This window comes from Lepisma saccharinum, chromosome 2 (assembly GCF_977018435.1).
Source record: "Lepisma saccharinum chromosome 2, izLepSacc3.1, whole genome shotgun sequence".
Taxonomy (NCBI): domain Eukaryota; kingdom Metazoa; phylum Arthropoda; class Insecta; order Zygentoma; family Lepismatidae; genus Lepisma; species Lepisma saccharinum.
This window is the reverse complement of record NC_139230.1, coordinates 82,352,076-82,424,164: the sequence shown is the minus strand read 5'-3', so window position 1 is coordinate 82,424,164 and position 72,089 is coordinate 82,352,076. Positions and strand designations below refer to the sequence as shown.

Below are 72,089 nucleotides of genomic sequence, written 5' to 3'. Positions count from 1 at the left end.
CTGAAAATTATCTCTGGTTTGGTTTGTGTAGAAAATGAGTTTCAAACGAATATTAGCATTGAACACGAATTTCCAGAAAAATCAAGTTTTGATCATATTGCCGAAATATCAGAATTATTAAGCTTTTCAGGCTCAGAAAAGCTTAATAATACATTTTTCTGAAAATATTCTCTGGTTTGGTTTGTGTAGAAAATTAGTTTCAAACGAAAAATAACATTGAACACGAATTTCTCGAAAAATCAAGTTTTGATCCTACTGTTGAAATGTCAGAATTTTTAATCTTTTCAGGCTCAGAAAAGCAGTGTTTGGAAGTAACTAGTTACGAGTAACTAAGTTACAAGTAACAGTTACATTTTTGGGGAAAATGTAACTGTAACTAGTTATTTTTAAAAGGAGTAACTAACTGTAACTGAAACTGAGTTACTACTTTACGATATATGTAACGTTTTAACAGGCACTTTTACAGTTACTTTGCGGCACTTAAATTGCTATGAAAATGTCATAAATTATTAGCGATTTTGGATTCAAAGTAAGCTGGAATTTAGTTTCTGCTGTGATATAAAAGGCCATCTTTGATACATTAATTCTTGCAAACAATAGATGAAGACGAAAAGAGAAAGTAGTTGTAGTTAATTTGTCTCCAGGCAGTAATCAGTCGGTAGGCTCCAGCCAGGTGGCAGGAATTCCAAGGTTTATCCTACGTTTCATCTTTCGTTTGGTAGACCTGAATTCCAAAGCGAAGTACACGCCTCGGAAGAGGGGTGGATTTCCCAGAAGCGGGAAGATAAGCTTCTAGGAGGAAAATTCCTTCCTATTGCTGACATGAATAGGAGGTGATCCAAGTGCGACAACATAAAGTTTGTAGAGGCGTGGGACAAGTAAAATTGAAAATAAAGAATTTACGTTCTACGTACAACCAAGAACAATTGAAAAATAGAAAGTGAAGTAAGTTACTTTTCTTTCTAGACGTGTTCTCGTGCATTATTGTATTCATTTCTCGTAAGAAAATGTGTGTGAATTGTTTTAGAGCTTTTTTTTAAAATCGCCAACTACGTCGACGTGTTCATATTGTCGAAAGAGCACCAAACAGCTGCAGCCACTATCCCACTTCGATAGATAGTGTGTAAACAGCTTATAACGATAAAATCTTGCTAATTATCAGGTAAATCAATTAATCGCCGTAATAAGCAATAACATGTATTGGATGGTGGCTGTACACCGAGAGTTGGACGGCGGAGCGCGGAGGACTAGCCTGTCTCCCGAGAGAAGAGGCCGATCCTCGGGCTAAAAAAACATAAAATACAACTTTAGTAACAATGATCACATTCACCTGAAATTTAAGACGGCGCAGCAGCAGATTATAATCGACAAAATCCCAAAAGCAGAATTTGATAGGAGATGAATTAAGCCAGATATTAAAGATTAAACAACGAGACTGGACAACAATAGCTACAGACTCCCTGGCGCTCTCTTCGGCAGCGAACGTGCAGGTTACAATGGGCCCGGTTTTTGGGTAACCTCTCTTCGAGGTGCTTTTGGAGAAGGGTCAAAGAACTCCAAATACACGGGCGAAGATAGCAGGACAAGAGGCTACGACTTGAGGACGATTTACCAACGCTTGGACAGAGAGGGTACCGTAACGAACCTTTTGAATAGCAAATAAACAGACGCGCGGAGAAGCGGAAGACACAGTTTTACTCAGATTTTCTTCGACGTGTTATCGGGCACAATCTCTCGCGAACCACCCGCGTAAAGTATCCGCTTTGTGTGTCGCACCGTTCCGTGTTGTGTTTATTTCGCACGTGGTTGTTTACTATCAAGATGGAGTAGAGACAGTGAAAGGCCCCGCTAGGGGGGGGGGGGGGGGGCGTCTGACCTAGTTGCCAATCCTTGAAGATGCGGAGATCCAATCTTATCGCCAGGAAACCATCTATTGACCAAGCCGCCAAACATTCACGACTCCACCACGAGGACTTCAGTCAGAACCGACAAAGGTACGCCGGAATGGACGTGAAAATGGATAAGCTTCGTTCGCCCCGTCGTGAAATCCAATGAACTCGCTTAACTACGTAAACATTACCAAGACATTGCTTATTACGGTGATTAAACTGTATCAACTATAATTTTAACATGTAAATCCGTACAGCTTTCTTTTAATCATTTATCCAAAGTATTTAACATTCAGAATGTACGACGCTATAAATTGTCAATATAATTATATAACAGTGATCCTGGTTAACCGCAAAAAGTAACCATATAAAGATTAACATTCAATTACAACAACATAAAAGGAGTAGTGTTTTGTCGTACAAGTTAAGCTCCTACCGGAACATGGTTTTTCCGGAAATGCAAAAGTAAATGTCAAATTAAGAACAGTTTTAATTAATGTAGCTAACTTCAAACATACCGCCGAACTACTTTTGTACTAATTACTCATGTCTATTGGATTGCCGAGATATGAATGCGTGAGTGAATGTATGAATGAAAGGGGCAATGATGTAATGTTTATGCATGTGCTCTTTTATAGAAATTACAGTATATATAGAACTAACCCTGTGGTGTGAATTGTTCTACCCTATGTAATCTCTTGGGCTCCAACTGATGGCACTTACCCTGGGACAAAAGGTAAATAGGTTATTAATGATTGCCTCTTGTTTATTTGTTTAATTGTTTTTGTGGGTTTGACATTACCATTGTAATGTAGAACCAGATCGACGTCAGGCACGTTAAATAAGTAGACGTCGAGGCGTAAAAAAAAAGATGGCGCCCGAACATGCGACATGTAGGTACGAGTATGCCCGAACGAGCGACATGTAGGTTCGACGATTAAGCCCGAACAATCGACGTGTAGGTCCGAGTAGGCCCGAAGATTAAATAAGTGTCGATAGAAGGAAGGAAGTTATTAATAGTCGCAAAAATGAGTTTATTGTGCCATAATTATTCAGTTATAGAGCTATATGCCTACATGCCTTCGACAGGAACCAAGAGATTGATAGAGGTAGAAAATCAAATATTAATCACTTATTGCAGTTAAAAAATACCACGCAGGACGCCTAGAATAGGAAGCGTTTAGTTCTTTGTGTTGCTATAATCAGTAATTTTCTAGTTTAGAGTATTTAAGTGTATTTACGCATAGTTAGCATGTGAATAGAGTATTTAATTGTTTGTGCAATATATATTTTGGGCGTGAAGTAATAATAGTTAAAGTAATTTACGTAGCGAGAGATTTTGGATTTTTTTTATGCGGCGAAAAAGATTAAGCATCGATCAAGGATGGTAAGGGGGGAGACGCAAAACCCCAGGGGCTCTACATTGTAAACAAGGAAAGGAATTTTACATTTTGTTTCCTTCGGCGACAGCAAGCCACAAGAAAAGAAGAAGAAGAGGAGAGAAGATTTCAACGCGTTGAATGCATCGTGTGACTAGATTTCGCAAAAGATTGGAGGAATACAGTGCCAGGATGGAGGAAGAAACGACTCGTCTGTCACCACACGGTGAAAGAAAAGGAGAAAGCGAAGACCGATTGACGGATGATACGGTTAGGCCAGAGTCCACCCCGCCAGCAACAGGGTTGCCAGTACTAAAAGTGATGGATATCCAAGCGAACTTCGCGCAACTGAAAGCATTAATAGAAGAAAAGGACCAAAAGCGGAAGCAGGAAGAAGAAGAAAAGGAACGAAAGAGGAAACAGGAGGACGAAGAATTACGGAGGAGAACAAAGAAGGCGACAGAAGGAACAAAGAAAGAAACAGGAAAAAGAAGAAAAGGAACGGCAAAGACAGCGAGAAGAACAACAAAGACAGGAAGAAGCAAAGAAGAGGGAAGAAAAATTAGACCTTCTCCTGCAAGGACTTCTGGGAGAGCAGACTGCGATGCGTGAAAGAGTAGAACAATCCAGGGAGGAATGCCAAACTAGACACCAAACAATGACTAGTGACCTGGCAACGTTGGAAAAGGATATGAATGCAGAATTACGCCAAATCCAGGAAACAATTACGAATATGGGGGAAAGAGTAGATGAGAATAACTCTACAGCAGAGGGCCGAATGGAACGAATAGAAAGAAGAGTGGACGACAATCAAACTGCGACAGCGAATCATTTCCAGCAATTAGAAGATACGTTTAATGGCAGACAATCCACGCTAACAAATCAAGTACAAAGGATGGAGAGAGTGACTTTAGATCTGCGACAGGATGTAGCCCGGCTACAGGAAGACGCGCGGAGAGAATACCTACTCACACCACCTGACAGATTACGTCACGAAGAGGAGACACGAAGGGGGGCGTGCTCAGAGAACAGCCCTTTCGGGTCCGTCCAGCAAGTATCAGCCAGCCGTGACGTTCGCCAGCGGGAAAACAGCTGTATAGGAATACCGGCCGAACAACTCAGTGTTTCCAACTCGGGAAATTCGCAAAGCGGGATTTTTTCGAAAGTCGGTCTGGAGAATTTCGAGACTTTTGACCCAGACAAGAAAGAAACACTACCTTCTACGTTCCTTGAGGATTTTAGGAGGGATTGTTTGTTGTATGGAATCGACCAATCTGACTACCTGAAGCTGATCCAGAAACTTCTAAAGGGGAGTTCCAAGATATGGTTAGGACAACAGTGGCCGAAGTTTAACAACTACGAGGAATTCGAGAGAGCATTCTTGCAGCAGTTCCAATGCAGACAACTTGTGGAGAGAAGAATAACTCAAGTAAGAAACAAATGTTTCGAAGCTAATTCCCGAGATACGTATAAGCGGTTCTTCTGGGAAAGAGTGAGTGAGTTTCGCACTCTGAAACCCGGCATCGACACAGTGGAGATCCTGACTGCAATACGAGCGATGTATCCAAGCTTCGTTCAGCAACAGCTTACAGGGGATACGCTGGAAGATTTAAATAAGATGTCACTAATATTAGAAGATCTGGACATGTTAAAAGAATCCGAGCGACCGTCGTGGGAAAACAGACAACCCCGAGGGAAAAATGGGAATTTCGAACAGAAAAGGCAAGAAAATTTCCCTCGAGTGAATATGGCAGCGGCCCAGAATAACAATTATAGGCGAGGACGATACCACACCGAGAACCACCGAGGAGTTTTGGACGCCGGGGGGCGGAACAACCGCAACGACCAGAGCTTCCGTTCTGACCGTGACCAAAGAGGGGGAAGCCCGAGGTGGCAACAGCGCAACAGAGGTGACACCGACCGGGAGGATGGTAGAAACCAGGCTGTAAACCTTGTTAGAACAACCTGTGGCCCGCAGAACAACAGTAGTTCCGAGGACTGGCAGGAAGCGACAAGACGGGACTTAAACCCCCGAGCTCTGGGTTACGAACCCGAATCGAGAATGCAGAAGAATTCCACAAATATGTCGGAAAACTAACGTTTTCCAAAGACAGACAGGCTCGTGTCTTGGAAGGAATTAAAGGAAATCAGGTCCTAGAGCCAACTTTCTCAGCTGAGGAGATGAACAAAATTACAAATATAGAAATTGGAGATTGCTGGTTCGTCAACGAAGCGTCGGATAACGAGGAGGACACTGAGATGGCAACGCTGGCGAGTAAGAAGCTATGGCCCGCAGTAACGCCCCAGCTGGAGCTGAAAATTGGTGAACACCGTATTAATGCCATATTAGACACAGGATGCGAACTGAATCTGTGTGCTGCAGAGGTTTGAAAATTAATTTCAAAGGATATCACTAGCTCACAATTGCGACACTGTAAAGATATTCGTTTAGTTGACTTTTCTGGAAAAGTCAGGGAAAAACCAGTAGGACATGTTATTATTGGGGCAAAATTAGGGAAAATGGAAACCCTCATCGACGTACACGTAATAAAGAATCTGAACGTCGATCTTATCCTAGGTATGAATTTTCTGGCACAGTATGGAGCTTCCTTAGATATACGTAAGGGAAAAGTGTGCTTAATGAACGACGGAGCCCAAGAAGTGGCGGAATTTACGAATTATAAACACAAATTTTCAGAGGAGGAAAATTGGTTTATTATTTTTGCCGAGAGCAAAGAATGCCCTAAATTACGTGTAGAAGAAAAAAAATGATAAACTGGTATGTAATTTGAACGAAAGTTGCAGTGACGTCGGAATATGTTTTAAGAATATCCTATTAGACCATGCAGAAGTAAATGAGGAGAGAAGATTATCCACCAGCACATAATTAACATCAAAGAATGTAACTGTTCTCAAGAAAAGAAACGGATGTGGCTTCGACGACTTAAAAAAACCTGGAGTACTGACCGCGACGACACTGAACATCGAAAGAGCCTTTAAACTTGTAAATTATTCTGCATACCAGTGTAAATAATTTAACACAATTATGAAATTATTATTATTATTAATATTAAAAAAACTGAGAACTTATACATATATATATATATATATATATATATATATATATACATATCAATATCTGAGCATATATCATGTTATATTAATGCCAAGATAATATTAATAACGTATTATTTATATTCTTATTACCCAGAATAGATATTATTTAGTAAAGAAACATGTATTTAAAAAGGTTTGAATTGATGATAAGAAATATTTTATGTAATAACTCAGTCATTCTGAACTATATCTCAAAGAGTGATTTTTCATTATAACTTAGAGTGTGAATGCAGTAGGTTTACATATGTATATGCATACATAATAGGATAAATCTCCTAAGTGTTAGCAAGGTGTTTGTTAAAAATAATCAATGTTACAAAGTCAAGAACTGCAAATGAATGTTGAGTAATCCTGCAATTTTATGTTTGGTTAATGTTAAATGTAATAATGTAAATTAATTGAAAAGTGCAATTTAGTCTATAGAGAAAGACAACTACATATTCCAGGGTTCGAGTCCCTATTCGAGCGCCTGTGTGTAACAATTAGGCAAGATTTAACGTTAATTATTAATTGTGTTTTGATGAATTTCTCCTTCACGTATAATCTTAAGCTCAGAAAAAATTATGTGTAAGGAGAGGGGAATGTTATAACGATAAAATCTTGCTAATTATCAGGTAAATCAATTAATCGCCGTAATAAGCAATAACATGTATTGGATGGTGGCTGTACACCGAGAGTTGGACGGCGGAGCGCGGAGCCTGTCTCCCGAGAGAAGAGGCCGATCCTCGGGCTAAAAAACATAAAATACAACTTTAGTAACAATGATCAGATTCACCTGAAATTTAAGACGGCGCAGCAGCAGATTATAATCGACACAATCCCAAAAGCAGAATTTGATAGGAGATGAATTAAGCCAGATATTAAAGATTAAACAACGAGACTGGACAACAATAGCTACAGACTCCCTGGCGCTCTCTTCGGCAGCGAACGTGCAGGCTACAATGGGCCCGGTTTTTGGGTAACCTCTCTTCGAGGTGCTTTTGGAGAAGGGTCAAAGAACTCCAAATACACGGGCGAAGATAGCAGGACAAGAGGCTACGACTTGAGGACGATTTACCAACGCTTGGACAGAGAGGGTACCGTAACGAACCTTTTGAATAGCAAATAAATAGACGCGCGGAGAAGCGGAAGACACAGTTTTACTCAGATTTTCTTCGACGTGTTATCGTGCACAATCTCTCGCGAACCACCCGCGTAAAGTATCCGCTTTGTGTGTCGCACCGTTCCGTGTTGTGTTTATTTCGCACGTGGTTGTTTACTATCAAGATGGAGTAGAGACAGCGAAAGGCCCCGCTAGGGGGGGGGGGGGGGCGTCTGACCTAGTTGCCAATCCTTGAAGATGCGGAGATCCAATCTTATCGCCAGGAAACCATCTATTGACCAAGCCGCCAAACATCCACGACTCCACCACAAGGACTTCAGTCAGAGCCGACAAAGGTAAGCCGGAATGGACGTGAAAATGGATAAGCTTCGTTCGCCCCGTCGTGAAATCCAATGAACTCGCTTAACTACGTAAACATTACCAAGACATTGCTTATTACGGTGATTAAACTGTATCAACTATAATTTTAACATGTAAATCCGTACAGCTTTCTTTTAATCATTTATCCAAAGTATTTAACATTCAGATTGTACGACGCTATACATTGTCAATATAATTATATAACAGTGATCCTGGTTAACCGCAAAAAATAACCATATAAAGATTAACATTCAATTACAACAACATAAAAGGAGTAGTGTTTTGTCGTACAAGTTAAGCTCCTACCGGAACATGGTTTTTTCCGGAAATGCAAAAGTAAATGTCAAATTAAGAACAGTTTTAATTAATGCAGCTAACTTCAAACATACCGCCGAACTACTTTTGTACTAATTACTCATGTCTATTGGATTGCCGAGATATGAATGCGTGAGTGAATGTATGAATGAAAGTGGCAATGATGTAATGTTTATGCATGTGCTCTTTTATAGAAATTACAGTGTATATATAGAACTAACCCTGTGGTGTGAATTGTCCTACCCTATGTAATCTCTTGGGCTCCAACTGATGGCACTTACCCTGGGACAAAAGGTAAATAGGTTATTAATGATTGCCTCTTGTTTATTTGTTTATTTGTTTTTGTGGGTTTGACATTACCATTGTAATGTAGAACCAGATCGACGTCAGGCACGTTAAATAAGTAGACGTCGCGTTACAAGCTTCTCGTCACATAATGGTCGAGTCGAGTAGACAAGACAGTAACTCGTCCCAGTAACTCTCCCGCGACCAATGTAAACCAGCCTTTATGAAAAGTCATGATATAATTATTTTCAAAGGAACAAAGCTTTCTGTTACGTAATGTAGAATCCAAGCTTCCAAACTCAACAGCTTCCTTGAGTTTCCTTCCTTACTTTTACAGAGAAAAAATAAAACAAAGTTACACAAATGGGTTATACGGGACTGGACACAGAAGAGTGCCGCCACTAGAAATTTCATCCCGAACATCCTGGCAGTCATGTGAATACTACATCATTGGCCTTACGTAATGACATAGTGGTAGACATTGTACCAAAATTTACATTGAAGGAGGAATATATCCTGAGAATATAACGCTCACGCTTCTGTTCTAATCCTTATTCATACCAGCACAGTAACCGTAATGTTCGTTTCATGATGACACATGCACAGTGGTCCAATTCCATTTTTAACTGCAGATCCAGTCTCGATAGATTATATGAGCACAAAGTGGAATAAAACAAACTTTGTCAAACTTTTTCTACAAAAAAAACTAACTAGTGTAGTCATATATGTAATATAGAAAAATCTGCACATCCCATATTACACTTCCAACATATTCTGTGATTCTGGATCCTCCTATAAATATGTATGTCCAAGCAGTGGCATAGCGCAGTTCTCTGCAAGTAAAATATTGGGGCCCTTTTATTAAAAATCAAATTATCGAGATGATGCCAGAGTGGGACGGACGTACAATAGTTAGCTGGTCCTCTGCTACTGGTCCTAAGGGTAAAGGGCTTTTGCTTCTGCGCTCCACCTCCTGCTGAGTTTTTGGGTTTCTTTGAAGTAAAACGTAACAGGTGTGGACAACGTGGGAAATTTACCTCGGGTCTTATTTCAATTTCATATTGAGGCTTGAAAATAATTGGTGGAAAGTTACATTTTAAATATCACGTGCAAAACTAAGATTACTGGTAAAAGGTTTGCATTATCAAGTTTGGTTGTTTATTGTGTAGCAATAAGGCATCGACAGGTTGAGAAACTGTATATTTCTACTGGATTCATAACTGTACTACACTCCACTCCACTACACTATACTACGTTTACGACAAAATGAGTAGCTATACAGGTATGAGATGAGGAAAACTTTCCTATCAATGGCCATCTGCAAGCAAGTAGGTTAATTCCTGCATTTCGGAGGAGACCCATCAAGTTGCCCGGACCCCTCTGGCTGATACATTACGCTACGTCGTCCTATGATATGTCATTGCGGGAGTTGCGGAGCCGGCTGCTACGCCACTGTGTCCACGACCTTCACAAGAGAAAACGAGCTGAAATATCTTTTCTCTGAAATATCTACGTAGTACGTCTCCTGTGTGTGCCTAATTTAAGGAATTGACATCTCTACGCTGGGAGGAACTCATGGGAGGAACTCATGGGAGGAACCAGGCAGAGGCGAAGCTATAGAACAAGCACCTAATGTTTTAGCCTTATTTAGTTTCCATCGCACTCGATTTCGCGAAAAATTACGGCCGCAAACTCCCTCAGTAGCTCTGTAGCAAGCACCAGGCTCAATGCTTGCGGCCGCTCTTCGGAAGAATAATGCACCCGAAAGAGTCACATGGCGAAGCGCGAAATTCTGGTGGAAACCCATCCACAATGCTTCTACAAAAAGCTCTGCTTCCTGAGCTTGCGTGATTCCCGAAAATAGCCGAGCTCAGCCGAAAGCAGAAGGATACATCTGTGGATACATTGCCAGCAAAAACTAGTAACGAATATTTGTCTTCAGGAACACGTAAACAAAATCGCAAATATAACAATAATTTTTAGTCATAAAATAACTAAAAAAAGTTATTATCACTGTTCTAAATTCCATATACAGAGCATTCCCTGACATTCGCTACGAGACTCGGCGGCAAGCGGCTCGGCATCAGCGCTTGTCTTTCCCTGTGAACGGGTCCGCGACACTCGCTTATATTAAACCTCGTAAAAAAGTTTAGAGTAACAGGATCAGTTCTGAATAAAAGTGGAAAGAAAAATGTGGAAATAAAGTATACAAAGACAATCCGCACACCATCCGTGAGTTAAAAGAGAGTATTGTACGAAAAATCGGGAGAATTACAGTAGACGAACTTCCACGTGTAAATGCCAATTTCCTTCGGAGATGCCAGGAATGTGTTGCAGCAGAGGGACATAATTTATAACACCTTCTGTAGTCAAGGTTAGTACACAATATGAAACTGTAATTTTAATAGCCGACTCTAGCGACTGTCTCTGACCCGTTCACCGGGAAAGAGAAGCGCTGATGCCGGGCAGCTTGCGCCGAGTCTCGTAGCGAATGTCAGGGAATGCTCTGTATATCATATTATATTACAAATTATTTTAGATTCCGCGAAATGTAAAACGCGTAAAAAATGACATTGGGAGTTTGGCGCGAGATGGCAAAGGGCGAGCGTTTGTATTTCCAGGAAGTGGAATGTGCACCCCCCGTGAAAAGTTTCCCCAGGGAAGGAGGGAAGATTCGACGGACCTTGGTCTGCACCATAAGTCCGGCTCGGTCCAGCTCAAATTACTTCAGAAGGTTGTTGACCGCTACCAGTGCTTGCAAACTGTCAAATTATTTACACAGTAATTCAAAATTGACGGCTTTTGAATAGAACTTGGGGTGAAAATAAAGCTATCTGAAAAAGAAATATCTATTGATATTTGTACACAGTACAGAAGAACATGTTTTAAGTTTTATTGTTGTTGTTGAGTTCGTGTTTTAAGTCCACTTTATGCACAACAAGGCTAATCGGGACTGGACCTACAGTTTAAAGTGGGTACTAATAAATAAATGAGAAATCCCGTACACCTTTAGTCGTATGCGGAAAGTTCGCATATGTAAGACGTTTACTACCATATGAATAACGTTACCTGGAATTTTGAAACTAAATGTGACGTTTGCGGATCATATGGTTTATTTTTAGTACCGCCACTTCATTATAATATTTTGTCAAATCCAGCGAACGTGCCAATGAGGCTATAAATCTCGACCCCCCTTTCCTTTCGGCATGCCATTGTACTGTACTACTTGTTTTGTTGCACCGAAACATCGCTTGCCTCCTTCCTAAGACTACGCTTCGCTACTGGAACCAGGCAACGTATACGTCTAGTGTTTCGAAGGCAACAGATCCCGTTGCGGTAGCACTAGAAGAGACGACTGCACACAGGTAAAACAGCGACAGCGAAAACTAAGACAAACCAGGCCGGTTCGCTAGCTCAGCGGTGTCGACCTCGGTGGCGGAGTGGTTAGCTCAGGGTTCTAAAATGCTGGGCGCGCCACTGGTTCACTCTCGTTGCTAGTGAGAGCTCATTCCTTATTTTGACTATGATGTACAGAATGCGAAATAATTTCTGCATCAGATAGAACAACAGGGTTGTAAGCAGTGGCGTGCACAAGAGGGGTTGGTGGGGGTCATAACCATACTATGGCCAAGCATTCCTAAAATAAATAACGTCGAAGGAAGGAGGAGATGACAAAATAAGGACTGGTTACCAAAAAATGTAGACACAACCCTCCCCTCTCCCCCAAACATCCTGGGCACACCACCAAGTATAAGGGATGTCTGAAGACACCCAAATGCCAAATTATCTTCAACGAGGAACACCCACGACTGCATTCTTGCAGACTAACAAGGACCTGGCGTCTGGACTCAGAGCCAGTATATAATCCTCTGTGGGGTATGTGATGTGGCCTGCCCACGTGTGTTGCTGATTTTCCTTTCATCCTCATCTTCGCGATTAGCCAAAAGTACCAGAAATGCGAAATAAAATAAATCAACATAGAAAAGTTATGATGTACATTATTTTTTTAATCTCCACATAATGCACAGATAGGCTAATCGAAACTGGAACTGGGGATCCAATCCACTATGGGCCTCCACCGAGTATCAAATCCAGGGCCCCTTGATTACAGGCCTACGATGTTACCACTATGCCACCGGCGAGGGCAGCATAATACTACTATTATATTATTTACACATAAATGCAATTTATTTCTCTGCCTACTTTTAAGTCCATCCTTCAACTTCGTCTCGCTGTAACCCTAGAGAGATGGGATAAAAATAGCGTTATCCAGTATGGGCGCCCGGGGGGGGGGGCAGGGGGGCACTTTCCCCACTGAGGTTTCTGGAGAGAGTTAATGTAATTCGAATGGTGAAATTGTAGAGATATTTTATAAAAACAAGTATTGTTTTCTGTGACTGTTATCCAAATTATATATAGATATACAGAATATGGAAATTACAAATGTATGTAATTTTAAAAAACATAAGTAGTAGTAGTAATAATAAATAACCTGTGGTTTTATAGCCCGTAAGGGACTTGGCCTATCTTCCGACTGCCAGTCTTCTTCCCACAATCCTAAGTAGTAGTAATAGTAATGTAATAATTATAACAAAAATAAAAACAATAATAGCAATAATAATAATAATAATAATAGTACTAGTAGTAGAAGTTTCTGTGATTCTGCCCCCGTGTGTACTAGTAATATCGACCTCCGCGGAGGAGTGGTTAGCACAGCGCGCTACGATACCAGGGGTCTGGGGTTCGAATCCAGATTCGGACATGGATATTTGTTTTTGTCCCATTGAAAATACAGAGAGAAATAGAGAAAAGTGATATATGTGGAAAACGTGAAATACGGGGATACTACCGCTTAGAGGTATTCGTTAAAAGAAGGTCGGTGGGACATCTGAATGTTACGCGGGAGACATTAATTTCTCTGAAATGTTTTCAGAACTACAAGATATATACCAAAAACGAAAACCTGAATTTTCAATGAGTGGAAAAATTGTCGTCCAGTATCGGCCAGTCAATATTTTAATTTTAGGTGGTGGTAACTATTGATAAATACTTCAGTTTTATGAAGAAACTGTGAACGATGTGTACAAAGGTATGGTAGTTAACAAATGTGGAAATAAAGTCTGTTAAAGCAGAGTTGAAATCACATTTTTTACAATAGTCACAAAAATACAAGGGGCCTCCCCGATGGCGCAGTGGTAGCGTCCTCGCCTTGTAATCAAGGGGTCCCGGGTTCGATACCCGGTGGAGGCACAAGTGGTTCGGATTCTACTTTGAACTGTAGGTCCAGTCCCGATTAGCCTTACTGTGCATAAAGTGGACTTAAAACACCAACTCAAACCGAACAAAAATACAAAATATTTTCTTGGTCTACGCATTCAACATGTGCCAAACTCCACATTCGTTACACTGAACCCAATCTTACTCAAAGGACTCTAAACAAGTTATACATTGTGCAGTTTCTACAGTTGTCTTCTTTGTCTTCTTATTTACTGAGGGCCATAAACTTATTGTCCAAATCTTTCATATACGAAAGTAATTGTTTTTCCATTTCGTCATCAAACGTCTTCTTAAATTTGCCCATCTGAGGTGTCAGGTCCACATCCCATACCACGTTGAATTGCTCTCAATCTATCTCCTAGCGTGCTTCTTGGTAAACAATACATACTAGCTGCTTGTCTTGCTGTCATTATCTCATTTACCGCCTCTTCCATGGCCTCTTCAGTCCATCTACCTCTTTTGTTGCCCTCCTCGTCTGCCATCTTACTCTCAAAACAAAAGCTAGCAGGACTGCAGTAGGTGCGTACGAAATTCTGTGTGGCCGATACTGGACGACACTTCGCTGGCCGATACTTTATGATCACTAGGTGGTAACAAAAGTTCCGATTACACTTTGTTTACAATCAATTTGCTAAACTATTTACAGGTTTTCGTATACTTATAGAATACCGATAAACTGAATCTGACAATAAAATCAAACACTTACCTCAAACATGAATACCAGGGCCCCAGAAATAACTTATCTCACCCAGCCACTTGACTCTTCGCAGTAACACCAGGTCCGTAGCCAGGAATTCTTAGTAGGAAAGGGGGGCGAAGTCAGTCATGGAGGAGGCAAAATTTTAATGTGTTGCATTGGCAGATATAGCAGGGTACAGAGGGGTACTTGCCAGCTCCTCCAAAAGTGATAAGTAACAGGAAAGGGATGATATCTTGAAACTCCAACGAACAAAAAAAGTTCGAGCAATACCAAATAACAATATTTCGATAATGACCTTTCGGATTACCAAAGAATACAAAGATAAAGTTTAACATAAATGGGCTAATCGGGACTGTATCTACTTTATATTTACAGGTCAATAATGTTAATAGACGATTAATATGTACCAACAGTTTTGGGCTTCTCTGCAGAACTGATTAAAGAAGTCCTTCATAAATCGTGCTTCATAATGTTTCCCTCTAGTTTCCAGTATGCAAGATTTTTACGCACAAAGGAATTAAACGAGAATCCAACGACACCATTGTGTTGTGTTATGCAAGATATATCGAATTAATTAAATAATAATGGTTACATATTATCTACACTTTGATGAATTGTGTAAAAATTTGAAATACATTTTTTGTACGCCTACTTGCTAAAACATTAAAACATGGGTCCCTTACTCCACCACGGATTCTATTCGCTTCGAATGAAGACTCTTGCATCACTACAGACAATGTTTTCCTACTGGTTACGTTAACCATTTTGCAATATATTGTGTTGTAGAAATACATGGGTTTGACACCCGACAAATTAATAGGAATCCCTTGATTGATCAATGACTTCTTGGATTATAGTGTCATCATTAATATTTCATATCAAGTTTTATACAGGGGAGGAACGATATAAGGGGCCTCCTTCGCCTTACCCCATTTCCGCGGCACGAGGTCTCTGGGCTCGCCACTATTTCTTGAGCAGAAGCGTATAAACCCCAAATATCAGGTTCTTTTATGCTCATACTGATTTCTGCCAGTCACACAATGGCTTAAGATATATGAATAAAATTAGAAGAATCCACTCCACAGCAGAAGAGTTGAAAGAATTATTTGTCAAAAAATTAGGTTGTGCCTGGGGTGTTTCAACAGACAACGTCTGCTACAGACACAGTGTAATATTATAAATTTAGGAATATAAATAGAATATAATTGGAGAGATTTTCAATCGTATTTATTTCACTGCAGATTTTTTTCTACTTGTCATTTTCTTGAACCTATATTCATAGGGTGCCACCTGATATCACAGATAACTTTCACAACATCAAGGCAAACAACTTTTCTCAGTAACTATTTGCTCGTCCAATTCTTTCAATGTTACAAGCAATCGAAATATGTCATCTTCTGTCCTTAATGTATGCAATACCATTGATAGCTTCGCAGTTGCAAATGTCATTTATTTTTACTGCCGTTTAAAATGCTGAGAGCAATATATAACATGCTATGGAAACGATATCATGCAAACATTCAGGGTTAAAACTTAATTTGTCCTTTATAAAATGGATATCATAACGCACACCTATTTTGCTTATCATATTTGATGCATTTGCATAGAGAAATGATTCATAAGATTTGAAATTGATATTTACACTCCATAAGTTGCTTAGTGTACCTAACCCGTATCAAACTACAAATTTTATCGCTTTCTAACCTAAATAATAAATGTGAAACACTATCACATCGTGTTTGATAATAATTTGAACCAGTAAGCTGTCCTACATCTTTCACTAACCGACCTCCATGATGGAATGGTTACATAACACACTACGAAGCCAGGGGTTCCAGGTTCGAGCCTGGGTATTGGTGTTCTTTGTGAGCAGAGGCGAAACCACATTTTTTTTATCTGGAGAGGGGGCGGGGTCAAGTACCAGGACAAACGTGCCAATAATAATAATAATAGTAATATAGTGGTGGTAGTAATAATAGTAGCATTAAAAAATGTTATTAGCGTCGTATATCATGCAAAAGGGGGTAGAAGTCTGTGCTAAAGCATTTGTGTTCGAACAAATGATTTGAAATATTTTTCCAACACATTTAATTTCATATTAGCTAATAATGGAAAACAAGCACACAAACTACGTATATTTTTGAAAGACAGAATATGCATGACGAACACTATTATTTTTGTACATATGACACGTATAACTTTTATGTACAACATATATTTTACACATATGCAACATGGAGCGACATAAAATAAGAAAATACCTATGCAACATGTTAACGCTAAATTGTGTACTTATTCAAAGTTTCTTTAATATATAACTAACTAACTAACTAACTCTCTAGCCTTCTTAAACCCGAAGGTTCATGGCTGCAGCAACACAGGCCTTCCATGTTTCCCTATTTTGAGCAAGTTCTATATACTCTTTTCCATCCCTACCGATTTCCCTTAGGTCCATCTCAACGTTGTCCCTCCATCTTCGTCTTGGCCTTCCTACAGGTCTCTTACCATCAGGTTTCCCAACAAGAATCCTGTAAACTCCTCGTTCCTCTCCCATTCGTGCCACATGGCCTGCCCACCTAAGTCTTCTTGATTTAATTATTCTAATAATATCTGGACATGAATACAAATTATGTAGTTCTAAATTATGTAACCTTCTCCACTCACCTGTCTCCTCATCCCTTTTAGTTCCAAAGATTTTCCTAAGGATCTTATTTTCAAATACTCTCAATTTATGTTCCTCTTTCAATGTAAGGGACCAAGTTTCACATCCATATAATACTACAGGCAAAATTACTGTTTTGTATATTTTAACTTTTAGTTTCTTAGATATTAAACGAGAAGACAAAAGTTTATGAAGAGAGAAGTAACATGCATTTCCTGAATTAAGCCTACTTTTTATTTCCTCTTTAATATAATTTTCATTTGTTAATATTACTCCTAAGTATTTGAATTTGGAAACTGGTTCAAACGAGTTGTTATCGATAATTAGATTTTGATTATTACCTAACACTTGGTTTCGGCCTGTAAGCATATATTTAGTTTTCTCTTTGTTAACTTCCAAACCTATCTCTTTAGCAGTTTTGAAAAATATTTTAGCATTATTCTTAATTGTATTCACATCATCCCCCAGTAAGTCTACATCATCTGCATATGCTAACAACTGAGTCACACCATTTAATTTTAGTCCTTCTTTAGTTTCTTTTACCTTCCTAACAGCATATTCTAAGGCAAAATTAAAGAGCAGTGGAGATAATGCATCTCCTTGTTTTAACCCATCATGAATTGTAAATTTGTCAGACATATTAATACCCACACGAATTTTACTTTCTGTTTCACTGGTGCATACTTTTATCATACTAACAAGCTTCTTAGGTATTCCAAACTCAACTAATATATTATATAGTTTATCTCTTTTGACTGAATCATATGCTTTTTTGAAATCAATGAATAGCTGATGGACATTTTGATTATATTCCCACTTTTTTTCAAGTGTCTGTCTGACGTGAAAAATTTGATCTGTAGTTGATCTGTTACGTTTAAATCCACATTGATAATCACCTATAATTTCATTAGCATATGGGGTTAGTCTTGTTAAAAGAATGTTAGATAATATTTTATATGTTGTTGAGAGTAGAGAAATTCCACGGTAATTATTGCAGTTCATTTTATCACCTTTTTTAAACACAGGAACAATTATGGATTCTTTCCACTGTTGAGGGATTTCTTCTTTATTCCATATTAAACAGATTAATTTATGAATTTGATACATTAATGAATTTCCACCATATTTAATTAACTCAGCTGGTATTAAATCAATGCCAGGTGCTTTGTTATTCTTTAGCCTTTTAATAGCATCTTTAACTTCAGTCAAGTTGGGTTCTGGAACTAAAGGTTCTGCTGTGTGTACTTCATTCACTTCTGATTTATCTCCTACATGGACATTTAAAAGGTCATTAAAGTAGTTCTTCCATCTATTTAGAATATCACTTGGGTCAGCTAGAAAATCACCGTCTTTATCTTTTATCAAGTTTACTTTAGGTTGCCACCCCTTTCTAAATTCATTTACACCTTTATATAAATCTCTGATATTTTTATTTTTGCTGTTTGTTTCAATTTCGTTAATTTTGGTTTTCAAGTAATCCCTTTTTTTACTTCTAAACGTGCGGTTAACTTCTCGCTTTATTCTATTATAATTGTTTAGATTTGTATCATCAGAGTTATTTAACCACCTAAGTCTAGCCTGATTTCTTATTTCTATTAGATTATGACATTCATTATCAAACCATGGCTTACTTTTTCTTGGTTTATGGTATCCTATACTTTCTTTAGCTGCTGATTCTATTGCATTACGTATGTGCTCCCAATTCTTATTTACGTCTGTTTCATTTATATTTTCATCATCATTTAAATCCTGCAAAACATCAAATCTATTTGACAGTTTAATTTGATAATCTTTCTTAATTCTTTCATCAGTAAACTTTCCTGTATCAAATTTTAGAACTTTTAGATTTTGTTGCTTATGATTTATCACTGAGAGTCTTTCTCTTAATTTAGCAATTACTAAATAATGGTCACTGGCACAGTCAGCACCTCTATGTGTACGAACGTCAATTATACTAGTATGCCTTCTCTTATCAATGAGAATATGATCTATCTGATTGTGAGTTTTACCATCTGGAGAAGACCAGGTATATTTATGGATATCTTTATGTTTAAAAGTGGTACTTTTCACAATTAAATTCTTTGAGGTTGCAAAAGTAATCAATCTTATACCATTATCATTACTTAATTCATGAAGACTTTCTTTACCAATCGTGGGTTTAAACGTCTCTTCTTTGCCAATTTGTGCATTACAGTCACCTAACAGAATTTTCATATCATACTGAGAAAATTTATCAAAAACCTGTTCTAACTCTGCATAAAAATCATCTTTAGTATTATCATCTTTATCTTCCGTTGGTGCATGTATGTTTATTAAAATAATTTTACACCACCTACCCTGTAAAACTGCATATGATATCCTATCATTAATAAATTCTACTGTTTTAAGAGCCGATATAATTCTATTATTTATGAAAAAGCCTGTTCCAAAATTATGATTTTCAGTACCACCATAGAAAAAAGTAAAATTTTTAGTTTTACAATTCCCTTCTCCTGGCCACCTAACTTCCTGGACAGCTACTACATCTAATTTATACTTAACTATCTCATTAACTGTACACTGAAATGCCCCAGGCCGGTAAAGGCTCAGAACATTCCAGGTGCCTAATTTAATATCCTTATTCCTAACGTAGATCTTATCCTTAGTCCAGAGACCTCCCAAAGTAGTCCCCACCCGGAGATCCGAACGGGGGACTATTTTACCTCCGGAATATTTTACCTTGGGAACATCCATGGCCTTATATTGTTGTTTCTTGACATGTGTTTTTACAGTGCAGAGTTGTCAGCTCTACGCCTAACCCCCAATATGAATGGAGGAACTACTACACAAGACGAACACAAACACATTAGACAGCACAACTACTACACAAGACACACACAAGCACATCACAACTATAACAAAATATAAACACAAACACACCACAACTACTACACAAGACAAACACAAACAAATTAGACAGCACAACTACTACGTAAGACAAAACCAACATACTAGACAGCACAACTACTACACATACATACTAGACAGCACAACTACAACACAAGACACATACATACACACCACCGATACTACACAAGACAAACAGAAACACATTATACAGCATAACTACTACACAAAATAAACATAAACACACTAGGCACTACAACTACTACACAAGACAAACCCAAAAACACTACACAGCACAACTACTGCACAAGACACAGTTTCTTTAATATATATATATATCATTTAAATACAGTATATGATCAATTCATCCGCCAAATTGTCTCTCAAATGTGCGCGGTCCTTTTCCTCAAAATAATTGTTCATGCATTTAAGCAGAAACAATCTGAAGTATATACAGAGCATTCCCTGACATTCGCTACGAGACTCGGCGGCAAGCGGCCCGGCGTCAGCGATTGTCTTTCTCTCTCTTGCTCTCGTTTTAGTAGTGTTTTATTTAAATATACTAATCTCGGTCTCCAATAAAAAAAATGGTTGATTGATTGATTTATTTTATTTCGCTTTTGTGCCTCTTGGCTAATTTGCGAAGATGGGGATGTGGGATGAAATGATGAAATTGATGAATGGACATTTACAAACAACCAATCTCGAGCGGGATTCGAACCCGGGACCTCTAGCGTCGCAGCGCGATGTGCTAATCACTCCGCCACGGAGGCCGCCCCCACTCGGCCATGGGGTCCGGCTAAAAAAAATGGATAAGCTAAACAATCATAAATACGGATGTACTTATTTGGGCAAGAGAACGCGCGTTCTAATTCTTATTGTTGGTTTGGTTTATTTTACTTCGCCTTTCTGCCACATTTGGTTATCGCGAAAATGAGGATGAGCGATGATATGATGAAACTGATGAAGGGACCTCACAAAGAACAATTCAGGCCGGAATTCGTGACGAGCGTGCATTCTTGTTCCTATGTATTGTACTCTGCCTGCAGTGAATAATGAAAAAATTGGAAGTGAAAAATGTATCCCAGAACTCAAAAAGCCAAATGAACATCATTGAAGAAAGTACAAAAAGGTGTGTCTAAAGGTCTGTTTTGTTACCTGTTTATCCCCCATCGCTTTTTATAGCTGTATAGATTTAATCGCAATAAGTAGCTAAGAGCTTATGAAAGTCGTGAGGGACAATCATAAACAGAGAACTCTAGGCTCCTGATTTCACAGTGCACTGGGAGGAAATTATTTGTATTTTCTTCTCTCTTCCATCGCTTTACCTAATTTCTGCCATGACGATGAACGTCGATTAAATTAAACGGGTGAAGAGTGGTTGCAAAGAAACACTCATGCGAAGGCCAGGGCTCGAGCCCGGATCCTTCAGTAACGAGATCGTGAGATGGGGAAATTAGGGGAATCAAGCAATGCAATTTTTTTTAAAAAAAACTCATACATAAAGATGTTATTTCAAAAAATCAATTGAAAATTACTACTCAGGAAAAATGAAGTTTGCTTTACCGATACCCACGTATCCGAATGGTTAGCGCCTTCCTCTCATCTTTGTTGTCGGCCGACCTCCGTGGGGGAGTGCAAGTGGTCCCGCATCGGAACCCGGTGGAGGCACATACTGGTTCGGATCCTACATTAAACTATAGGTCTATACCGCGTTTGTTACAACCTGTCCCGGTTCCCGCGCTAGCTGGTCGCTGGCTTTTCTCCGTGCTGGGGAAAGTCAAAGCCAGGCAGCCAATTAAAATACGCAACGTCGCAACAGCTTCTACGTAAGCGCCTCTCTTCTGGCTTCCATTCGCTCCTCGCTGTCCAGCAGACGATTTTTTCCTCGTTTCTCATTGGCACCGAAACTGTCGAGCGATCGCTAACGCGGGAAAAGGGACAGGTTCTAACAAACGCGGTATAGTCCCGATTAGCCTTTCTGTGTATAAAGTGGACTTAAAACATCAAATCAACCAACCGTGGGGGAGTGGTTACCACAGCGCGCTACGACACCAGGAGTTCCGGGTTCGAACCTCTACCTGGACATGGGTGTTCTTTATGTTTGTCCCTTCATTAATTTTGTCGTATCATCTCCGCGATTAACCAAATGTATCATAAAAGCGAATCAAATCAAATCATTCATTGACTGATTGGGTTTATTTTACTACGCTTTCCGTCATTTTTGGCTAATCGCGAATACGATACGATAAAATTGATGAAGGGACACACAAAGAGCACCCATTGTCAAGCCGAGATTCGAACCCGGCATCTCTGGCTCAGTAGTCAAATCAAAGAGTTGTTGATTTTCGAAAGTGGGTGGGAGTTACGTGTACAATATTTTGTAGTCATTCATAACTTTGCAATTTTTCCTGTCTTTGACGTTCTTCTTTTAGGAAAACTGGGCCCTAAAAGGGGGGGGGGGATTATGACCCACACCAACTCCCGTTGGGCACGCCACTAATTGCTACCCCAAGTGTGGACGTCACCGCACGTCCCTGTGTTCCTTTACTTCAATGTTTGCCACTCCTACATTGGACTTCCGTCCAAGATTGGGGGGAGGGACAATGCCCCTGCCCCCGCCTGTGGTTGAAGCACTGTTTGTGAGTGTCTCTTCATCAATTTCACGTCATCACTCATTGTCACGATTACCTAGAAGTGGCAGAAAAGCAACACTAAGTAACAAAAATCAAATATCCACTCCCTCTCTCTATTACATGAATCGCTATTACCAAAAGGTAGACTTGGGAAATAAAAAAATATGCAGTTCAAACTTCATAGCAACACATCCAAGAAAAACATTCAAATACATTAGACACCTTTCATACAAGGCTACTCAAAATGTCACAACTGTTCTAGATACTGAAAATTGCGAAATCATTTCCCGAAGTCTGAATCTGGAAGGGAATGTTTTCCCCTCAGTCTAGATACGACATTATACGGAATCCCACACACCTTCATAAATCACAAAATCAATAAATGTATTTGTTATGTTGCTTAGTAATACAGGATATAATTGTAAAAATTAGTGAGAATTCCAAATAGGAATGTGTTCTGTACTTTTCACAAAAGGGCAAAGCAGACTCTCAGGGGGGCCAGTTACCCCCTGCCCCCTCTAGCTACGGGCCTGAGTAACACAGGCACAGCTCTCACAATACTACGTGAAAGCGGGTGACCCCGAACTATAGCGCACACGAATACATAGAGTAAGGTGGGGCAAGACTGCGCAGTTTGAGTTCATAATTGTATATTCAAGCTATGAAACTACAGACACACATGAAAAAAGCAATACACATTGCACTATCCTTTGCTGACTCACAGTAAATTTCCGAAAGCTGAATGAACAACATTTCTGCATGAAACAATTACAAAACCGTGACCATGCAAATGCGTAGTCTTACCCACACCGCGGGGTAAGACTGCGATCAAGTTGGGGTAAGAATGCGCACTTTCTACACAGAGTCACATTTGTATAAAAAGATACACAAATCACCAGTGAATACCGTCCTGCACTTGGGTTAGGAATCGCTAACACAAATCACAAATAAAGGTTCCTGTGTCATACGAGGTGCAATTTTCATGCCACCACTCGTCACATGTGGAACTCTGGATCCAATCCTCTACTGGAGGATCGCTGTACTTCTCATTACAACCTGGGCAATTGTACTTTTTCTTCTGGCGTTTTCTGCTTGCTACATCTTCTTCAACAACGATGTTCCGTTTCTGTTTCCCCTGAACTTTCTTCTTACTCTTCTCAGCCAACGAGGCTTCCAAGTTGACTTTGAATGGAGATCCAGTTAACACCTGAGACTACCTTCCCTTTCGTCGGCGGTGCTGAATATGCTTTGCATGTGGAAGTGGTGATATCTGGTTAACGGAAATGTGCCCGTATGATCCAGTATTGTTAACCCCACTTGTTCAGGGCTGCTCACCTGGAGTTTCAGCTGATGCATGAGCCACATTTGCCTGCTGTGGCACGTCATTGGTGGATGGTCCAGTATTGTTAACCCCACTTGTTGAAGACTGCTCACCTGGAGTTGGAGCTGATACATTTGTCACAGTAGAGGGAAGAAACTCGTCCTCAGTGAAGATGTCTTGATTGAAAGGGCATAATCCAGTCACTTCAAAGCCCTTCATGGCATTCCCAACCGTAGCTGCCTTCCCATATGCCTTTGTAAAAATGGATGCCACTTGGAAAACTGTGATTGGGCCATCCGGATGGTTACTCATCCACTTATCACATTCATCATAGTTCGCCACTTGGCCACTATGTCCATTTTTTTCCACTACGAAGTGGATGTAAACAAAAGCACGTGTTCTAGAGAAAGCCAGTGCAGCCCTATTGGTGGATTCTGGCAGTAGTCCCTCCGCAGACCTTTTGCACCCTGATAGATAGTCCATTCAATGCCGTCTTGAAACTAGAGTAATACAGCATTGTATGCTATTCAAAGCATTTACTAGCCTTATCCTTGCTTATGAATTCATAATCATTCTTTAGTAAAGCACCTACGGTGACATTCACTCATTCAAATTAACGAAATTCCCGCTACTTGTCCGTCACTCTGTGTTGTGCAGTGTTGCAAATTCGCAATATTAAGTAAAGTCTATAATCTTGAAGCACCGGACTAGACAGAATCAGAAAACATGATTTAGACCGACAGTGGCTGACATGGGAATCTCTAGATTACACACGTGTTGATGTATATACCACAAACACGCACACACTACTTTCAACTTCATGCGTTTTATCTAGAATGGTAAAACCAACACACTGCAAAAGATTGTAGGGAAACCTTTGAGAAAGCCAAAGTGGTTGGTGCAAATAAAACCAGTGATGCTTAAAATCGTACGGAATGTTACTTTAGCATTTATTAAATGATCCACCTACGCTTCGTTTCCTTTACTTCCCACATAAAACATGCTCAGATTTCAGGAACCTGAATTCCCCCAGCTTGTCAAAGAAAAATGCCAGATGCATACACTGGCAACTGCTTCCACGAAGGAATTTGTAGAGGGCGGGGACACAAGCTTTTGGCGTTACAGATGGGCAAACTGTGCCATTCAGTGTTGCTACCCGACCTTTATAGAAATATCGTTACAATTCGGTAATATTCCAAAGATGTTATCGTATCTAATTGCTATATAGCCAATTTCGCAACTACAAAGTTTTATTAATGTTCCAACAGGGGTGTACGTAATAAGACCTTCACATTTCTTGTATCTAATTGGTAAGGGAAAAAATAACATAGTTGGAAACACTACTTCTCGTGGTCAAGAATCTTCCGAAACACTGTTACCCTCAAGCACACGGCTATTTATAGCTTTCGTCCCCTCGACCCTGCAAAACCTGCCCTCCTCTCCCTTGCCGTGTGGTGGTTCTCGAGATTTTGCGTAGTGTTTATAGGTTCTAAATATCATTGAATGTTGATGTGGCTTCAACAGCAAGTGTTACAAAACATCTACATATGAAACTTTGAACAAGTGGCGATACCAAAATTGCGGTGGATCCTGAGTATTGTGTTGAATCGTTAACTTCTGAACAGGTGTCTTAAAAACAAGCATTTATGCGGCCCGCAAGCAAATTCAGCCGAACAAAAACGCGGATGGCACATTTTAGCCGATTTTGGACTTGCTGCCGTTAGCAGGAAAGTGGATGTTCTTTTTCTTCATGGATATGAGTTTGTCTACGCTGGTTAAATTATTGCATGATTCATTTGGTTTATTTTACTTCGCATTTCTGTCACACTTGGTTAATCGCGAGGATGAGTGATGATATGGTGACATTGATGAAATGACATTCACAAAGAACATCAATGCCCAGGCCAAGATTCAAACTCGGGACTCTTGGCGTTGTAGCGCACAGTGATAACCACTCCGCTACAACGGACAGCTGTGTGAATTCTTCTTACATGGTATATTACCACTGACGAGAACTGACATCTTTGGTAAGTGTTTACCTCTATTTTATTATATTTTCTTCATCTCTCGTATTTACAACAGTGTTCATTTTAAAAACTAATATTTGCACATTTTTAAAAAGTCACTCTAGTTTCGAAAGGTGGAAAATACTGACACTGAAGCTAACACGTGCGCTGGGAGGGAGGGGCAAGTGCTGGCGAATAGAAAGTGGGCACCGCGCGCATTAATACAAATTTCGGTAACTTATTGGCCACACCTACTTCGTTTTAAAGCTGGAAACAGAGATGTCTCTGTTCGAAAATTGCCCCAGGGAGACGGGGAGAGCTAGTTCGAGCGGGTGTTTGAATCCTCTGCACAGCTGGGTTCCGTCCCCTCATCAGAAGGTCCCGTAGCTGTCACAGCTTGATTTATTGCCTCTTTCCCAGGCAAGAAAGCAGGAAGGCCATGAGTTTGTGTATGTTTGAGTGTAGAGAAGCAGAGCATATTTACCGTGAATTGGAACCAGTGACACAGTAACTTTATCTCGATCCCTACAGCGAAGGACGTATTCAGGGGGTCCAGGAGTCCCAACCTCCTCCCGAAAGACTTACCAAGTACAAAAATTAAATAATGAGATCATAAAATAAATTCAATTAAGTAATGAAAATAAGGTTGTTGTCTAATCGCAATTTGTTTATTTCCGCAAAAATTTTGGAAAGCAATACGACTTTGAATGACAGTACCAAGGAAGATTTATGCAAGAATTATTACTACTTATAATAACATGCAAAATATTACCAGGTATTTTACTTTCGTCAACTGGATCTAACATCATTTTTTCATACTCAATAAATATTATATTCTTTATCTATTTGGCATTAATTTCCTTGCCAGGGCAGTTTCTATTTATTTACAAATTTTGATATGGTATTGATATTGATATGGTGTTTTAAGTCCACTTCATGCACAGTAAGGCTAATCGGGACTAGACCTACAGTTTAAAGTGGAATCCGAACCACTTGTGCCTCCACCGGGTATCGAACCCGGGACCCCTTGATTACAAGGCGAGGACGCTACCACTGCGCCATCGGGGAGGCCCCTTGTATTTTTGTGACTATTGTAAAAAATGTGATTTCAACTCTGCTTTAACAGACTTTATTTCCACATTTGTTAACTACCATACCTTTGTACACAGTTTCTATTTATTTACAAATTTTGCCAACCTTAACTACACGTAAGCTAGATAATGAATACGTGATGTTATACTGTATCACTGTTGTTATATCGCCTTCTTATCTATTAATGTAATAAAAATATATTAATTAATTTAATATAATTATACTTATTTTAATTTAACATTATTAATATTATTATTTTGAGACATTACGTTAGGACGCCCCTCCGAAATATATATCTCGATACGTGCCTGGTGTTCGATTTAAATAAAATGTAGAAAAGGCGGGGAGGGTGGTAGCGCTTCCTCTTTTTACATTTCGATAGTTTTACCTCACATGTAGTACTTTGTGAGTCAACGGTGCAGATAGGAAATACGTGTACACACACACACATAATTGATGATTCGCAAAGGAACTTCGTTAAATTCTCATGCTTGTTCCGCTCACAAATCATATCCTCTCCAAATTACAATAGCCTACTATCGTTGTGTGTGTGGTTCCTAGAACTTCGCTATTTCCAAACATAAACTTGATGTGACTCTTACAAAACATTTGTTTTTGGAGTGGAAGGATCATGAAAAGGTCTACTGTTTCTTTGCAAATCTTCAATTAATCTAAAATTTAGTATAAAAACATAATTTTGGCTGACTTGTTAACTTGAGATTTAAAGACAAATTTTTAATTTGAATTCTCCATAACAATAATAAAAGTGACATAAAATGTAGAAGGACAAGACTAGTGTTGCCCACGGGACGAGACGGGACAGGCTTTTAAAAATTCGAGACGAGACGAGATTGATCACGTGTCCCGAGACAAACGAATATTTTCGAGACGAGACAGCATTTCACAGCATTTCCACGAGACGAGACAGGCCAAAGTCTCGTCTCGTGGGCAACACTAGACAAGGCTCTTGGCTTGGTTGAGAATTACATTAGAGATGTACAGGTTAGGAAAGGGGAGGGATAATTCCGTCTTCTTCCTCTTCAGCGCGAACCCTGCCTCCTACATTCTACATGTCCATTCAAAATGTCTTCTTAGTTTCAGATATTTTTGCCTCCCCTATAGCGTAATGGTAAAGATGGCCCTCGTAATGTCAAAAGGTCCCGAGTTTGGTACCTGGTGGACGCCCAATAGTTCAATCCCACTATAAATGTAGGTCCAGTCCCGATTAGCCTATCTATACATAAAGAAGACTTACAGAAACTCAAACTCAAGATACTCAAACGACCGGCATAGGGTTGACGGCGCTTGGTGCAGTGAGAGAGCTCCCCTTTGGCAAATCAAAATTAGGAAACAAAAACTCATCTTCAGGGGTTCCCTCACTTTTTCGTCCTTAGATGGCAGCTGCTGATAAGGGATGAGCATCCCACCCCTAAAAAATAAAATTCTGCCTACGGGCCTGCTGTCCTTCATCGTGACCGTCCGGTCTAAGGCGTTATGCTTTGGGCTCTCCTGGAAGAAGCGTAACAACTTTTCTCCTGATATTTCGGCCAGTCAAACTCGCGGCCCGCGGCCCGCCTTGGCCCCACTTAACACTTCATGCTTGAAATTATCTATACATTTGTAGTTATCCCGTTTTCTCTTTTCTCGTGATACAAGACCAGACTCATCCAAACTTCAACACATTGACCAATTTTCCCTACACAGGTATACATTCCATTATAGAGTAGGTGTTGTGTCAACTAAGCAAGCTGATGGACATGTTACTTCTGAAGTACGAAAATATCTTGCCAGCTGGGGGAGGGCAGCGTGCATACTTTCTGTCGCCTATGAGTTTGTTTCTTGATTTTCAAGGATTTACCTGGAAGAAAAATCAGTTTCTGTAAAAGTTTCAGAGAACCATATGGCTGCCCAAACTTCGTGGGAGTAAGAAAATGACTATAGAAGAGGAATGTAGATTTTTCAAATGAAATGCTTACTTTTGTTGTGAAGTGAATAGTGAAAAGCGTAGAAAATTTGTACCCTGATAAAGTTAATTCATTCAGAAGTATTTCTATATCACGAAATAAATTTGCCAACCTCTGTGGCAGAGTGGTTAGCACAGCCCGTTGCGACACCAGAGGTTGCGAGTTCGAATCCTGGCCTGAGCATGGGTGTTCTTTGTATGTGTCTCTTCATCAATTTCATCATACCATTACTCATCCTCATCGTCGCCATTAGCCAAACGTGGCAGAAAAGCAACGCTAATAAAAAAAAATATTAAAAAATCAGAAATACAGTTGAGGAGAGGATTGAAAGCAAAAATTGTTCGTGTTGTTGCCTTTTCGCTCACAATATGTGAAATTACGAACGTCTGCGAGCTAGCTCGGATAGCTCCCTTCATTCGTGGATGCGATTCTCATCTCGATATGACAGTAAAACTACTTGAATGATTCCTCCCCGTGACACAAGGGCTGATATTTTGAAGGAAGTGGAGGCCATTTTGCAAAGTTACAGTCTTCCGTTATATTAAAACTTTTTTAATAAAGTTATAATTTGTCCTTCTCAACTTCTCAGGAATACCAGGAAGGCAGGAATATTTGTCCACAGTAAAAATACTACGTGATGAATTTGGAAACAGGTTTCAAGACTTCAGAGGGTGCGAAGGGCAATATTCTTGTTCTGCTCTGCTCCCTTTTCTTTTGATGATGCGCGTGCAAGTCCTGCGTTCGAATGAAACTTATTGAATTGCAGTGCAACTCGTATTGAAAAATAAATGTCTCGAGGTGGGTTATCCTTGATTTTTCTCATATCTCCCATAGCACTACCCTCGAATAAGCTATTTTGCTGTAGAAATTTTATTAATTTTGGTTGCACTTGCCTTGGTGAAAAGTTGTTTTCCATAATGAAGATTAATGAAACAGCCGAGCAATGATCAAGAATGACTGACAAAATATTTGTTGTCTGCATTAAGAGTTTCATGCTCACAAAAAAACTTATTGCAGACTTTTGAGAAGCTTGTTAAAAAAAACTGTCAAATCTGTGCGAAACGAAACTATAATTGCACACAGTTTCTTGCAAAAAGTTTTGCACAATTGTAACCAATTTATACTCGAAATAACATGTAAAATACTATAACCATGAAAAAATATGGGGGGAGGTCTATATATAATTTACATATCGATGCTGCAATAATAATCACTGGAATCCCGGCACCGTTGGGTCGAACAACTTAGTTCTGGACTTCAAGGTGTTGGGGTTCTAGATGTGTGACCCGGATAGTTTTGACATTATCGTTATGCGGCCCTACTCACGAATTGAGTTTGACATGGCTGGTCTATAGGACCTGTTGAGGAGATTGTGGAAACCTTCAACAACGACTGGGGGTTCGTCGTGCTGACCACACGTCACCCTGTAACTGATTGGTGTGTGAGTGAGGCCGGTCCTTGTGAATGAGTGAGTAGGCCCTTGCCTTCACGGGCTGTTGCGCCACGGGTTTACTTACGTATATTGGCGTAAGGTGTGGTCTTACAGCGGCTCGACCTCTCCTCGAAATTCTGTCAATTTATTTTGACCAATTCACTGGGGATTTTTTAAGAGTACTTTGTAACACGTATAGTGCTCATTTCGAAGATCATACTATCGTTAGTTGGACTGAAATTTCAGTTTGAAACCAATCAATCGAATCCAGGCCTGGGCATGGGGGGGGGGTGTTCTTTGATCAATTTCATATCATCACTCATTCCCTCCCATATTCGCGAATAGTAAGAAGTGGCAGAAAGGCGAAGTAAAATAGACCAAACAGATCAACCTTGGCCCATTATATCTGCTGTGAACTCAACGATGAGAACTGCACAAAGGGACTTGAAGATTATAAGAATTGCCCGATGGTCTGACCATGGAAGGTTCCACGTTCCAGCCGTCGCATATCAGCCTGGACATAGAGAGAGAGACAGAGAGAGAGAGAGAGAGAGAGAGAGAGTGAGTGAGTGAGTGAGTGAGTGAGTGAGTGAGTGAGTGCGTGAGTGCGTGCGTGCGTGCGTGTCTTCATTCATCCTCCTCGTCGCTAATTGTCAAATGTGGCAGAAGCAGAAAATAAAATACAAATACAGACGTGTCAAACGTGTAATTTTCAACTACGAAAATGTATAATTAGAAACATATGCAGAGGATAAACACTGTATGAAATTAACAATATATTATTCACGCAAGATGGTATATTTCCTCTGCTTTATATACAAGGAGGGCAAGAGGGGTCATATCCCCCCTACCGGAGAATGAATGTCCACATAATAATTACATATATATCTTTCACAGATAATTTAATTTCCATCACAGTAATTTATGTTACTCATTATAATTGTGTTTAAGGAGCGTGATAATTTCAGACTGAAATAATGTTTTTTGAGCGGGCATCACTATCATGGGGAAAATCTGCCTTCTTTGACCCCCCCCCACCCTTAAAAAGATCCTGCGGACGTCCATGTTCATAAGATAGTTTACTGTGGTGTAAAAAGGATTTTAAACTCGTCTCGATTAGCCAAAAGTGACGGGAAAGCGACGCTAAATAACAAAAATCAACTCAAATCAGTAAAGACGATTTATGTCGAGTTAACAGCTATTGAAAAATACTGTAAAATATATTCACTCATGATAGTAATGGAGAGGTGCGTATTATCAATTGAAAGAAATGGGGAGGTGGGGATTATAAGTTGCCAGGGCACGGATGTTCTTTGCGAGTACCCCTTCATCAATTCCATGTAATCACCATTTTATGTCGTGATTAGCCAAAAGTGACAGAAAGCGACGAAAAATAATCAACCAATCAATCAACGTATCTACACTCTCGGTGGTGTTACATTTCAATTGTTCGGATTCAAGTCAACATTCCATCTTGACGTCATCCGTAAGACTGCCATTGTGACCGTAATACTTGTAGTTATTTCGGAGCAAGAAGACCAGATATGATACGTGACTTATCCTGAGGGGTGCGAAAGCCAATGCTAAAAACTAAACACAGTCCATAATTACCATAGCATCAGGTCTTACAAGATATATACATACAGGTGAGTCACTATTCTGTGACATCATCAGTAATAGGTCTTAATATTAAATAACACAAAAATCACGCAGCAAATTAAAGGTATTACGAATAACATTAAAACTATTTCTAGAATTGGAAAGAGCAATAAACATTTGTGCAACGAGAAAGGAAATTAACAACAATAAATATTAGTTCGAAGGGAAGCACGTGTCATAATGATACAAAATGATAAAATGTAGAAAGTTTCAAATACGTTTGAGCTGTTTTTAAGATGGGTAATACATAAAGTGTAAGTTCAATGTTTACCTATTCGTTACCTTACATCATTGCTACTACTGTAGTTGTACATTTTGTTCCATTGGTTTGTCTTTCGCCTCTTCTGATTATCCCTAGGTCATTCCACATATCCGAGACTTTTTCCTTTAAATTCGAAATAGTCTCGCTCCCGTCCATCTCGAATTATTATCAGCACTGTTCGTAGTAGTTAAAATAATAACTGTTACTATTTTTTGTGCTAATTACTATTAGATACAAATTTTGTATCAACACGAAATCCCCTACAAAAAATGAAAAAGAAAATGGCGACTAGTATGCCTCTGTCTTGTTATCACTGCCACTGGTATGCTATACATTTACACAGCGTACTTTCAATTAGTTATTCTTACTTGATTCGTCGTTACTTTCAACTGATAATCTCTACCTCCTTCTTTACTCTCAATTTATAATCTCAACCTCACAAAGAGAAATTCTACATAATTATAGCAGCCACTGTAATCAACAAAATTTATTCAATCCAAATCTCATTTGTGAAGGCCCTGACTGTTTGCCGTGGCCACTTCCCATGCAGTGAATATTTTGCCAGTGGAGAAATCTTGAAAGAAGCCGGAACCAGAATGAAATGAAACAGATGGTGCCCTTTCGCAGCGGTCACGAAGGGGAGGGGGTGGTGAAGGCAGGGGGAGACATGGTGGCAAGTCTTTCTACCATGGGGGGGAGGTCCTCTGCCCCCCCGCCTGTGCTCTTCCTCTAGTTTAGGACACAAGCGAGAAGGGGGCCTCCCCATGGCGTAGTGGTAGCGTCATTGACTTGTAATCAAGGGGTCCCGGGTTCGATACCCGGTGGAGGCACAAGTGGTTCGGATCCCACTTTAAACTGTAGGTCCAGTCCAGATTAGCCTTACTGTGCATAAAGTGGACTTAAAACAGCAAATCAAACCAAACCAAACAAGCGAGAAGAATTGCTAGTTCCCTGATATGTCGCTAGGTGTGTCTGTATCGCGCCGGGGCAGGAAAACTTTTTTCATGCCAACCTCCAGGCCACTCTTAACACAGCTTCTTCTATCCATCAATATCGTAATATTGTATACATTCACAGTGATGTAGTACTCAAAACACGTAGTACCAAAATAAATAGCAAACACCCTCAAAATCTTTTCACTTACCTCTCTCAGCACAACGAATTTCAAACGTATCTTCACCACTGTCCACAGCTAGCTACCATCTTGGACGAAGTAACGGTGGCGCAGTGGTGCCAACTGTGTGTGATTTTCACCTCGAAAAACCAGTGCGCAGTCTTATCCGCCGCGCAGTCTTACCCCACCTTACTCTACCCTTCCCTCCTACTCCCGTGAACTACTGCTGTGTAGCGTCAAATGTCCGAACTAACAATTGGCCGATACTGTACGACTCTCCCCTATGTTATTTTTAAAATTAAAATATTATTTTCAATTGAAATATTATTTTCAAAAAATTTGTGTAACATGTTTACTTAAAATTACAGTATGTTATTTTTAAAATTAAAATATTATTTTCAAATCATTTCCTCCCGGTAGGGCCCGCACCACAGGTTCAGCCTAGGGATCTACAGATTCCTAAATACGGCCCTGTGTGTGTGTGTGTGTGTGTGTGTGTGTGTGTGTGTGTGTGTGTGTGTAAAACATATTACTTAAATACATTACATAATCAATTCGTCCATCTCATAAGGAACCAACAATAATAATGTTATAGATTGCCTTTCGCATGTACGTGATCCTATTCCTCCAAACAATTATTAATGCATTTAAGATAAAACTTTTCAGCAGCAAGTCTTAAGTACATATTTGATCTTACTTCTCTCTCTGATCATTTGCATTGCATTAATAATATTCCGTCCAAGTTTGGGGGCAATCCCCTCCTCTGTGGTTGCGCCACTGACCACATCCCCTAAATGTGCCTTCATGCATGGCACGGTGCAACATGCACGGGGAACTTTGCCTTACACAATACTGATAAATAATGCTTAATGAATAATAAACATATTGATATTGGTATCACTCATTTACTCGTTTTTCCTTCCTTATTTTAATCTATTAATAATTCAATTTCAATATTTCTGCGAATTGTTCTCTGTGAACAAGTGGAAATAATAGTAATAGTTCTATTATTATTATTATTATTACTAAATCGTAATGTTAGCGACAATAATACAAATTTATTAAGTTGTGATGTCGACATCAGTTTTTTTAGTGTTTTTTCTAAGATGAAGGGAAAGTTTGGATGAAACAGGATACATTGGAAAAAAAGGGAAATATTTCACCTTTAAAAGGGAAATTGTGACGACAACATTGGCTGCTCTCTGACATTGGCTACAACGCGGCCGCTTTCAAAAGACGTGAAGTGAGCTTATGTTCCAACCTGAACAAAGCAGTCTTTTTAATACCGATTTTATGTAACTGAATGGTGGTAGTCTGTGAACGTAGGAAAGAGCTTTAAAGAGAAGACTGACATCAGTAATGCCCTCATAAACAAATATAAGTAAAAATGCTTGAATTCTTGCATTATGGTGAGTTAGTTAAGTAATGGTAACTTTAAACAAACTGCTTTGTGCCCGTAATACAATTTTGAAAATGAAAACTGAGTATGAATTCACAAATGGAAAATGCCATTGCATATGAAACTAAGCCGTTGTGGTTTATCATGTATTGTATTAGTAATTCTTGAAAATACAAATATTTCAACCCAATAGCAAAAACAATTACATACAATTCGTGGGGTAAAACAAAATATAATGCTAGCACAAACTAATGTTAACCTATTCTTCGATTGAAACCCGGCAATTGTATGTTGCAAGCCTATCCACACTTTGATTCTTTATGGTTATACCATAAACATAACTTTTTTGAGAATACAATGCACTTTTTTAACACCTTTACTTTTACAGTGGGTTGAAATTGAGATATGGTCGATTAAAATGAGCGTGTACTAAAATTATTCACCATTTACAGTGACTTAATTTTATGCAGTGTGAGGTTCGATAGTTGTAATAAAAATCGTCCTGTGAAAGTACATAGGATGTAAAAGATAGGTGAATGAAACTAGTTTGGGCAATTTGCATCAACATATCCTTGAATTCGACTGTACATGGTTTAAATTACCCCAATATATCTTTGGGGGCGTGGTACTACTGAATGTTTTATGGTACTGTAGTAGGTTAAACTAAATAGAGTAGGAATTTTTGATAATGTTTTGAGTGGGTTAGGTCAGTTAGATTTGGTTGCTTTAATTTTTTCTAATTTCTTTTTCCTGTAGGGTATTGAACACAAAAAGCACGCAAAAACAGAACTTCACTCATAGATAAAGAATAAAAAGGACTACCTCAAAATCATCAAAGCTTCGGTAATAGTTTCGGAGCGATTTTACAATACAGGGAATTTCTCCATTTTGTTTGAAATTCGGCATACTCACTAATTTTGGCCCCCTAATCACGAATCTGCAGTCAAAATTTGGCGCTCACACGTGGAAATAGCAAAATAATCGAAATTAAGTTCTTATTTCCACACCCTCGATTTCCGAATTTCCCGCCGGTTCCGGGCTCCGCCCCTGGGGTAATCGACCTACCGCCCCCAACCGCTATCGCGGCCCCGCCTCCGCTCCGCTCCGCTCCGCTCCGGCTTCCCGCCTATATCTATAGACTCCCTGTTAAGGGCATGTTAGAAAGTGGCCGGATTCACCTGCCCCAAATAAGCGCCAAATTTTTACGTGAGCGCCAAATTTTAAGTGCAGATTCGTGATTAGGAGACCCAAATTAGTAAGTATCCGAAATTTCAAACGAATTGGAGAAATTCCCTGTATTGTTAAATTATACCATAGTTTCATACATTGGAGACACATTTCTTCATTTTTACAGAAGAAACTACGGTACTTGTTTACTATCCTTCGGACAGATTTCGTACATAGCCCCACGAACCATTTCCGGTAAGGTTAGGTTAGGTAGGGCCACACATAGGTTACAATAGTTAAAAATTGATTTCGAAAAAATATTCGTAGCCCCACACACCATTCTCGCATAGCCCCATGAACCATTGACGCATAGCCCCACAGGTGTCCGAAGGATAGTAAACATTTACCGAAACTACTTACAGAAATGAGTTTCTCAAAGGTTTACAACATTAGTCGAGGTATTTTCTTTCATCGTGGTATCTTTTTGACCGGGAAATGTCAGTGTTTCCAACACCTTTTTTTTTTTAACTATGCTTGCCTAACCTAACCTTATCGGAAATGGTTCGTGGGGCTACCCGTGCATAATGTACAATTTGCACACGTGACGAACATGATAGTAGGTATTTTTTTGGTGAAGAAGGTTGGAAACAATGATATTCGAAAACAAAAGAAGCGATATCGCACTGTTACGTGCGTTCGGTAGCACTTAGAAAAATGCATTATTTTAGTAGAAAAAGTGTTTGTTTTCATGTAAAATGCATAATGGCACCTTGAACTATGTTCCGCAATACACAATTGGTAAGTACAAACCATACGATACACAAAATATCCGATTTTAATGTGTCTCCGATCTATGAAACTGTTACCAAAGCTTCTATGATATTTTCATACTACTTTCTATTCCTGTGAATGCTTTTCTTTTTTCTGTACAGTGTGCAAAATCATCTAAAATATTGTAGGCAAGAGTTTTTTCTGAGTAGGGCCGAACTGTTTGTAAAAGATGCAACATATTTCAAATTGAAGCAAGATAATAGTACTGAAATAACATATTATGATGTACCTGTCACTAAATATATTTATTGGAACTACTGTATCTACTGATCCACCTGAACTTTTGGGAGCAGTGATGTTTCTCACATGTTTAGAACATTTGGAAGCATGAAATGTGCATATTTTTTTCTGAGGGGACAGCTATTGTGATGCTCTAGTAAAATACTACTTTCAAACTTACCATTGTTCCAATTGTATAATGATTTTTGCAAGTTGTAAAGGAAAATATTCAGATACTTAAATATCTAGGATAGAGAAAATACTTAGCTAAATATTTATAATACTGGAAATGATTGTGGATGGAAGTTTGAAGTTTGGGGAAACTAAATTGTATGGCCCAAGTTCCTTTGGTTTTTTGCGTATGCAATTTTAACATGGTTCGAATTTGATTTACTTCTGTTAATGCATACTGCTGAGTTTTAGTGAATACTTAAGATTTTGTTCAATATATGCTTTCGTAGTTAGGTTAGGCAGGCCAGGTTTGGTTCTCTTAACAGTAACATAAAATCACTAAATGCAGTCGCTTGTCAATGGAAAATACATTGTCCAAGGGAAGGGTGCATGCTTGCGTAAGGTAATTATTTCTTTTAACATAAATATTTTATTTTTGAAATCCAAACAATGCTCATTACTTTAAGGAAGGTTCAAATTCGTGTTACTATGATAGCCAAAATTCTACGATAATTAGTGTCTCTGCTAGGAGAATTTGAAGAAATCATTAAACAATCAGAACCCTTACCCTGTTTCAATTGTTTTATGATTTGTTTTCAAATTTGCGAAGCAGAAATAGTAATTATCGTCTGAGTTTGGCAATCATTTTCACACAAAATTTGAACCTTTCTTAAAGTAATGAGAACTATTTAGATTTCAAAAAAGGGATGCTTATGTTTAAAGAAAAACTTTAAAATTAGCTTACGCAAGCATGCGTGCTCCCCATGGACAAGGTATTCTCTGTTGATAGAAGCAAAAGGGATATTATTTTAATGCTAAGAGAACTAAACCTGACCTGCCTAACCTAACCCCAAAAGCATTTAGGGTTATTATGAAAATCCTAATGGAACTAAACCTGACCTTCCTAATATTATTTTAATGCTAAGACAACTAAACCTGACCTTCCTAACCTAATTACAAAAGAAAAAAAAAACATGCAGTAAGTAATCGCTAAAACTCGGTAATATGTGTTAACAGACGTAAATCGAAATCGAGCCTTGTAAAAATTGCATACATAGCATGATGAAATCTCGATAACACAAAAGGAACTTGGGCCGTAGATTGTGTAAGACCATGCTTGTAGATCACCACTGCCAAAAAGTTCCTCTCACATGTGCTTGAGTTTTTGTTTAATGTTCACTTTATGCATAGCTACAGTACTTGGAACCAGGCCTAGAGTTTATAAAGTGGAATCTGAACCACTATGGCTCTGTCCAAAAGGTGCAAAGTACATACTTGGAAGTGTGGTTTTGACGGAAGTGACGTCACCTATTACAGTTCGAAAGCGCCAAGAACAGAAGCACGCAAGTATGCAGCTCTCAGCACAGATGCTTGGTGACTAGGCCACGTGATATCCACACTCGTTGCTCATTTGTTTTGAATCGCAGAGATAGAAAGCCAGCAACACGGGTTAAATATGCGTTATGGGTCAGCAAATTGTTGGTTAAAGTTCTTCTAATGTGTGAAAATGTATGTGTACGAACATTTGAAAATGCTATGTGATTTCTATGGTTATAAACAAGTGTTTAAAATGTGAGGGAAAGAACGTGTCCTCAGTTCTATCTACTGATCGTATTTGGCGCTGCAGTCGAAGTACAATTCGAAAGACTTTCACTTCCAGTCCACGACTTGAAGACCGCACTCCAAGACCATACTCAGAGGATGCTCGCTTCAAGTACGGTCTTGCACCTTTGGGACATGGCCTTAGTGCCTCCAATTGGTATCAAACCTGGGACATCATGATTACAAGGTGATGATGTTACCACTATACCATTAGGGAGGCACTCTTCTTGCAAGAGAAATGTTGTATACACACGCAGAAGATGAAGGAAAGTGTGGGTTCAATACAAACAACCCTTACTTAAAAAGTATAAATAGTGATGAACCTGTAGAAACCTAATTATTGTGCTATGAACACCAAAATCTCATCTATGCTATACTCGCTAATCTATGCTCACCAAAGCATATAGAAATGGCATGAAAAAATTGTTCTGCACATGAAAGCCATGGATAATCACACAGGAAAGTGATATAATGTTGTCTGTTTTCTCTAATATTTTCTTCAATTGTATGCACCACAGACAGTTAGCTACTCCATGGATCATCATGCACATTTCCACATCCTTCATTGAAGTCACACCCATCTCCATACCATTGCATTAGTCATGGCATGTTCTCCATACATCTTACAGAGTTAACAAATTTAAGTTTGGTTTCATGTTCCTTGCATTCAAGAAACAGATTACAGACTGCTTTACACATGCAGCAGATTCCTCGATATTCTTTATCCACCATTGGTCATGCTGTATCCCGGAGGCACATGCAAATAAAATTGTTTATTTTCTTGGAAATGATTAGGCATGCTGTTCTAAGCTTCTCGGTAGCTTGTTTCCTCTTTGAATACAGATGACCACGATCTGAGCTTAGGAAGCTTTTTGTATCTCGGAGATACATAGTGACCGATTCTAGTCGGGTTAATGGTAGCACAGTTTGCTTGCAGAAAGGACTGTCAGGATCCGGAAAAACACTGAATTCATTTGTTCCATTCTCTGCACAGTGTAGTGAATGCAGGAATTATGATGATATCAGTGATAAGGGTCTGTTGGCGATTGTGATAATGTAGAAGATAGAGAAGGTGATTTGGAGACTGAACTAGAATGAACAACAGAGTGATGTATATAAATGTTTGTAAGGTGACATTAAATATCATATGTAGTGCTAAAAAAGTGGTTTTTAGATGTTTAAGAATCATTATATGTAAGACTAAAAAAATAAAATAATGTGAAAATTAAAAATTAATCATGGATATGCTAATAAAACTGTACCTGTATTTCACAGATATAGCACAACTGATCGTGTTACTTTTCCAGCTGTGACTTGTGAAGGGTTAAACAATACAAACACACATCATAATGTTTAAATGCTGGTTGAATGTCTGCAAATGGCATTCATGCCTTTCCAAAGACTCAACAAACTTGGCAAGCATGCATGCCATTGTGAGCCCAGCATAGCAGTGGCAATATTTCCAAGTAGAACTTATTATGTGGATAACCCTGGTACACTCATTACATGTATAATTTCAGCCTCTGCCATAATCAAGGAGTCCCACGTTCAATCCCCAGTGGAGGCACATTGTACAGTGGTTCAGATCCCACTTTAAATTATAGGCTCAGTCCCAATTAGCCTATCTGCGCATAAACAAGCAACATTTTTAATGTATAATTTCTCTTTCTAAGGTAAATCTACTTGTGACCACCTGACTTCACATTTCACACATAAGCTATTATTATTGAATTCGGGTTTTGACTAAATACTTGAACTATTGGCATTGGTATATTTTATATCACTTGTCTTCCCTTACAGATAGCAGCACCATGACAGCTGCATCTGGAGAAGGTCCCCGCACCAAACGGAATCTGCTGGGGTACTGGCTGCTGGGCCTTTGCAACAACTATGGATATGTTGTTATGCTGAGTGCTGCTCATGACATATTGAGTGCTGATTTTCACACTGGCGTATGTATATATTTGTGGATTGTGATGTTTTCATTCATCCTTCTTCTCCCAGTGTACAGGCTGATTCAAGAGCCCCATCCTGTAGGACAACTCAACTCCATTATTGTTACACATAAAGAAAATGCAAAAGAGGGAAAGTTGTTGGAATTATGTGGGTTTCAATCCAGTGTTGAGGATTTTTAATCTAGCATGAACCTTTGAGGTTGTACACTGGTATGAGCCTTGATGGGAGCTGAAAATACCATGTTGCCATCTTTATCCAAAATACCTTAACCATAATTTGAGGCAAAATAAGATGTGAAAATGTGACAAATGCAGGCCCCTCCCCATCCTACACTAATGAAAATTTGACTGTTCTGCCAGTCACAGACAGACAGACATCCATCAGTTTCTCCTTCAGTGCAGGAAACAACAGAGTTTACCATCCAAAAGTATAAAGTGCAATATTGCCAGATTTTCATTTGTACGTGTTTTCCCTTTTGTGTGGGTTGATGTGGACAGGTGGAGGAGACTGCACATGTCACGTGTTCACACTTTTTACTTTGCCTATGATTATCATCATCAGTTCATGATTCACATGGCATTTTCAGCTACCATTGAGTCTCATCTCAGGGTACAGCCTCAGCGGTGCATATGTCAATAATCCCAATGATATAAATTGAAACCCACCTAGTGTTAACAATTTTCCCCTGTTCCCATGTATTTTTCTATGTACACTAATAATGGAGTTGTCCTATGAAACTGGACTTTTGAATTACCCTGTGTATTATTGAACAGAAGAAGACACTTTATGTGACAAACAGAACTTGTATCACCTGAAAGTTATCTATATTGTAGTGTACATTGGCAGAAGATCCTTTTAATTGTACCATAAAAAAAATTATCAACCATCTTGCAAAGGGCATAGATCTTCCTTGATTAACATCAGTACCACTGAATACACAATTTCCTCTTTGATTCATTAGAGAATCCAATTTATTTCATGAGACATGTGAGAAAATTTGCTGTGAATACTGATTTCTTTTATGTAATATTTTATTCTACCAAGTATTTATGATTTTCTAAATCTTGGTATTGAGTATTTCTTCCCAAAGTGAATAATTTTGGCCCCATACATGCATGGAATTCCAAGTGGAATGGGATATGTATGAACTGACACTGAATGTCTCCACAGAACAGGATGGGGGAGGCATTTTGCTCAAATGCTAAAGGATAGAGGCACATTTCAGGACCTAAAACTGCATCTCAAAAATTTAAATTATTCACATCTAATTATATGGTCCAGGTGCAAGAAACCTGTTTCAGGGAATATGCACATGACACTTAAGGAGATTTCAGACCGAAGGAACAAGTAACATATGATGCATGTAGCTTGGGAACGAGCCAATCAACCGCAATATTTCACACCATAATGGCATGACAGGCTACACAAGCCTGCATTCCATTGGTGAAATCCTAAGTGACATGTGTTGCTTGTCGCTTCAGTGCAAATTCTAAGAGATTCCAAGAAAGCATTGACTGTTGGATTGGTAGACCCTCTGCCATAGTTTCGTGCTACAAGTTCCATGTGTGTGCGAGTCATGTTTGCAAGACAAGAATGTGAGATTTACAACAGGTAGTTCTCAGCTCCTGTTTAAAACTTAATGCCCACTAAGACAAGGAGAAATGCAGCAACAGAACTTCTGCTGTCTGCTTCTATTGTAATCAAATGGTGTAAAACCTACTACAGTGAAACACACGGAACCGAAGTGCAGAATTTCTGTGCCAGATGTCTGCAGGTTTCTAGGGTGGAAATTTTTCATTTGCCACATCTCCAAAAGCTCTCTTTTGTAATAACATGATGAGGAAGTGCGTATTACTCACTATTGAATACAAAATAAATACGTAAATAGTATCAAAACTTTTCAAACTTACGTGAGTGAGTATATGTTAATCTGGACGACGTTTCAGAGGTAAATACTTCCTCCTTCTTCAGGTCTAACTAGAAGTCTAGACACCAGCCTAGAGGGGTGGATACATTTCCTTAGAAAATGGGATAATGCCGGTTAAAATTACGCTAAGTTTGGTTTTCATGTCACCGCTGAAGTTTTGAGAGTTGTAGGGGAAGAATACGAATTCTCATTGGATTGGTGACGTTGTGGTTGAGGGGAATCAGTCCCGTGGGGGAGGAGGTAATCTCCAACTCTGCGCGTGTAGACCATTACCCAAGTGCTTCACCTTACTGCTGGACGGGAGTTACTCAGCTGCCATGTGGGCACCTGGTTTTTAGTCTTTTAGTTTTGAATATGAGTATTTTTTAGAATGTTTTACCTGGATAGGGATTTTTACGATTTTAATAACTAGGATTTTTAAGTGATTTTTTACCAATTCCTTCAACCATAATCCTATTTAACACTATTTCACGTGACACCATGTCTGGTGTCTAGAATTCTAGTTAGACCTGAAGAAGGAGGAAGTATTTACCTCTGAAACGTTGTCCGGATTAACATATACTCACTCACGTAAGTTTGAAAAGTTTTGATACTATTTACGTATTTATTTGTACTCTCTTGTAATTCCGCATGTCTTCGTTTAGCTCCAGGAAGTGTCATGCTCGGCCCCGCTACAGATGAGCATGGAAAATGTTCCGCATCGCAGCATGATGGCACAGTATATATACTGACTACCCATTGGAAAGGCACATGCAATTTTCTATTCAGAGGTTCGGGGTGGCTCGTTTCTGGCATCTCAGTGGGTGATAACCTTAACTTATCAAAACTGATTGGCTCTGATAGATATGAGATAGAAAAGGATAATTAGCAAATAACTGAAAAATTCCAGGATATGCTGAAAAAAGAGAATACCAATTTTATTAGCAGATTTCCTTTTTTGTTGCAGGGGGAGACTGTTAAAAATGTTACCAACAGTTCAAGAGACTGCAACCCTACCTCAACCGGTGCCATTCTGCTGGCTGATGTGATTCCATCTCTTACTATTAAGATGATAGCTCCTTTTCTCCCATTTCTAGTGCAGTAAGTATCTGACTGAAAATATGACATACATGTGTAAGGCAGATCTTTAAAAATATTAAAACAACCATGTAAAAACAATAACTACATTTGGAATGGCAAGCTGTAGCTACTCAGAAGATAAAAATTGAGGGAAGATGCAGATGGGTGGAAAGGCCATAGAAGAAGATAACATGTCTGAAGAACTGATTTAGGTTTAACAGTATAATAATAATATATAATAATAACCCGTGGTATAACAGCCTGTGAGGGCCAGTGCCTACCTACAGACTGCCAGCCTCACTCCCATCAGACGTGTTAGATCATCCAGTTTCGGGGTGACATGTGGTCAGTCGACCCAAGTCGTCATCGTAGGTTTTCTCTGAATGGGTTATGGTACATTTCCTCATCATGGTGGATGACCACTGGTCATACACTGGCTGAAATCTCAGAAAATTTGTTACACTACCTCCAAAAGATTTGAACTTGCACTTTCCCATCGCCCAAAGCTTGCACCTTAGAACTCATGGCCATGGTGCGGGACTTAACAGTATAGTAGAGGTTTCTATTTTAGAGAGATAAAAAAAATCTCTTTCTCAGTATATGGGGCATACAGGCAGATTGCGTATTTCAGTACAATATGAGATGAAATTTGGAAAGACTGTGAATTGAGAGTATTCTATAATTAGTAAAATTCAGGAGTTTTGTGAGAATGTTTGTTTGAGTGAATTTTCTTCACAAATGTCTACTGCAAAAGAAGGGGGAGAATATGTATTTTTTTTATAAGCACATATTTTGCAGGATCAAATTTATAAAACAATATGTGGGGCTATTTGTCATATTTTTAATTTGTGCAGATGGTTTCTTCATGATGGGAAAAGCACCAAAATCAGGTAACACTAAACAACACAATCATTTCAAGTCATTTGTATCATAATTGTTTTCTTCTTGCTTATTATATATGTATATATGCCAAGAAACATAACTTCTATGATCAAGTGTTTGCAAAAAATATGGTTGAGAATTTTTTACTTAAAATATTGTTCTTCTTTCTAGCATAAGGGTGCTAATAGTCATCATCCTAGGAGCTGCTGGATTTTTGCTTGTTGCGTTGTCATCTGCTCGATGGATTGCTATTTGTGGTGTAGTTTGCACGTCATTGGGTTCTGGTTTGGGAGAAGGCACCTTTTTATCTTACTCAGCCTTTTTTGAAAGGTGATTATTTTTTAATAATTCATATATTTCACATGATATTTATGTACAATGTAATTTGTTTCGCTATCTGAAAATAAGTTATTCATATTTAAGCTATTGGTTCAGTCTCCTTTGCTATAAAAATCAGCTAATTGTACGAGGCAATTCGGAAAAAAAACTCTGTTTGCGCATGTGCGTGAAATAGCTCGGGATAGTGACGTCAGTCTTGTGGCACTGCGCAGTAGTTCAGCAGGCAGTGAGAAGTGAAAGGAGAAGGCTGTGTTTCAGTTGACTCGTCCTCTACAATAATTGAAAATGAATGCTACAATAGAAAATCCCGCCAAATGTGAAGTTCGTGCAGTAATACGATTTCTGTGTGTGAAAAAACTTTCGGCAGTGCGATTCATCGCAAACTGTGCAATGTTTATGGACCAAACATGATGAGTAAAGGTGTCATACAACGATGAAGATGGACGAACTGACGTGCATGATGTGGCAAGATGTGGGCGCCCATCTGTAGTGAGCAATGAAATTGACAAGCGTCGGGGGATGCTGACTTCTGGTGTGGTGTTGGTTGACAATAATGCTCACCTGCACACCGATGGACACACACAAGAACATTTGGAGCAGTTCCCTTGGGATGTTTATGATAATCCTCCCTATAGCCCAGATTTGGCACCGAACAAATACATACAACATTGTTCCAGCTAATTACACACGTGTCCACAACATTAACAGAGTTGAGTCACCCAATTGTTCTTCAGGCACATGAAACAGTGGCTTGTGTCGCACCGCTTCAACAAGGACAATGCGCTGCACGGTGCTGTTAGAGGGTGGCTTCATTCCCAGGCGAGAAATTTTTTTGCAGAAGGAATTTCAAACCTTGTAAAATGTTTGAATGGTGATTAAGTCGAAAAGTAATGTAATGTTGTACTTTTCTAATGTGTATAATAAAAGTTCTGTATCTGTTGAGTGTCTGTCATTGATAACCAAACGGAGTTTTTTTTCCGAATTGCCCTCGTATCTCAGATGAATTAAGTTTCCATATAACAGACAAAACTTCTTTACAGGGCAGTAGAAGATGAAACAATGTCATTGTTTGTGTAATAATTGATCAGCTTTTGAAGTATCCTATATTCAATTAATATTCCAAATGCCAGTCTTTTTTAACTATGTGGAAATTCACAATACATTATGGGTTAAGTCTTATGTTTGATTTCTTTGTGTGGCTATTGTTCAGTCCTATTTAGAACAGATCTAATTCAGATTATTCTCCGTGCAAAATAAAGACCTTAATACCATACATTATAGCTTTATAACTTCCATTTCATCATGTTCTGGAAGTACTTTTATTGTGATCAAATCATATTACTTTCACATTGATTTAATTTATTAAGATATAATTGCTTTTTTCCTGAAATTAGAAATGTCATTTCCACGTGGTCATCTGGGACTGGTGGTGCAGGCATAGCAGGCGCTGTGTCCTATGCATGGCTTACGGCTGGAGGAATTTCACCAAGGAATTCATTGCTGCTCATGCTATCTGTTCAAGTTCTGATGGCGTTGACGTAAGTGGATACTTTTTTAAAAACATTTCCATTTGGTATGCTTATATGGTTTGTTATGTAATTTGCATCTTACTTCCCTCATCCACAATCCCTCCCACTCACTCTGCAATGAAAGTTTGCACAGGTCTCAACTTAAACATATTATTCCCTCACAATGAAGGCTAGATGCACTTACTAATTTTGATGCTGCCATCTTTAAACTTATTTGCATAGGTAGTATGATTTGATTAATATGGCTCTGATTGCACATGCATGTTTTGTGCAAAGCCCTTTTGATGGTACAGTCACCGACACTGCTGGGTTGTAACGATTCCATATAAAGTCCATGTATTCATTACAACCCAGCAGGGTCCATGACTGTACAACATTCTAGGTCTACAGAAATCTCTTTGATTAACTTGCTTCAACTGCTGTTCATGTAGAATTTTGTGTATACATAAACATAGTAACATATTTTTGTAGTAAGATATCAATATCAAAGTCCATAAATAATATTTCACTTGCCTCACCCCCACACCCCCTATATGCCTTCATGGCATGGTGCTAAGCACAGGGGAGCACTTTACCTTTTTACCTTTTACCTTGCCTCATGTATTTATTTTATTATTAACCTGATCCAAATTTGCACCATTATGAAGCTAGTTCTTTACGAATGCCTTAAAATACATGGGTAGGAGATTTAATAGTGGTGACTATTCATTTACAAATGATTCAAAAGAGATGCCTCTGTGAAACTTTTTTTACAGCCCTTTGATGTAGTCACCAGCATTGTGTCCAATTGTTGCCAGTGATTTCACCTTAGGGATCAAATCAAAGTCACAGGGGCTTAAGTTCTGGGTGTATGGTGGATGGTAGAGCACCTGCCATCCTCATCGAGACAACAAATCAGCACAGGTTGGCCTACATGCACCCGAGCTTGTCCTGCATAATGAAGAGAGGATTTTTGCAGCAGAATATATCGCCTCTTCTTTCGCAATGCAGGTTGCAGATGTAGATTCCTCGCATGCCTCTTGAAGACCATGATGACACTGTTGTTCTGTATGACAGCGGGCACATTCAATGTTTATTCAACTCTGCTCTTCCTGCTTTGGAAACATTGTTGTGACTGCACAACTTTAGATATCAACTCCAAAGATACTCTATTCCTCTCATTAGTGTGCATGCACCTAGTGTTGAAGGGAAGAGTCCATTTTCTGGGAGGTAGTTTAGGTATCAAACTAATGTGTGGTATAAGCGAGAAGCATTCCGTTTCATGATGTATATAAAACAGTGTTGCCACTATTAAATCTCCAACCTACGTATTAACTGTTATCTTCTGAATGTTAGTTTAAAAAGATTTGACAATCCTGAACAACATAGTATCCTGAACAACATATGACTGGCTTTGCCTGATGTTTTGCTGCTGCTTTTTGACATGTGTGGAATTGTCTTTCTGTGCTATCACTAGAGGATGTGTTGCCCTTGAAACACTGATATGTTGACAGTGCCTAGTTTCTCCCAGCATGGAGCTGTATATTACCTCATAATATGGCAAACATAGGGGATGCACTTCGTAGAAATTTCAGCCAATCATTCTAACAAGCAAGTAATTATTTTTATCAATGCTGAGTGCAATCAGCTCCTCAATAGCATAGCGGTGGTTATCCTGAGGCCACAACATTAACCACTAAATATCACCCATTAAACCAGGTTTGATATCCATAGAAGAACATAGAGGTTTAGTTCCCACTTTAACTGTAGGTTCATCCCCAATTAACCTATTTGAGCATTAACTCAACTTGAAACAAACTTTTTAAAACACTAACCTTCGTGAAGTATAATCAACACTAAATGCGTAAAATTATCTGCATAAAAAATGGCCATTACTTCAGTGGAGGTATTAGAAGCTCTATTAAGCATTGTTTTCAGAATTCTACCCTAATCTGTTCACTATTCATGACTTCTATCATGATGATGCAAAAGTTTCCTGGAAAACCTGCATTTTTGGTGTTTTTTTTAGGTGGGGTTTTCTAAAAAATGTGCTCAGTCCACAGAGGTCCTTAATGGATATTTACTGAAAAGCACAATAAAAGGCCTTGCAGGAAAAATATATTATTTTGTTAATATTATCCCTACAAGTGAATTTTTTTTGGTGCTAGACTTTGTTCAGTATTTCAACATTTTCTTACACTGCAACTTAACTTCATCTTTTATATTCTTTCTGTCCATAGATTTTGGTGCTTGCTTAAGCATCCAGAAGGACAAGGCGCATGTTGTCCAAAGGCTGCCAGTAAAAGTACATCTGCAGTGCGCCCTGAATCTGCCATCAGTGCTGCCGTTAGCACTGTTGCTAGTGCTACTACTCACCTGACCATTGAAACCGAATCTTCCAGCAAGGAAATTTATCTTGAAATTCCCATTGGAGCGAGCGTTGAAATTAAAACTGATATGCCCAGCGATGTGGAGACATCAACCGTACCCACACCACCAGACAGTCCACCAGGCACTCCTCCATCCGAAAGTGCTGATTTGAGTAGAAATATATTTTCTGAGTTTGTGGACAAACTTAAATCTGTGCCAGCACTATTTAATTACATGCTTGCTCTGGGAACAGTCTTCTTGTTTGAATATTTCATCAACCAGGGATTGGTAAGTTGCCTTCAAAATGTGTTTATATTATAGATTAATATAAATTATCATAATTATTTTTCATGTAATTCATGTACTCTACTTTTGTTTTGATACATGGTTTCTTTTCGTATGGCAAAGTCAGGGGACCTCCCCAATGGTTTAGTGTTAAAGCCATAATCTTGTAATCAAGAGGTCCTAGGTTTGATACCCAGAGGAGGCACATAGTGGTTCAGATCCCACTCTAAACTGTAGGTCTTGTCCCAATTAGCCTATATGTGCATAAAGTGGACTTAAAACAAAAATTCAAACTAAGGCAAAATCTATTACAGTCACCTGGAAAATCTTGATAAAATAATGTTAAATCACAAACTCGATGAGTCCTTTCCTATTTCTGCTTGGAATATGACAAATAGAAAATTAGAGGTTCTCTTATTGTGACTGCATCTCATGATCACATTTTTCTGTGTGTATTTTGCTGAACATCAGTGGGAGTTTTTGTAATACCATAACAGATGAAGGCAAAAGAGGATCAGGCAACTGCCTCTTCTGCTGGCCGCAAACTCCACTGTCATTGAGACAGCACAGTAATTTTTAAATAATTCAGTGAGGAAAGAAAGGTGTAGATTGGTTGGTATGATGTGTGTGATTAAAAATGTAATGATGCAAATGGCATTATGAAAATTCTCAAGATATCACCATCCTTGCAAATTCAATGTATGATCAGGAGACACTTATTTGACCAAAATTATATTTTAGCTTTTTTTCTAGTTTTTCTGCGTTTCATTCTCTAATTTATTTTATGTTGATTCCTCTACACTTGTTAAATTTACTTTACAAACCTGTTATCTGTGACGATGTATTTTTCATGTTTTATATTTTTATTTTCTTTATTTCTTCCTTCATTTAGTTTGAACTGATCTACTTTGATAACACTTCGATAAGCCACCAAGAACAATACAGATGGTTTCAAGTTGTATACCAGATTGGAGTCTTTTTGTCTCGATCATCAGTTAATTGTTGCACTATTGACCGTCTGTGGGTGTTGTCAGTATGGCAGGTAATTATGTCATGTGCCTACTCTAAAATGTTACATGATAATTGTTGTTATCATCTTTGACAAATGGAAATAATAATTTAATTCATTATATATGTGTTAGACTGTTTCATTCATGTTTCCATTTAACATTTGAAAGCCAGCATCTCCTGTAGTTATAGCCCATAGCAGTGATATATTTTATGGATAGTATATTTTGCCACCTGCCTGTGAAGCAGAGTGGTTAGCACAGGGAGCTACGTTGCCAGAGATCCTGAGTTCGAATCCTGGCCTGGGCATCCTTTGTTAGTGTCTGTTCATCAATTTCATCATATGATGACTCATCTACATCATCGTGATTAGTCAAAAGTGGCACTAAATAACAAAAATCAAATGAAATGTTTATTTTGCCACCTTGATGACACATTGAGTAGCTACTTGACTCAAAATCTTGCCACCTAACATTCAATGTTCAGATCTTGTGAGCATCCTTTCATCAAGTTTGTCTAATCATGATTCATTATCATTATCATGAAAGCCTAGAGAGGCAGAGAAGAATCTTATCTGTGCAGCAACATATTGTACTCATTTCTTTGTTAATCCAATCTTGAATGCTCTCTGTTTGATCGTGGAGGCTGTTAGCTCCACAGTAAAAGAATAAGACTATTCAGGGCATCCCGATGGCGCAGTGGTAGCGTCGTCACCTTGTAATGAAGGGGTCCCAGGTTTGATACCTGGTGGAGGCACATAGTGGTTCGGATCCCACTTTGAACTGTAGATCCAGTCTCGATTAACCTTACTGTTCATAAAGTGGACTTAAAACATCAAATCAATAAAAAAAGACTATTCTTTGCATGTGACAGGTTAATATAATGAAATTCTTAATATGTAGCATTGTAAAGCTTGCCACAAGTTCATCCTCAAGTGAGATTGTTGACCTCCAGGGCAGAGTGGTTAGAACAGTACAATGTTGCCAGGGGTCGTAGGATTGAATCCTGGTCTGGGTGTGGACGTTCTTTGTGAGTGTCCCTTATTCAGTTTCATCGTATCGTCACTCATCCTCATCTTCACAATTAGCTCAAAGTGGCAGAAAAACAAAGTAAAATAAACTAAATCATTCAAGTGAGATCAGTTGCATCATTAATGTCAATAATAATAATGTGGTGGAAGGTCAGCTTTAAGCAATTTGTAGAATGTACTATATCTGTAAGTTTCTAAATAATCTATATTTTTTTTTCAGGCAATAAATGTCTGCATTTTTACGTTGCAAGTGATTTATAAATACATCCCAGTGATATGGATTGTTTTTGGTTTAGTCCTGTGGGAAGGCCTGCTCGGAGGAGCTGCGTATGTTAACACGTACAACAAAATTTTGTATAGTGTAAGTATATAACACCAGCTACTTTGAACTTGAATAAATAATAAATTGAAACCTTTGTAGTTATGGTAGTCACATATAATTGAAAGTAAGATTTTAGTTTCATTAGTTATGTACAGGAACCAGGAAACATTACAAGTTCTAAATTAACAAAAAGTAACAAGCAAAGAGAGACTAACTAACTAACTAACTAATTCTCTAGCCTTCTTAAACCCGAAGGTTCATGGCTGCAGCAACACAGGCCTTCCATCTGTCCCTATCTTGAGCAAGATCTATATACTCTTTTCCATCCCTACCGATTTCCCTTAGGTCCATCTCGACGTTGTCCCTCCATCTTCGTCTTGGCCTTCCTACTGGTCTCTTACCATCAGGTTTCCCAACAAGAATCCTGAAAACTCCTCTTTTCTCTCCCATTCGTGCCACATGGCCTGCCCACCTAAGTCTTCTTGATTTAATTATTCTAATAATGTCTGGACATGAATACAAATTATGTAGTTCTAAATTATGTAACCTTCTCCACTCACCTGTCTCCTCATCCCTTTTAGGTCCAAATATTTTCCTAAGGATCCTATTTTCAAATACTCTCAATTTATGTTCCTCTTTCAATGTAAGGGACCAAGTTTCACACCCATATAATACTACAGGCAAAATTACGGTTTTGTATATTTTAACTTTTAGATTCTTAGATATTAAACGAGAAGACAAAAGTTTATGAAGAGAGAAGTAACATGCATTTCCTGAATTAAGCCTACTTTTTATTTCCTCTTTAATATAATTTTCATTTGTTAATATTACTCCTAAGTATTTGAATTTGGAAACTGTTTCAAACGAGTTGTTATCAATAATTAGATTTTGATTATTACCTAACACTTGGTTTCGGCCTGTAAGCATATATTTAGTTTTCTCTTTAGCAGTTTTGAAAAATATTTTAGCATTATTCTTAATTGTATTCACATCATCCCCCAGTAAGTCTACATCATCTGCATATGCTAACAACCGAGTCACACCATTTAATTTTAGTCCTTCTTTAGTTTCTTTTACCTTCCTTACAGCATATTCCAAGGCAAAATTAAAGAGCAATGGAGATAATGCATCTCCTTGTTTTAACCCATCATGAATTGTAAATTTGTCAGACATATTAATACCCACACGAATTTTACTTTCTGTTTCACTGGTGCATATTTTTATCATACTAACAAGGTTCTTAGGTATTCCAAACTCTACTAATATATTATATAATTTCTCTCTTTTGACCGAATCATATGCTTTTTTGAAATCAATGAATAGCTGATGGACATTTTGATTATATTCCCACTTTTTTCAAGTGTCTGTCTGATGTGAAAAATTTGATCTGTAGTTGATCTGTTGCGTTTAAATCCACATTGATAATCACCTATAATTTCATTAGCATATGGGGTTAGTCTTGTTAAAAGAATGTTAGATAATATTTTATATGTTGTTGAGAGTAGAGAAATTCCACGGTAATTATTGCAGTTCATTTTATCACCTTTTTTAAACACAGGAACAATTATGGATTCTTTCCACTGTTGAGGGATTTCTTCTTTATTCCATATTAAACAAATTAATTTATGAATTTGACAAATTAATGAATTTCCACCATATTTAATTAACTCAGCTGGTATTAAATCAATGCCAGGTGCTTTGTTATTCTTTAGCCTTTTAATAGCATCTTTAACTTCAGTCAAGTTAGGTTCTGGGACTAAAGGTTCTGCTGTGTGTACTTCATTCACTTCTGATTTATCTCCTACATGGACATTTAAAAGGTCATTAAAGTAGTTCTTCCATCTATTTAGAATATCGCTTGGGTCAGCTAGAAAATCACCGTCTTTATCTTTTATCAAGTTTACTTTAGGTTGCACCCCCTTTCTAAACTCATTTACACCTTTATATAAATCTCTGATATTTTTATTTTTGCTGTTTGTTTCAATTTCGTTAATTTTGCTTTTCAAGTAATCTCTTTTTTTTACTTCTAAACGTGCGGTTAACTTCTCGCTTTATTCTATTATAATTGTGTAGATTTGTATCATCAGAGTTATTTAACCACCTAAGTCTAGCCTGATTTCTTATTTCTATTAGATTATGAGATTCATTATCAAACCATGGCTTACTTTTTCTCGGTTTATGGTATCCTATAGTTTCTTTAGCTGCTGATTCTATTGCATTACGTATGTGCTCCCAATTCTTATTTACGTCTGTTTCATTTATATTTTCATCATCATTTAAATCCTGCAAAACATCAAATCTATTTGACAGTTTAATTTGGTAATCTTTCTTAATTCTTTCATCAGTAAACTTTCCTGTATCAAATTTTAGAACTTTTACATTTTGTTGCTTATGATTTATCATTGAGAGTCTTTCTCTTAATTTAGCAATTACTAAATAATGGTCACTGGCACAGTCAGCACCTCTATGTGTACGAACGTCAATTATACTAGTATGCCTTCTCTTATCAATGAGAATATGATCTATCTGATTATGAGTTTTACCATCTGGAGAAGACCAGGTATATTTATGGATATCTTTATGTTTAAAAGTGGTACTTTTCACAATTAAATTCTTTGAGGTTGCAAAAGTAATCAATCTTATACCATTATCATTACTTAATTCATGAAGACTTTCTTTACCAATCGTGGGTTTAAATGTCTCTTCTTTCCCAATCTGTGCATTACAGTCACCTAACAGAATTTTCATATCATATTGAGAAAATTTATCAAAGACCTGTTCTAACTCTGTATAAAAATCATCTTTAGTATTATCATCTTTATCTTCCGTTGGTGCATGTATGTTTATTAAAATAATTTTACACCACCTACCCTGTAAAACTGCATATGATATCCTATCATTAATAAATTCTATTGTTTTAAGAGCCGAGATAATTCTATTATTTATGAAAAAGCCTGTTCCAAAATTATGATTTTCAGTACCACCATAGAAAAAAGTATAATTTTTAGTTTTACAATTCCCTTCTCCTGGCCACCTAACTTCCTGGACAGCTACTACATCTACAATCAAAGAGAGAAGAATTGTAAATTAAGCAAATTGGGATTTTCTAAAAACTTGGAACATATCACACATTTTCCAAGTGGGAACAAAATACATCTTAAATTCTGCATTTGATTCTTATTTAACTCATAACATAAGGTTTACTGCATCTTTTTTAAATATTGTTGATGTAGCATAACTGCTTTTGATAAATGCAAATCCTCCTGTTATGACTGATGTAGCTATTGTGCTGGACTATGAAACTTCAAGGAAACTGGAAATTTTAACTGAAGATCTGAATTATTTTAAGATCATATTGGACCCATTGAAAATGCCACATAGCATGCCTTTGTTCTCACTATGTCTTTTATTGTTCATTTTTCCTTTCACAATTAACTGAAGAGAGAGGGAAGGGGGATATATTTTCTACTTGTCCCCAAAGGAAATTTTTTTAAAAAAAATAGTAGTTTTTTGCAGGGGCAGAAATTTGCAAGGGAGCTTTTTCCAAATATATTCCTGTGAATTCAAGAGACCAACCAGTCTTTAACACGGCAATATCTTATGTAATGGAAATGTAAGAATATATAGTATGAAATTAATTAACAATCAATTTATGTTGTAAATTGTAAGTACGTGTTCCTGTGTTAGCTTGCCATCACTAAAATAAATAAAATTAAAATAATTATAAATACATAGAGGCACATATTTTTGGAAAATAAAAAAGTAAAATTTCGGTACAAAAACAGAGTCAATTTCAGGGTCAAAAATGGTAAATAAAATAAAGTTCTGGTGTTTTAGTGGTGAAAAATCGGATCAAAAGCAGTATGCAAAAATGAGATTTTGGTTTGAAAATTGTGAATATAATCCTAAATTTGCACTGTACTTATTACACAAAATAAACATATCCCTTCTAATAGTACATTTATGTAGTTAACAGATTATTAAGTTTATTCGTGTATAAAGGGGTCATTTTTGCTTCTCAAATATTTACAGCAAAATTAATAAATTCTCCGTGAATTGCATAACTTGCTGGATAATTCAAACTTCAGAAAGTGTTGCGTCGGTAAATAAACACTAAATTTCGTTTTAAGAATCTATTTCGCATTTTGTAGTTCATTTCGTGACAAAACAAGGCAAGAAAATGCACCTTGCACCTTCCAGAAACATGAAAAATTATCATTTCAATGTGTTATTTCATATTTCGTGTTTTAATCAAAAACTAAATATGCATGCCTCTATAAATACATAAATATGAAAAAAAAATATCAAGTAAATTGGAATTATGATGTAGTGGTAATGCTGAAGCCTTGTAATCAAGGTGTCCTGGATTTGATCCCCATTGGAGGCACATTGCATAGTGGTTCGGACACCACTTTAAACTGTGGATCCAGCCTTGTTGAGCCTTTCTGAGCATGTGGACTTGAAACAAACAAACTTTGACTAAACTGTTTTGGTCTTCATTTACAGAATACACCAAGGTTAACATATGTTCTCTCTTCTCCAAATAATTCTTCTTAGATAATAAAAGGGTCAACCAGGTGGATTTTCTTTTCAGAGTAAAAATACCTGGGTTTTCTTACAAACCCTTAACAAAAATTTAAAATGTTAAAAATAAGCATAACAAGTCACAACATGCTCACTGGATGTCATGGTACTGTATTTCAAACTTGAATACAATCATCACTAAATTTAATTCTCAGATATCGTTAATAGTGACCAATAATTCAATATCAGAAACCTGCACAAACCATCTCTCATGTTGCTTCGTCTCAGATTCAAACTTATGTCTACTACATTGATTTAAACACGGCATCATGTGGCATGCAGTTGATTTCGTGTACTTTGTTATTGCATTATATAGTAGAAAGTTGTTATAAAAAAGATGTAATAAAGTATGAACAAACATCTTCGATGTAGAAATGTTCTTCTTTTTACTTCACAAAATTAAGCAGATTGATGGGTGACAAAGAACACGACAAGCTGCGCATGTCACTTGCATGCCTCGGTGAAGTTTTCTCAATACTGTGCATTGTGTCATCTTGGCCTGTTGTTCACACATGCATGATAAAGGTTTTGCTTTTTGACTAAAGAGGCCTTTCTCACTTCAGTTACACAATGAAGGTGTGTAATTAATCCCAGAGTCACTGGTTGTGTCACCTATCACCTGCTGCTTTGGTCTGAAAGCTCCCTTAAATACATGCACCATGGAAGAATCACTGAGCAAAATTGACTCAAGGTTGTTGCAAGCCAGGCATGCACAGAAATTATGACCAACAAATTGGTTCATATGAATTCCTTCAGAAGTAATTTATATCTGGTTAATGGTCCCCTGAAGTGCAAGGCCTTGGGTGAGTGCCTAAGTCATCCCTCTCTAGGGATACATAACTGTAGGACAAGTAACATAGATGCTCATAAACCCTCAATCAAATATAGAACACACACCACTTCAGAATGGCAGTGTCATGAAGATATAGTGTGAGCAAAATTGATGGTTTTTTTCTCTTTTCTAGATTCCAGAAGACCAGAGGGAATTCTCTATGGGAATAACCTGTGTTGCAGATGCTATTGGAATTACCTTGGCAGGAGTGCTTTCTATCCCAGTTCATAACATATTGTGTGCCCTGCCAGAGCCTCAATAAAGAACAAAATTTCTGAAAAGTGGCAGTTACGAATCATTGTATTATCAATACTAAGATTTGTTCAGTGTTTAATGTTGTTCAATATTCTTAAATTTTTTTTTAAAGTGTTCATGTGGTCAACCACCTAAGATTTTAAATTTGTGTTGTCTATATGTAGTTAGTCCAGATTTCTTGTTTCTAAAATATTAAAGGACAGTTCTGAGAGTTTTTCTAAATATTTTGAAACAATGACTCTTTAACTATCACATGTTTATTTTAATTATTGATCTGTAAGTGCTAGATGCATGAAATTTTTTTATTAGATACAGATATCAACAGAAATTGTTGTCAGGTGATACAATTACTTTTTTGGATTTGTTTGACTTATGTATATTAAATAACATTCATGTTTCCTGAATGATATTAAGTATTATGGGAGATTTCAAGTGTGATATTTATGAATGAAACCAAAGAAACATTGTGATACTAGTGATATAAGATTTTAGAAGTGAAAAACTGTTCAAATAAATCTAGTCTGTTACATACACACACATTATTTGGCTGGTACTGGCATATCTCATTCCATGTCCAGAAAAGTTATTGAGTGGTACTTATCATATTTTTCTTAAAGCCTTTCTATCAGCATTTTAAGTACTGGCAGAAAATTAATGTCGAAAGTTGAAAGTGTATTTGTTAATAGTTAAGAAGTTTTTCTTATCCAAACTCTTCATGTTAAATCATAAAAGTTTCATTTGTATCAAAGAAAATGTAAGTCATATTATTAACATGTGATAATAACTAATATGGTTTTGTGTTGAAGCAAAATTGTTGTTCAGATGAATCTTATTAAAATTTATTATTTCGATAAATTTGTTCCTGTTTCATTCTTGTTCAATCCACACACAGTTGTGTTCCATTACATTGCTACATAATAAATGTGTTGTAGGGCCAAATAGAGTAATGATCTATGAAACAGGAGTTTCTATGTTCAGCTGCCATCACCCTTTAAATTGCTTCTGATTATTGTGGTGATGGAATGGGGATTTCTAAAAGTGGACTTTTAAATGTGAAAACACTTGGTTTATCATAGGCAAGGAAAATTGTAATGACATTAAGTAGGTAAGTGGCATGAATGACAGTACGTACAGTGCAAAAACAGTAAGTTCACATGTTGAAACTTTACTTTACTGTGTGTGTGTGTGCAATCATTTACACCAAGTATCATAAAAAAATATAAATATAATTTTAAAAATACTTCTTACAATGTAATCTTCAGAACACCATAGGAAACAGGAGCATGTGATGACATTTGGGTTTAGGCAAGCAGCTGAAAATGATTCCATTTCACCAAGCTTATGATCATAACAAGGCTCATTCAATATATAACCAGACAAATATTGTAACAAATACATTTTGTAAAAAAATTATAGCAACACATCATGCTCACAGCAATTTTCATGAATATCAGTACGTAACACAGGCATATAAAAAGCAAATTAAAGCAGAACACTAATGGGTTTTATGGGACGTCTTCGCCCATGAACGGTGCTAGTCACTTGTTTCTGTATTGTTAATACAACCTCCAGATGATGCTGAAATCGTACATCCATTCATTTTCTGAGAAAGCAGTTGCTATGAAGGTGTAAGAAGTCTGTGTGAGGAGTTTTTTAATCTGCGTTAACTGACCGTGTGGTGACTTTTTATTGTTTTGTGCAGTGACCGCGTATTGTTTCAACAGTGTTGCGTGATAGTACTGTTGCTATCTGGAAAGTGTGAATGAGCCAAAATGGGTAAAAAATGTGACATTTCACCTTGTAAGCAAGGGCAAATCCTTGCTTTGCATAGTGAAAGCAAATCCCTGAGACAAATTGGTGGAATACTGATAATTCATCATTCAAAAGCAGGCAGAGTTATTAAAGAACAGAATGAACATCATAAATCGTCTCTCCAACAACATTGTGGCAGAAGGAAGAAAACCACCTAGATTTTATTTTGCAGATCGCAAAATAAAAACAACAGCATTGACAAATCGAGGACTGAGTTCCTGCCAAATTGTGTCTGTTCTGCAAACAGTCCTTTTAATTGATCTCAGTCATACTAGTGTAGTGTCTCGATTGCAAGATGTGGGTATTACCAATAATAAACTGCGTAAGAAGCTGCAGCTGACACACACTCACAGGACAGCAAGATGTGAGTTTGTGAGCCCATACGCAAGCTGGACTGAGGATGATTGGAAACACATGATTTTCTCAGATGAAAATAAATTTAGAATTCTAGGAAACGATGCAGGACTGAAGTTGTGGTTAAGAAAGGACAAGGAACTTAAAAATGATTGTATTTCTGAGACACAGAAATTCTCTGGGGGAGTAATGGTATGTGGTTGCTTTGCTTTGCAGCTAAAGGTGTTTGAAGGATCGCCGACATTACTTCTAACTCTCAGTTATTCTCATAAAATATTATAGGTAATGAAATTTTTCTCAAACATTCCCGACATTCTTTGTTTTTCCCCCCTTCATTTTCTTGGCTAACACAGAAGTTTTCACAACATGCCTACATCTCGTCCCTACGAATGCGGCTAAAAATATGGAAACAGTAACGTATAAATTAGCAATAACAGCACAAAATGAAGCCAATTATCAAGTGGAATATCATCTGTCTCTGAACAGTAATTATATATACTTTAGCACGACACAAATCAAAAGCCTCATCATAGGGATGCTGCATCTCAGTTCATTGCTGATGCAGGACATTTTTCTCCCTTATATCAAAAACTACCTTGATAAATCTTTCTCAGTATGAAGAGGAAGGATGATAGTTAAAAATATCCAAAAATGAGAAAAATCGATTGGGGGTGTTTTGAGCTGTTCAAACTTGAAATTTGAACATTTGAACAGAGTGTTCAAATTTTACTCAGTTTCAACATTTGATCATCTAATAATATGCAACAGTCTTTCCTCTTTACAACGAGCTCAAGAACGCTTCTCTATTTTCATTCGTTCTCAAGATATACTTAATTGAAAAGAGTATGTTGCTAAAAAACGACATTTTGAACAACCCTCATATAATTTGCAATAATCATATTTCAGCAAAATCCTTTCACAGGTATCGGTTTTGGAGCAAAGCAAAGCTGTGTACCGAATATCATCAAAATCGGTGGCTATGAGGGTCAACTCCTGCCTGATTTGACATGGAATTACCCACAAAAAAGTTTTATTTAATGTCAAGGGGGCTGAGGTCATGAGGGGGGGACTGAGCCACCCGTGGAATGGGCCTGCGTGCACCCCTCTTTGGCAAAGAAAAAGTCCACTCACAAGGGAGGTTATCTAAGTGTCCCCCTCCGATTTCCATGAAACTTGCCAGGTGTATAGAAAGGCCCAAAGGAAGAAATACGTGTTTTTTGTTTCGGCTAAAAAACTGTTTTAGGGGGCAAAACCTCCCCTCTAATGTCAAGATGAGGACAAATTGAAGTGGGGATCTGACCCCTGTGTCCAACTCCGATTTCCATGAAACTTGGCAGGTGTATAGAGGAGCCCAAAGGAAGAAATACATGTTTTTTTGTTTCGGCTAAAAAACGGTTTTAGGGCCAAAACCTCCCCTCTAATGTCAAGATGAGGACAAATTGAAGTGGGGATCTGACCCCTGTGTCACCCTCCGATTTCCATGAAACTTGGAAGGTGTATAGAAGGGCCCAAAGGAAGAAATACGTATATTTTTTTGTTTCGGCTAAAAAACTGTTTTAGAGGGCAAAACCTCCCCTCTAATGTCAAGATGAGGACAAATTGAAGTGGGGATCTGACCCCTGTGTCCAACTCCGATTTCCATGAAACTTGGAAGGTGTATAGAGGAGCCCAAAGGAAGAAATACGTGTTTTTTTGTTTCAGCTAAAAATCTGTTTTAGAGGGCAAAATCCCCCTCAAATGTCAAGATGAGGACAAATTGAAGTGGGGAACGAACCCCTGTGTCCCCCTCAGATTTCCATGAAACGTGGCAGGTGTATAGAGGGCCCAAAGGAATAATTACGTGTTTTTTTGTTTCAGCTAAAAAAAAACTGGCATATATACAAGTGGAGCATTTGAGATATGGGGTGCATATTACTGGCAAACACAGCTATCACCGACAAGACGAAGAAAGGCAAATATGCCATGCAAGAGCTTACAATGTGACAAAATGTGTTACATAACACACGATACATGCTTGGCACAAATCATGTGCAACGCACCTACCACGACGTATAACCTATGGGCAGTCTGTCAGGAGATACCTCACAAGCAGAGGAGATAAGAGTAAGGAAACATGAAATGGTGCCAGGAGGCCAGTTAAACACAATTATCAGGTGTGCTGTAGTGGGATGGTATGTACGATAAGACATCATGAATCCAAATTTCGTATGTGTGACCCCGTATATAAAGGCTCACAGAAGAAAATAAGGACAACCGTTCTGTAATGAGGTACCATGTTGAATGTAGTGAATAATACAGGCATTTAATGCCAGTAGCCCATCTCCTTAACAGCAGAGGAGGCATATGTCGCAGACATTGTGAAGGACGTCATTGAAAGATGTACCGAAGATCCTGCGTACATCATTGAATTTGCTACTTCCTTGGACTTTGACCATCAAGACGATACGTATGCACATGCTTTGGAAGATACAGATGATGGCATGGAAGAAGACTATACCGACCATTGTTCACCACATACTGTATCCATTGGATATAAACGAAGAGCAGTTGACTTTTGGAGGAGTGGACAGAAGCGATGTTTGTCTCTGACCACCATGCAAAATCAGTATAAGAAGGTTACCTCAATACGGCAACTACGAAGATGGGAAGAGCAGGTACGTGCAGGAGGAACACGGAAAGAAAAGCTGTGTCAGGTTTCCAAATACATTTTAGAAAACTTTAGTGATGCCGTGCAAGCACAGGTTCCAATTCATGATATTGATATTCGGAGATGGGCTCTGTAAGCTAAAGCTGATTTGGACGTTCCTCGGTTTACAGCGTCATGGTTTTGGCTTTGAAAATTCAAGAAAACACATCACATTGTGTCCCGGAAGGTCACCAAATTCGTTACATGCACATCTGCTGGCAATGGGGAACATGTTCAGAATGAACGTGACGGCTTTGTGGATACTGTTAAATCATGTATTGCACAGTACTCTGTCACAAATGTGTTTAACTCTGATCAAAGTGGTTTTAATTTAGAAATACACAGTGGTTGCAACCTAGCTATTAAGGGAACGAAGAAAGTGGAAACTATCGTGCAATCTGTTGCATCCACAACACACAGCTACACCATTCAACCAATTCTTTCGGCCACGGGAGAGGTGTTGTCTCCTCTCTTTCTTGTTCTGAAGGAACCTGGAGGTACCTTTGGACCCTATGTCAACCGAACACTGTTCCGTCCAGCAAATGCATTCATTGCAGCCTCTACATCTGGGAAACTGACCACAAATCACTTTAAGACCTGGCTCAAGGACGTGTACTTCCCAAACACAGGTGATTTCGGTGCTCTGCTATTGGATTTGTGGAGTGGACATAGTGATATTGTTATGCGGTGGTGACAGTAATCCGATATGTGATGTTTGTGGTGCAGTGGCAGTAATCAGATGTGCATGGTGTAACCGAACATTAAGTTTAAATCATTTTTTTGAGGAGTACCATTACTGTGACGAGTATATACATTGACACCGTGGAAGCAACAATAGGGTGGTTTTCAATGTGATGCATGGGTGCTTGTCTTAACTTTGTGTTGGCAGATCGGTTACCATAACCTTGTTTCATGTTACTTCCTGGTGGTAATAAATGTTTTATACATGCTGTGTATTCATCTATGGAACTATCCTCTTGTGTCCTTGGCTATGAATATCACCTATATGATATCTAGGTCATGTTTGATAGGGTTATGGTTCCCATGTGCGGATATTTTGATGCTCCGTTACCCTGTTTTAATCCATCTATTGTTATGCCCATGCCTATTCGGGAACAACGGTGTTTGTGATTTCCGCATATCTCTACAATTGCACTGCATTTGGTACTGACAATCCTACAGTTCTGTGCTGTGTGTGTTCCAATTATAATTATATGAGCGTGTTGTTCCTATGCCAGATTTACGTGGTTTCGGAGTCAGATCCCCACTTCAATCTGTTCTCATCATCATCATCTTGACATTTGAGGGCGGTTTTTAACCCCTAAAACAATTTTTTACCCAAAACAAAAAGGACATATTTCTTCCTTTTGGCCCCTCTATACACCTGCCAAGTTTAATTGAAACCGGAGGGGGACACAGGGGTCAGATCACCACTTCAATTTGTCCTCATCTTGACATTTGGGAGGGGTTTTGCCCCCTAAAACATTTTTTTACCCAAAACAAAAAGGACATATTTCTTCCTTTTGGCCCCTCTATACACCTGCCAAGTTTAATTGAAATCGGAGGGGACACTTAGATAACCTCCCTTGTCAGTTTGCTTGATTTAATCTGTTCAGATAAATATCTGCCTTACATACCTTTTCATTCATAATAGCTACTAACAGGTTTACTATGAGGGTGGATAAAAATTATGATTTTTATTTAAAAAATCATTTTTTATTTTTTATTTCAATCATTCTTTTATTTAAAAACAACATGCTTAAATTGCTTGTATGTTTTTTGGGAAACGACCATGTAAAATATTTGAACAGCTTGATTAAAGCAAACGAAATATATATATATATGTAAATTACATTTTCCTTTTTCTGATACTGTATATATGAACCTACTATGGAAATGTTTGTTGAGTGTGTTAATGAAACTATAAAAAATTAAGTAACTTTTCTGCCAGTGAAAGAATAACATTCTGGATGTACTCTATAATTGTAACTTAAATTATTTTTTATAGTCTTTGTAGCTGAAGTTTGGCAATTTTTAATGATAGTTTGCAAATTATCAGCTGTCATGTTTTTAGTTTAATAATAATGATATTATTTATGGTTTAACATGATTAATATTTTGCATGTTATTCTACACAAAATGCTATTATATTATGCTTTCCTATAGAAATTACTGAAAATTTTAAATCAAGTGTGGTTACAGTTTACATTTTACATTTCCTTTCATATGAGCTTAACGCCATCAGTATCGTATATTTTGTTTCTTTCCTTTTCCTTTCTTCCAGCCTAATAAACACCATTAAGTGATTACGATATTAATGTACAGGGTGGCGCAAAAATAACACATTTTTTGGAATAAGTTTAACGTCGTTGATTTTCAAGGCACAAACGTTTTCTTAACACCAAAACCATCGCTATGAAATTCAGTTTGGATTGGTATACAATAATGATTTAAATATGGAAAGATGACATAAATGTTGCTGCACACATCCGGAGCCTCTCCTCAAAGTTCCGCATTGACCTTGCCAATATTTTGTCTGTCACAGCTGTAATTCCTTCACGAATGGCAACTTTCAGCTCGTCGACTGAACGAAGTTTTTGACTTGAGGTAACCCCCACAGAAATAAGTCAAAGACAGACATACTTGTGGAGTGTGGGGCCAAGAGACATCGCCGATTATGTGGTGAGATTATGTGGTGGATACAGCAACAATGTCATCATCTTTCCGACATCATCTTCCATACTTAAATCATCACTGTATACCTATCCAAACTGCATTTCTTACCAATGGTTTTAGTGTTAATAAAATGTTGGTTTCTTGAAAATCAACGATGCTACACTTAATTTAAAAAACATGCATTCTTTTTGCGTCACCCTGTTCTTTCACCAAAGGTGATTCTGATATCTACAAAGTCCTTATTTGCATTATTTTATAAATTACTTCTTTAAAGTGATTTAACCCAATGATTTTTTTTCTTTTTTCAAAGAAATCACCTGATTTAAATCTATCCACCTTGCTTTCTATGCCATTCATATGATGTAATTTATAAATACAATAATTTTAATTGCATGATGGTTCATTAAAGTAAATATTTATCTGTAACAAATTGAAATTTACCTGTTTTTGACCAACTTACCCTTGTTGTAACTTTATTATCCATCAATCTTGAAATCCCTTTCATGGAGCACTCTTTATGCTGTAAATACCATTTTCTTTTATCAGGTCCTTCACTAGAGATATTGGGGCCCAAATTTTGAAAAAAGTAATTAAAATGAGCATTTTCAAATAGCTATAACTATAAAAGGAAACCAGTAACAGAGCTAAAATAGTCTCTGCTAAAACTTGGGATCTATATGTTTTCTCTAAAAGAATATAGCTCTGATATTAATTACATAGCTTCCCTACTATAAAAAGAATTCTAAACTTCGATTTTTCTTCAATATTGAATGTCAGTTTTGGCCCTAAACTTCAGCCATTTGCAATAGAGATGAAACAATCTAAAGAACATAAAATTTGGCTTAAATGTACTGAAAACAATATTTTTTACCATAGCTTTCTATAATTTTTCTTAGCTGAGTTATTACAATATCGTAACTGTCTGCAATGGGCAAAAATTCTGCAAGTCATGAAACAAAAATGACAACCATTAGGCAACCAGTGCTAGACATTTTGGTATGGATTGACCCTTTAGTGGGTGAGAGCCTTTCCCACCTTTATAGGCTCTCTGGATAAGAACTTTCATGGCTTTTTATACTTTGCATGAAGTACTAGGAAAGAGAAAACTCAGGCTAATTGCTGCAGAGATATAAAATATGTTTTATACCTACCAACCCTGCAAAGTTTTGTTGAAAATAGGTGTACTTTTTGGAGAAAAAATATCATTGTATATGATCAGCAGTGTTGCCAGCTTATGGGGAAAACATCCAGAATTTTGCTTATAGTGTCTGCCCTATGGAAAAAAAGAACCCTCTGGAATTATGCAACATCTTTGGAAGTTGTGGTTTTTGGGAAACCCTGGACAATTGAAAGTAGTGAACATTTTCTTTTCTTCTCATTATTACATTACATGTAAAAGTCAAATAGTATATCCCATAATAATGAAAAATGATTTTTTTCACTTGAAAATATGGTTATATTGTTTTGTAATTCGAGTATGTCATACTTTCATATGTATATCAGTGTCTACCAATCTGGAAATCCTGGAGCAGTCAGGGAATTTATTTTTTCTGAAAAAGTCAGGGAAATTTACTGCGTTTCTGGAAAAAGTTAACATTTTTGCAATTGTGAACTAAAAGTAGGTTTGTGAAGAAAGTAATAAAGAAAGAAAGGACAAGCAAAAAAATAAAAACTGTTGACAACCTATACTTCAGTTTCATATACTGAGTAGATACAGAAAAATTCAAACTATTTTCGTGTAGAAATCTATAAAATGGGTGCCTATTGTAATTTACCATTTCTTGTTGCTTCCTTAGGTTTGTGTGTGTAGAAAATTGTTATTGGGAACAATACATGTGTTATTAAATTGTACTATAATTATGTATTATTTATGCAGTAATGATTTCATGAGTTTTTATAAAAAAATGATTCCTGTTAATTATTAGTCAATATATGGCATGTACCACATAAAAACATACTCCTGCTTCCCTCCCCCTACCCAACAGTCAAGTACTGTTGAGTTCCTCTTCTTGTTATTACCTTTTCGTGTGAAGTAAATATTTCAGTATTTGGTTAAGTAAGTGTGCATTTAATTGAAATATAGTGACTTACATATGAACACTAATTTCGTAAAAACAAAATTCCTTGACTTTCCCAGATTTTCCAGACCAGAATTGCCCTATGATCTGGTCTGGAAAATCTGGGAAAGTCAAGGAATTTTGTTTTTACGAAATTGTAGTCATCCCAGGCCCGTAGCTAGAATTGATCTCCAGGGGAGGCTCACGGGTTATCAGGAGGGGCTTTATAAACCAAGTCCATTTAAAATAAAAAATATATTAAATGAAGGTAAATTGTGTGTGTGGGGGGGGGGAGGCACTCATTCATTTATAAATATCATATACGACACAAATACTACATTTTTCTACATCTTTTAAAACATCTCTTGAAGTGTTAATTGACTGATACTGAAATTATCCCTTGCACACCCCATATTAGATGATACAGATATGTATATCACACACAAAAAACGCACAATATTTAATCACAGTGCCTACAGTATATTCCACCCCCGGCCAAAGCAATTAAACTCCCCTTCCTTCCCAAAACTTGGGAGCTGTTGTTGACCTTTGACGCAGATGCGGAGGGAACTTGCATGATGACATCAAAGTCACAGATTTCTATCTACACGGGAGGTTGCAACAGGGACAGTGAAGGAACAGATAAAGAAGCTCCCCTATGAAAGAACTTTCTGAAGTCTAGAGAATATTCTAAATACTTGCAGCTACTTCTGTTCATAAACAAAATGAGCGAATGTAATAGATACAGTTCATATTCTGTGGATTTATCCTTAAAGTTGTGAGTTGTCTACATTTTCACTCTTCACTGCAAACAAATTATGCAAAATAGTTTACCTAATGTAAAGGGGGGCTGATGGCAGTTCCAGGGGGGGCTGAACCCCCCCCCCCCGGCCCCTGCCTGGCTACGAGCCTGAGTCATCCTGCATATAAATGAAGAAATACTGGGTGGCTACTCACCAGGAATTATGCACGAATTATTGGCTCCAGAAATTGTGCGTGAATTCTGCTTGAATTTTCACCACAGACCCAGTATTACTCCACATTGTTGAGTGGTGCTGTACGAAAGTCCATTCGCAAGAAAAGACCTGGGATGTTGTCTGGAAATGTCATTCTTCTCCATGACAATGCCCGCCCTCACATGGCCAATGTGACAACAACAACTCTGGCCGACATGCGCTGGGAAGTTCTGCCCCATCCCCCCTACAGTCCGGATTTAGCCCCCAGTGATTATAATTTGTTTGCACCCCTTAAAGACCATCTGGGAGGGAAGAAATTCACGACAGACGAAGCACTGCGGAGTGATGTCCTCCAGTGGCTACGACTACAACCAAGTTCTTTCTACGCCAAAGGAATTCGGGAGCTGCCAAAACAATGGCAACGGTGCCTCGGCACGCACGGAGAATACTTTGAAAAACTGACATAGTTTGGTGTTTCTTCTGCTACCTATTTGCTCTGCAGAAATAAAAGACCCGGTCAACCTTGAACAACCCTTGTATTTTGCCCACTAGGGATGGAGGCAACCTTTGCAAATGTCAAATGGTAAGGAGGGTTGAAATACACATCATTAAATAGGTTTCATAATTTCAAACAATGTTTGTAGGAAAAAAATATGATTTGGTCTTTGATTTTTGAGTAATTTTTCAAAAACTATTTAATGAGTTCAGTAAGTCCCTATCTTTGTAACAGACTAATATTTTTAAATTCAGAAAAAAAATTGTTAAAATATGTCACCACCACAGGACAAGTCGAATGGTGTCATCTTGATAATCCATGGTGAGCCTTTAGGATGTGCCCAAGAAAAACCTTGAAAAAATGGAATAGGAAAGGTGATTGAGAAACTCTTTATTGGATAGGTCATAATTTCAATGAAATTTTGTAGAAAACATTGATATGAGCCACCATGTTTGGATGGGCGATCAAAAATGAATTTATATGAATCTTAACATGCAGAGAAATTTGTTTTGTTTGGTCTTGTCCAGGTGGTTCCTGCCTAAAATCTTGCCCCCCCCCAATTACTTTCCTTTTCCATGGGATCATCACCAGAATCAAACTTTCTCAGGGGAGAGTGCATACTTTCACCAAACTGAGATATCCAGGAAGTAACTTTATTCTGCTAATAAAAATTAAATAATACCAGAACCTTAATGTGACAACCATAATGATTGTACTACTACCACATACTTAACACAATAACAGTATTGGAATTTTGATCACTGTTTGTCTCTTTAGTTTAATAATAATGACCAAATGAAATTGATGAACAGACACAAAGAAATCTATGTGCAGGCTAGAACTCCAACACACGATCTGCACAATAAACACAGAACTCTTTGTATATAGTAACTATCTTCACACACTGAAACATTTCACAATTCACTTGTTAATATTTTTATTACAATATACATTTTGCAGCATCATTAGGATTCTGAAAAATACATTTTAGGAATAAAATAACTAAAAGTGCTTATTTTTGTAGTTTGCAGTACATATTTCGACATTTCAATGCATATAAATCTTCCATATAGTGATATAATTATTTATTTATTTGAGTTCGAGCCAGTAAAGCTTCCCTTCTCTTACATATGCAACCAATATTATATGTGTTCCAGAGGATATGTGCATATTTGTACATCCTTAATAACATGGGAGAAAATGCCACTGGTTGTAAAGTAGCTATCCAATAAAATATTAAACACAACTTACATAATGCAATATACTGTATTATTGTATAGGAATGATATAATTATATGAAGTGTAAGAATTTGTGCTGGTAGCCTATTGTATAGGAATGATATGATTATGCAAAATGTAAGAATTTGTGGTAGTATTATTGTATAGGAATGATGACCTGTAAGAATTAGTGCTAGTACCATTGATGTATATGAGTATTTACAAAAACAAAGTGACCAATACAAATACCCATAACATTTCATGCTATGGATTATGCATTTCCTTTAGTAATCATTCTCATAATTTTCTCTATTTTTCCTGCATTTGGTTTTCTTTGCAGGAATGCTGGGTTAAAGAGGATTGTGACACTGACTAACCCTCCTGGGTATGCTGGTCCCTAGCCTACACCTCTTTGCTCAATGAAGAGTAAAATGTTGTGGATCAGTCAGAGAATGAAGAAGAATCTTTTCTGGTGTCACAGGTCCATCTGAAGAGACAAATTACTTTAAATAATATTTAGGAATTCAGAATATCTTTTTGCTATAGAGGTTAGTTCATTTTAGCATCTTTTGTACCTTTACATCTGGTCTTGGATTTATCATATAGTGTACACATACAGTATTGAGTACATACATACATATAAACCATTCCTAGAACACAATTCATAAACCACAACAGCCAACATGGCAAAGGACCTGTGGATGCTGATGGGGGCTGTTGTGAAGAGGGGAGTGTGCAAATGCATCTTCCATTGAAAAGTTTTAGTCAACAATGCCGAGAGCTTTATAATGTTTGAAGACAAGAAGTTGAAGGTATAGAAGTGCTTTGTGTTTCCAAGAAAGCTATCAACATGGAGCAAAAGAAAGGAGCAGCATGTGTGGACATGCAAACTTGCACAATATGGATTACTTCAGCTGCAATTGTTGTAACTGCAGATGTGTGAGATACACCAAAAGGATGTTCGCAGAGAAGTACGTACAAATGGCAAGACCTACTATAATGATAATCTTTATTTATCTGTTGACCCATTTTTCATGGGTATGGATATCGTCAGATACATGTAAATATAGATAAGATATAAGAGATATTACAGTATAGAAAAATGAAAGATTTTTACATAACGCACATAACACAAATTTACATAAATTGAACGTTTACAATATTAAAAACAATGATAAACAGGCATGGGCATCACCAGAAATTTTTGTGAGGGGGGTGTTCGGGCAAATGATAGAAGTTGAATAGTAGAAAAATAATAAGTATTATTACTATGGTTATAAATGTTATTATACAATAATAAATATTATAAACTAACCAAAATAAATTTTATTCAAAATAATAATAATAATAATTATTATTATTATTATTATATAAATGGGTGGCACAGTCGGTAACGCATCTGACTACCATGCTAAAGGTCCTGGGCTTGATCCCCGGCCGGTTCAAATCCGGGAACTTTTCTAACATTGGAAGCGGTTCCAGCGCGGACCCAGCATCGAATAACATGGGTACCTGGGGGAAACCCTGGGGTGTAAAGGCGGTCAGGGGCGTGATGCTGATCACATCACCCCCACTCACGACCGAATCAAGAAAGTGTGGGGCGTTACCCCCACACCCCCTATATGCCTTCATGGCGTGGTGCTAAGCACAGGGGAGCACTTTACCTTTTTTTTTTACCTTTTTATAAATGGGGAGACTCGATCCACCAAACAAGTTTCTATTATTTCTTTTGCATTTTATGCAGTTAGTATCTGAAATGCATTATTGACATTAATTTTTGCACTTCTCGTTCAAGAAAATGCTTTAAATGTTAGGGGGTTTTATTTTCATAAAGTTTGTTGTGAGACCTCTCACTTACAACTGTAATTATTAGAATTTTGAAAACTGTGGAACCATTTGTTTTTTTGGATGAAATGGTAGAATATAACCTTGTTCCTGTATTTCTCACTCAATGTTTTTGACCCAATGCATTTTTACTTTGATGATTCTGTTCGAATACTAACTAAATGAACTTATTTCTGTTCTTAACAATAAAAGTAACAAACTTTCCGCTTTCTTGTATCTTTAAATGAAGGATGTCAATTTCCAGGGAGAGTCCATCGACCTGTTCAACCCCACCCCCCTTCCTGATGCCCATGTAAACAGGTATGCCCCTAATAAAAAAAATTATAATGTATGCATGATTTTATTTTCTTAAGTTCGATACATTATTCCTTAAATTTATGTGATAGTATTTATAAACTCTAAGGTCTATGAGATTAGTAGATTTTCTTTTAAATACATAATTGACAGTTGTGCCCAATCTATTTTACAATTAATTTATGTCATACAGCGCTCTTTCTGCGAGATATTGCCTGATTAACTGCATTTTTATTCTTAAAAGGAGTGATATTTTTTAGCCAAGAAAGAAGTTTGTTGTAAAATTTTACACCTGCAGAATGTGGTGATCTGTCTGTCAGAGTTAGTCTGTTTGTCTGGACATGAAAGTTTTTCTTTGTCTTGTGTTATGTCCATGGATGTGTTCATTTCTAACTGTGTCTCATCATTTAGTAAGAAAATAATAGATTTATAAACATACAGTGAATATAAAGTCAAAATTTTGTTTTCGCGAAAGGCAATTCTGCATATGG

At 37.8% G+C, this 72,089-nt stretch overlaps 1 protein-coding gene and 1 non-coding gene across 2 annotated transcripts; both read left to right on the top strand.

The window, feature by feature from the left end:
• Positions 1-33,100: 33,100 nt before the first annotated feature.
• On the top strand, positions 33,101-33,174 carry TRNAT-UGU (transfer RNA threonine (anticodon UGU)). The gene has a single exon. It is a non-coding gene; the product is annotated as a tRNA-Thr (tRNA).
• Positions 33,175-34,701: 1,527 nt separating this feature from the next.
• On the top strand, positions 34,702-58,018 carry LOC145984455 (battenin-like). The gene is made up of 9 exons (XM_083118116.1): positions 34,702-34,867; positions 40,648-40,799; positions 43,677-43,810; positions 44,843-45,001; positions 46,405-46,548; positions 48,759-49,176; positions 50,066-50,215; positions 51,432-51,572; positions 57,083-58,018. Exons 1-9 carry the CDS (start codon positions 34,846-34,848, stop codon positions 57,209-57,211), a joined length of 1,449 nt encoding a protein of 482 aa, XP_082974242.1. The 5' UTR covers positions 34,702-34,845; the 3' UTR covers positions 57,212-58,018.
• Positions 58,019-72,089: the final 14,071 nt, after the last annotated feature.

What these genes read in the sequence shown, in the direction of transcription:
- LOC145984455 (XM_083118116.1), top strand. Translation starts at nt 34,846, where the DNA reads ATGCTTGAATTCTTGCATTATG. An exon ending in TTTCTCCCATTTCTAGTGCA is followed by an intron (nt 43,811 to 44,842) that starts GTAAGTATCTGA and finishes TCTTCTTTCTAG; the next exon opens with CATAAGGGTGCTAATAGTCA. An exon ending in TACTCAGCCTTTTTTGAAAG is followed by an intron (nt 45,002 to 46,404) that starts GTGATTATTTTT and finishes TCCTGAAATTAG; the next exon opens with AAATGTCATTTCCACGTGGT.